Consider the following 72,089-nt stretch of genomic DNA (forward strand, 5'->3'; position numbering starts at 1 on the left):
GTGTAAACTGGATTCTTAGTGCTCACAAAACCTCAGAATTCTTTGTGAGCCTGGAGTTGCCATAACTGTCCTGCCTTCCCTTCCCTTAGCCCAGGTGGTCTGGCAGAGCTGGGAAGGTCTTTGCAGAGTATAAGGTGTGCCTCTTGCCCCGCAGGGCAAGAGGCCTCTGCACCCACCTGGGGCTTCACTGTGGCTGGCCTTGGGTTTGAGCCCTGCCTTTGAACACAGCAGGGGGACACAGTCCCTGCCCTGGGCTGGGAGTAGTTCATTCAGGCTGCTGTAACAAAATACCATAAACTGGGCAGCTTATAAACAACAGAAATGTATTTCTCATAGTTGTAAAGGCTGGGAAATCCCAAGATGAAGATTCTGGCAGATTCAGTGCCTGTTGAAGGTCTACTTCCTGGTTCATAGATGGCGCCGTCTTGCTGTGTCCTCACTTGGTAGAAGGAGTGTTGATAAAAAGAGTCCAACTCTGTAAAATACTTGAAGAGATTTATTCCGAGCTAAATATAAGTGACCCATGGCCCATGACACAGCCCTCAGGAGGTCCTGAGAACTTGCGCCCAAGGTAGTCAGGGCACAGCTTGGTTTTATACATTTTAGAAAAACATTAGTGTATTAGTCCTTTTTCATACTGCTATGAAGAACCGCTTGAGACCAGGTAATTTATAAAGGAAAGAGGTTTAATTGACTCACAGTTCAGCATGGCTGGGGAGGCCTCAGGAAACTTACAATCATGGCAGAAGGTGAAGCAAGGCACCTTCTTCACAAGGCGGCAGGAAGAAGTGTTGAGTGAAGGGGGAAGAGCCCCTTATAAAACCATCAGATCTCATGAGAACTCACTCACTATCACAAGAACAGCATGGGGGGAACTATTCCCATGAGTCAATTACCTCCACCTGGTTTCTCCCTTGACATGTGGGGATTATGGGGAATACAATTCAAGATGAAATTTAGGTGGGGACACAGAGCCTAACCATTTCAATGAGACATCAATCAAATACATGTAAGATGTACATTGGTTTGGTCCAGAAAAGTAGAACAACAGGAAGGGCTGGGGGGCTTCCAGGTCATAGGTAGATTCAAAAATTTTTCTGATTGGCTGTTGGTTGAAAGAGTTAAGTTATTGTCTAAAGACTTAGGAATGCCTGGCATAAGATAAGGGGTTGTAGAGACCAAGGTTTTATCATGCAGGTAAAGCCTCCAGGTAGCGGGCTTTAGAGAGAATAGATTGTAAATGTTTCTTATCAGGCTTAAAGAGTCTGTTCTATCAGTAATTCCAAAAGGGAGGAGGGCATAGGGAGGCAGTCTGACCCCTCCTTCCGATGATGGCCTGAACTAGTTCTTCAGGTTAGTTTTGGAATGCCTTTGCCAAGAGGAGGGGTCTTTGCAGATGGTGCGGGGCTTAGAATTTTATTTTTGGTTTGCAGGAGCAAGGCAACTCCCTGGGCCTCTTCTACAATGGCCCTAATCCCACTCATGAGGGCACAGCTCTCACAACCGAATCACCCCCCAAAAGCCCCCCTGACCCACCTCCGAACACCATTTCCTTGGGGGTTAGGATTTTAACACAGGAATTTTGGGGGAACACAAACATTCAGACCTTGGCACTCAGGAAGCTGGGAAATGACACCAGGTATTGGAGAGGGAAAAATGGCTTTCCTCTACACTTCTAGTTCATTGGCTAGGCTACTAATTACACTGACATTAGACAGATTAACGGGGAAAAACATGTTTAATTACATGCATACACATGGGAGACTCACAAAAATAGGAGAGCCACAGAAGGGCCAAAATAGTGGAGCTTATATAGCATCCTGAGCTATAGAAAGGAACAGGGGCTTGGGGCTACTGGGGGGTTACCTTACACAGATAAAAAGCCTCTCAGGTAATAAAGCTTGTCTAAGCAGCCTTCTTCCTAACACAAATACTTTTACTGAGGTAGACTTCCTTTATAGATGTAGTTTTTTTTTTTTTAAATACAAAGAAAGCTTTTCAGAGCTACCCCTCTGTGTGCAGTTTCTCAGAATAACCAGCTCAACATATACCAATGAAGTATATTTTGGGGCGGCATATTTGGTTCTCCTACAGTAATATTTTGGGGTGGTGTGTCCTGAGCGCCAACACAGAAAGACAAATCATGGTGTCTGAGGACAGGTGAGCCAGCCTGAGGATGAGTGGCTTTCGGTGGGGGCCAGGGGAAGGTCAACTGAATGAGCTGAGGATAGGGATGGGGTATCACATATCCAGGAAATGCTGAGCACCCTGGGGGAAGGAAAGAAAACCTGGGGATTAGAAAGCATGTCTACCAGGTGGAGCGTGGTGGCTCAAGCCTATAATCCCAGCACTTTGGGAGGCCGAGGCGAGTGGATCACCTGAGGCCAGGAGTTCGAGACCAGCCTTGCCAACACGGTGAAACCCCATCTCTACTAAAAATACAAAGAAAAATTAGCTGGGGGTGTTGGCGCACCTGTAATCCCAGCTACTTGGGAGGCTGAGGCAGAATACTTCTTGAACTCGAGAGGCAGAAGTTGTAGTGAGCTAAGATCATGCCACTGCACTCCAGTCTGGGCGACAGAGCAAGACTCTGGTGAAGAAGAACTTTTTCAGATGGGCTGCCAGGCTCTGCAAGCCGGTGAAGTGACCCCTCAGCTTAGAGAAAAGCTCATCAGGGCCGAGAAAGAACTCTTTCTATATCCCCAGGATCCAGCCCTAGGTACCCAGGATAGCATTTTCTTCCCACCCAGAGAAGCCAGGGTTCCACAGGACTGAGCCTCCCTCCGGCACTAGAGGCTGGTGGGAGTTGATGTTTACCCGTATTTCATTCAACTGGAGACACCATCCACTGTAAGCTGCACTGTCATTTTATGTACTATTATGCAAGGAAAAAAAATGCCAAATATGGAGACACCACTTAAAAGCTGGGATGCTATAAGAAAATAAGTCTTCCCACGGGAGTGGCAGGCTGGAAATGCGCACGTCTCAGTCTTGACACTGTGGAGGGAGGAACAACAATTGTCTCCTGAGAATTTGAACCACGAGCCTGTGCTCATGCAGATTTGAGGTCTGAATTCATACTGTCAGTGTGGTCTGAAAAAGTGAAGCTGATAATTAATTTAAGGTGGTCTCAGGTTGGTGGCGAGCTGGAAGTGACTGGCAGCTGTGCATCATTTCAGGGAGAACTCAGCTTTGCATTGCAGGACACCACCGATTTTAAAACACTTCCTGGTTTCAGTGAAGTTAAATATGAAGAAATGTGTTGCTTAAAATTAATGATGAAGGGGGACGAGCATGGTCTCTCACGCCTGTAATCGCAGCCCTTTAGGAGGCTGAGGTGGGTGGATCATGAGGTCAAGAGATTGAGGCTATCCTGGCCAACACGGTGAAACCCCATCTCTACTAAAAATACAAAAATTAGCCGGGTGTGGTGGCACGTGCCTGTAGTCCCAGCTACTGGGGAGGCTGAGGCAGGAGAATTGCTTGAATCCAGGAGACAGAGGCTGCAGTGGGCAGAGATTGTGCCACTGCACTCCAGTCTGGCAACAGAGCAAGACTCCATCTCAAAAAAATTAATGATGTATGGGCATGAAACAGATGTGACGTTGGCTGAACTGATTACTAACTTTTCCAGGTTTGTCTGGAACTTTCCTGGTTTTAGCTCTAAAAGCCATGCTTCCTATAAAATCCCTCAGTCCCAGACAAGCCACAAAGGTTGATCACTCCACCCATCTGGTTGTCTTTTGGAGTTATCTCCTCTGGCCTAGGGGGCCTTGTTTTATACAGGGGTGGGATGATTGTACCCCGAGCAGGGACACCTGACCTGAGGGAAGATAGGGGAATATGGAAATTTAAACTCGGGATTTTGAAGAAATGAGAACATTTTCTGAGAACACTAGGCCTGGCCTAGTTATTCGGTTTCTCTTGGGTTCCTGTGCTTTGAAATAATTTCAATAAATTCTCCCTTTTATTTATGTGCTCTTTGAGGGGTGGGGAAGTTAATTTCAGTATATCTTTGGCCTTTATAGCTAATGGGGCCCTGACTGAGGGAGGGAGGCAGCCCTGAAAGGCTTTTTAGAGGCTCCAAGACTGTCCTAGGCACGAGGCTTGCCACTTGGAAAGCTTCCAAGAGAAACCAGCGATGCTTGTCAGCGGGTCTGTGTGTGCAGGGGATGGACTCTCCTTAGACAGATTTGTCTAAATGAAGCAGAAATACCATGAGCTCCATCCAACACTGTTGTTATTCTCACAACTCTGTAATTAGCAGAATGATGTGAATTATTCCCTAAACAAAGGCCAAGAGAATAGTTTAACCGTCTCTGTTTTATTTGTGTACTAAATAACTGTACTTGAAGTTGTGTTTGTTTCCAAGCTCCTTATCACGTGTTTTCCTTTTTCTCTTCCCTGCCTCCTATACCAGTAAACTTCTTGAGGGAAGAGTAAGGTCCTCCTGCTCATACCTGCCCCTCCCAGGGCCCAGCATAGCTGCTTGTTTTCCTTTAAGCTCCTCGAGGACAGGGAGTGGGTGGGTCTCTGTGTGTTCCTAACACCGAGCACCATGGTGACACCTAATAAGTTCTCAGTGAGTGAGTGCTGAACTGAGCTGCCGCTTGCAGACTCACCAGTAAATACCTGAGCCAAGGACAACGGATTTCCTCATCCATTCATTCACTGAGTAGTTAATGAATTTGTATTATATGTCTCCATGCAGCTTACATTCTAGTGAAAGGCAGACCAAAACCTAGTAAACAGACAAATGAAGTCAGAATAAGGTATGATAAATGCTGTGGGAAACAAAAAGGAGAAAGAGGCCCAGTTGAGATAGAATAGCCAGGGAAAAACCCCTCTGAGGAGGTGACAGCTGTGAGAAAGGAAACACTTTCTCCCCACTGTCTTAGGTTCAGTGTTGGAGGCCTGTGAATTAAACTGACGAAAGACAGATGGGCCAAACAAAAACAGAAGTTTTATTCACATATATACATGGTAATTCACAGAAACATGTGGCTGAAAGTGGTGAATAGAATTGGGGGCTTATATATCTTTTTCACAGGCTCTCAGATGAAAGACCTTTGTCTTTTGGTGGTAGCTCTGACATTTTATGACACAATATACACTCTTAATAGGAGGAGGGGATGGAGAGAAAGGGGACTGGAAAACCAATGACTTTTAGAAAAGATAAATGGGCCCTTAGGTGAATAGATATGAGGGAGATATGATAGTTTTGTGATCACGTATATTTAGGAGAGTTTTTGTTTTGTTTTGTTTTTTTTGATATGGAGTTTCACTCTTGTTGCCCAGGCTGGAAAACAATGGCGCGATCTTGGCTCACCGCAACCTCCACCTCCCAGGTTCAAGCGATTCTCCTGCCTCAGCCTCCCTAGTAGCTGGGATTACAGGCATGTGCCACCATGGCCGGCTAATTTTGTATTTTTAGTAGAGACGGGGTTTCTCCATGTTGGTCAGGCTGGTCTCGAACTCCCGACCTCAGGTGATCCACCCACCTCGGCCTCCCAAAGTGCTGGGATTACAGGCATGAGCCAAAGTGCCTGGCCTAGGAGAGTTTTTATAGCCTTGTGGCTTCTCCTCTCTCGTGAAGGCAGTCAGTCACTCTTCCCAGGTTGGGGAAACCTCTGGGAAGGGCATCTATGATGGTTGCATTCTTTTGGGAGGCTCTGCTTTTAGGCAGATAAGAGGAGTTTAGAAAAAAAACTCTCTTCACCATTGTATGTTCTGGATCTTTTTGCTAGAAAGTTGGTTTCTTTTTGAAACGGAGTCTTGCTCTGTCACCCAGGTTGGAGTGCAATGGCTTGTGAATCTCCTTTTGCAGCTTTCTCTGTATTCATTGTTATGGACTGAATTGTGTCCCTCCAGATTCATTCGGCAAAGCCCTAACCCCCAGTGTAACTGTATTTGGAGGCAGGGCTAATTAAGATTAAGTGAGGTCACAAGGGTGCAGCCTAAAGCCAAAAAGGACCGATGTCCTTATAAGAAGAGAAAGAGATACTAGAGAGCCCCCACTTCTCTCCTAAGCAAGCACAAAGAAGGGGCCATATGAGGACATAGGAGAAGGTAGCTGTCTACAGGACAGGAAGAAAGGCCTCAGCAGAAAGCAGCCCTGACATTTTGATCTTGGACTTCTGGCCTCCAGAACTGAGAAAATAAATCTCTGTTGTTGAAGCCACCCAGTCTGTGGTATTCTGTGATGGCAGCCCTAGCCAACTAATAGACTCTTATTAGTATACACAAAGATCCGTGCACAGGGAGAGTGTGTTTTATTTGATGTTTATTTGAGCAAAAATGGGATTGGGCTATACTCTCTTTCCTCTGAAACTAGCTTTAGTCATTAACACTATTAAATGGCCATCTGGCTTCTTGCTGACGCCCCACATCCAGTTCCATTAGGACATCCTGCAGGCTCCACCTTCAAAATCCATCCGGAATCAGACGACATCTCCCCACCTCGTGACTTCCACTTGGTGCAAGCCCGATCCTCTGTCTCTCTCACTTAGATTACTACGGCAGCCTCTACACCCCTCTCTGCTCCAATCTTGTCCCTTCAGTCCGTTCCCCTCACAGCAGCCAGAGGGACCCTTTGAAATCTGTCAGATCACGTTGCTCCTCAGCTTAAAAATCTTAACTGGCTTTCCATTCTACTCAGAGTAAATACCAGTCTTAGCCAGGTGGGGGGAGTATACACATTGTCTCAGTTACTCAGGAGGCTGAGGCAGGAGGATTGCTTGAATCCAGGAGTTCAAATCCAGCCTGAGCAATATAGTGAGACCCCATCAATAAAAAACCAAAAAAACCAGGCTGGGCGCGGTGGCTCAAGCCTGTAATCCCAGCACTTTGGGAGGCCGAGACGGGCGGATCACGAGGTCAGGAGATCAAGACCATCCTGGCTAACATGGTGAAACCCCGTCTCTACTAAAAAAAAATACAAAAAACTAGCCGGGCGAGGTGGCGGGCGCCTGTAGTCCCAGCTACTCGGGAGGCTGAGGCAGGAGAATGGCGTGAACCCGGGAGGTGGAGCTTGCAGTGAGCCGAGATCCGGCCACTGCACTCCAGCCTTGGCGACAGAGCGAGACTCCATCTCAAAAAATAAATAAATAAATAAAAAACCAAAAAAACCAAAACCAAAGTCTTCACCAGGAGCTGCCGGGCCCTACATGGTCTGCACCATGTGTATACATCCCCCGCCCCCACACACCCCTGCTCTCCTCTCTGACCTTCCCTCCCATCCCCGTCTCCTGCTACCCTGGCCTCCTTGATGCTACTAGATCACACTAAGCACATTCCCAAATCAGGGCCTTGACACTCAGGATGGAATGCCCATCCTCCTGATTGAGGGCCACAACGTTCCTTCCCTCATTTCTTTCCAGGCTCCATCCCCCAACTCACCGCCATTATTCTTCATAGCATTTCTCACCAACTGATACTATATACTTATTTATTTGTTTATGGCCCGTCTTCCTCCACTAACATGTGAAATGCATGAGCAGAAAACCTTGTCTTGTTCCCTGCTGTATCCCTAGCACTTAGAATAGTACTAGGTTCATAGATGATGCTCAGGAAATGTTCAATAAAGAAATCTCTCCAAGTCACTAAACATAAATATAATAACCTTTTCAATGGTTGTATAACATGTGCTAATACGAATAGATCACAATTCACGAAACCATCCCCTGTTAATGATGTATATGTTGTTTTTCACTTTTTTCCTATATTAAACGATGTTTGTGACAAACATTTTTGCATAGCTACCCTTCTCTATTAGTTCTTTTGTTTCTATAGGATATTTTCTCTAAAGCTGGATTGATGTATCAAGAGATAGGCATCGGCTGGGCGTAGTGTCTCACGCCTGTAATCCCAGCACTTTGGGAGGCCTAGGTGAGCAGATCATGAAGTCAGGAGTTCGAGACCAGCCTGACTAACATGGCAAAACCCCATCTCTACTAAAAATACAAAAATTAGCCGGGCGTGGTGGCGTGCACCTGTAATCCCAGCTACTTGGGAGGGTGAGGCAGGAGAATCTCTTGAACCCAGGAGGCGGAGGTTGTGGTGAGCCAAGATCACGCTGCTGGACTCCAGCTTGGTGACAGAGTAAGACTCCATCTCAAAAAAAAAAAAAAAAGAGAGAGAGAGAGATAAACGTCAAGTTTCAATAGCCATCAGTGCTTTTCCTCAGTCACTATTCATAGACAAATCCCCGTGCAAGGCCTCAATCATTTCCGCGAACCTGGGGCCAGTGCAATATTGTCCTTAGACCAGGCAAGAGGACCTCTACTCTTTGGAGGGCCTTGCATATCACAAACACAAAAATTAAATTTACTGAAGACCACATGGGAGCTTTTGTCACCTGGAATCCTGGACATATCACTGGCACAGTGTGACCTGTGATTGTGAGCACCGATGCGTGAGATGAACACCCTCACTCTCCACATTTCCCTCCTGTGTTCTCAAAACAAGCCTGCTGAGCCCAAACACTGTGAAGGTCTACAGGTCGTGCCCCTGCTGACACTGAAGACAGACACTGCTTTGGACGGAGAAGGAATGAAATTGGCTCATATGTGTGTCCCTTCTCTCAGCATGAATTCAAGAGGTCCTGGCATAACCAAATATTATTTCTCAATAGTGCCAAGGGCCTATTTTCTTCTTAATTTGTCCTAATTCATGATTCTGGAGGCATTCAAGAATTAGCTTAGTGTTCACAGGAGTCGTACGTGGTGGCTGTGTCAGTTATCTATTCCTGCATAACAAACCACACCAAAACTGGGTGGCTTAAAACGACAACAATTTATTTGCTCGTAATTCTGGGTTGGGCTCAGCTGGGCAATTTTTCTGCTGATCTCCTTTGGGGTCACTTATACAGCTGCAGTCAGCCAGCGGCTCAGCTGCCACTGGATGTTCCCCGATGGCTTTGTTTATGTGCTTGATATTTCTGCTGGCTGTTGGCTGGGGCGCCCTAGTTCTCCTTCAAATGGTCTTTCCTCCTTTAGGAAAGGACGGGGCATTTTCACATAATGGCAGAAATGTGGAATGTAATTAAGGCCTAGCTGTGGGAGTTGCACCATGTTACTTCTGTCTCAGTCTATGGTGCAAATGAAGCCTTAAGGGATGCCCAGATCCAGGGGTTGGAAGGATATAGACTCTATGTCTCCATGAGAGACGTGGCAAAAATTATATTGCAAAGGGGCTGGATGCAGGGAGGTAAGACGTGTTGGGGACCATTATGTAACAATATACCACAATGCCTGAGGAACATTTTGCCAGGCCGAACAATTGATATTTTTCAGCCAGGCACAGTGGCTCACACCTGTAATTCTAGCACTTTGGGAAGCCAAGGCAGGTGAATCGCTTGAGCTCAGGAGTTCAAGACCAGCCTGGGCAACAGGGTGAAACCCTGTCTCTACCAAAAATACAAAAACTTAGCCGGGTGTGATGGTGCGCACCTGTGGTCCCAGTTACTTGGGAACCTGAGGTGGGAGAATCACTGGAGCCTGGGAAGTGGAAAGCCATGATCACACCACTAAAGTCCAACCTGAGTGACATAATGAGACTTTGTCTTAAAAAAAAAGAATTCGTATTTGTCTTACATTTATATACATGTAGTAGGATATTTGAAACATGATACAGATTATTTGCTTTGCTTATTAACCAGACATTAAAACCCAGAATTGTGAAGTTTTATTTGTTTATTTATTTTGAGATGAAGTCTCTCTCTGTCGCCAGGCTGGAGTGCAGTGGCGCGATCTTGGCTCACTGCAACCTCCACCTCCCTGGTTCAGGTGATTCTCCTGCCTCAGCCCCCTGAGAAGCTGGAACTACAGGTACACACCACCATGCCCAGATAATTTTTGTATTTTTAGTAGAGATGGGTTTTCACCATGTTGGCCAGGATGGTCTCAATCTCTTGACCTCGTGATCCACCCATCTTGGCCTCCCAAAGTGCTGGCATTACAGGTGTGAGCCACTGCACCCGGCTGAAGTTTTATTTTTATAATAATATTGAATAAGATTTAATTATCAAGTATACAAAAATTAGCCTTATTTAAATAACTTTATTTTTAAAATTTACTATTTAAATTTTTGTATTTTGCTTTGTAATATTAATAATTTGGTCAGGCATGATGGCTCATGCCTATAATCCCAGTACTTTGGAAGGCTGAGGTGAGAGGATCACTTAAGCCCAGGAGTTTGAGACCAGCCTGGGCAACATAGTGAGACCCCTGTTGGAGCTGGGGAAAGAGCGACAGAGAGAGCTAAAAAAATTAGCTGGGCATGGTAGTGAGCACCTGTAGTCCCAGCTGCTTGGAAGACTTAGGTGGGAGGATTGCTTAAGTTTGGGAGGTCGAGGCTACTGTTGCCCAGGATGGAGTGCAGTGAACTGTGATCATACCACTGCACTCAAGCCTGGGCAACAGAGCAAGACACTGTCTCAAAAAAAAAAAAGAAAAAAAGTTGAATGTTTTAGAAGAAAAACAACTTTATTTTGTAAACTCTTAGATCACTAGGAATGCATACAAGTTGAGTTGGGATCAATTTAGAAAATATGACAGTGGAGCTCAAAAAAAAAAAAAAGCCAAAAAAGGAAAAGTATTAAGAAGGGCATCGGGCTTCAATTTTTAAAAACTGGCAACACTGAAAATGAACAGTTTTCTACTGAGGTCTCTCATAAAATTTGTAAGAAACAGAACTTAACAAATTCTTTTTCTTTTCCCTTTCCCTTCCCTCCTTCCCTCCCCCTTCCCCTTCCCTTCCCTTCCCTTTCCCCTTCCCTTTCCTTCCCTTCCCTTCCTTCCTTTCTTTTTTGAGACAGGGTCTTGCTCTGTTGCCCAGGCTAGAGTACAGTGGCATTATCATAGCTCACTGCAGCCTGGAACTCCTGGGCTCAAGCAAATCTCCTGCCTCAGCCTCCCAAGCTAAGACTATAAGTGCATACACCTCACACGACTAATTTTTTATGTTTTGTAGAGATGAGGTCTAGCTATGTTGCCCAGTCTGGTCTTCAGCTCCTGGCCTCAAGTGATTCTGCTGCTGCCCAGGCTGGAGTGCAGTGAGCTGTCATCACAGCCTCCTAAAGTGTTGGGTTTACAGGTGTGAGCCACAATGCCCAGCCACAGATTCTTTTTCAATGAGGTTTTAATGCTGATGAAGCTGTAAAAATAAGCAAGAAAATTATTCTCATTAAATTCATAACTTGAAGAGTTGAATGCAATTCCTGCAACTTCATATTTTTTACCAAATGAGGATCTAATCATAGATCCAAAGAATAAGAATGTACGTGGCCTCTGTTTGCACTTGCAAGTGTTGGGGGCGATGAAATTGTGTCAATCAGCCTCCTTCTCCCCAGAGTCTGTTTTCAGGTGAGGCAGGAGAACAGGGCAGAGTCATTCTGGGAAGCCTGGGCCTTGTCAGATTCTTCAGAAGGGACGGCCTCCTGGGACACTCTGGGTCCCTGGCAGAGAGCTCAACCCTGACAGCCTCCCTGAGTCATACCAGAGCAGTCACTGGGTCCTGATGTCCCTGTTTCAGATGCTCTGCTGCCTCCCCCTGCACCCCTGGAGTCATCGGGTGGCTGCATGCCCATCAGCCTGAGTATTTGCAGGCTATTGGTGTCATTTCTGGAAAAGAAGGCAGCTGCTTCTCTGTTTTTCTCTCCCAGCACAGTGCCCTATTTACCTATAGAACCACCACAAAGTGACAGCCCCGGCAGATCTGCTACCATTCAGCAGCTGCCTCAAATCACCCAACATAATGTTTGAGTCTCCAGCGAGAGGGAGGGAGACAAAGGCTGCATTCCACAGACCAGGTGATGGAGGCCCAGAGAAGAGAAGTGATTTCCTCAAGGTCACACTACTTCTCGGTAGCAGAACCAGGATTCTCAGTTTTCAGTTCAGATCTTTTCCATTGTGTGAATTAGGAATACTGAACTGTCTTCACTTTTCTTTTGTTTGTTTGTTTTTGAGACAGGGTCTCATTCCCCTTGCCCAGGCTGGATTGCAGTGGTGCAATCACATCTCACCGCAGCCTCAACTTTCTGGGCTTAGGTGATTTTCCCATCTCAGCCTCCTGGGTAGCTGGGACTACAAGTGCATGCCACCACGCCTGGCTCATGTTTTCTATTTTAGTAGAGATGAGGTTTCACCGTGTTGCTCAGGCTGGTCTTGAACTCCCGGGCTCAAGCGATCCACCCGCCTTGGTCTCCCAAAGTGCTGGGATTACAGGTGTGAGCCACATCATGGTTAGAAGTTTGTTTTGTTTTTTTGCCCTCCTTTGTAAGTCAGCCCTATCCTGATAAATTATCAGGATACAGACTTAGGGATTGGGTGAGTTTACCAATGAGATTGCAGGAATGCTAATTAAATTATCCCTTTCCCAGAAGCCTCTGCTTCCTGAGGCTGCCCCACTGCCAGCCACCAAATGCAAATGGACTTAACTGCAGTAAAGTTTTGTTTACTTGGGGATGTTGGTTACATTTTTCAACTGCAAAGATTTATAACCAAAGTTAAGGGGTTATAAAAAGACCTCAGCATCTTATTTATTATGACGTGAAAAGTAATATCCAGACTACCTTATTTGCAATAGCAAAAGTTTGGAAATAACTAACTTGCTCATTAAAAGAGGATAGATGAAATGACTTCTAGGACATCCACAGGACAGCATACTCTGGAGATATAAAAAAGGAATGATGCAGAAGTTTTCCTTTTTATTTTTTGCATGATAATCTACAAACAGAATACTGTATAATGAAAAACCTTCCTTCTATTCTCTCTCCCAGTCACCAAGTTCACCTTCCTACAGGCAACCAGCATGGCATATTTCCTCTCTAACGTTTTAAAGACATTTCATGCACATAGAAGCATTTATAAGGATAGTCAGCCCAGGAACTTGAGGCTGGGCTCAAACGCCTCTGGCTTTTTTCATTTACTGTTTTCACTTCTTCAGGAAACACTTACCGAGCACCTACTATGTGTCAAGCACTCTTTTAGGCATTTGGAATTTGGTAGTGAACACAACAAATACATTTCTTGCCCTCCTGGAGCTTACTTTTTTTTTTTTTTTTAAATTTTTATTTATATATTTTTTTCCAAGACAAGGTCTTACTCTGTCACCCAGGCGGGAGTGCCGTGATGTGAACACTGCTTGCTTCAGCCTCGACCTCCTGGGCTCAAGTGATCCTTCTGCTTCAGCCTTCCAAATAGGTGGGACTACAGGTACCCACCACTACCCCCAGCCAATTTTTAGATTTTCTGTAGAGATGGAGTCTCACCATGTTGCCCAGGCTGGTCTCAAACTCCTGTGCTCAAGCAATCCTCCCTCCTTGCCCTCCCAAAGTGCTAGCATTACAAGTGTGAGCCACTGTGCTGACCAAGCTTACATTTTTGTGGAATATAAATAAACAAATGATATATGGTGATAAGTGGTAAGTGCTATGGAGCAAAACAGGGTAAGGGGATAGATGTGTGTGCATGCATGCATGTGTGTGTGGTGAGGGTGGTGGTGAGTGAGTTGTGGTTATTTTATGATAGGGTGGTGTGGGAGACCAGAATATGCCACCCAAAAATATGAAGGATTTTTGAGCTAAAGACAAGAAACAGATGAAGGAAAGCTCTCTGCCCTCCTTCTATTTGCCTAAAAGCAGGACATAGATTTACAAAGGCAAAAGGTATCCTGCCCTGCTACCCTTCTTCCAGGAAAAACAAAGATTAGCACTGAAGGTCTAACTTTGGACCCTTATCAGCCTGGAGATGGCACCAGAGGAAGCTGCATGAATAGGCCTTACTAGCCAGCCTATATCTGCCATTTATTTGCTTTCTTACAAGTTGCTGCCCCTAGAGACTCAAAATCCTTTTCCTTTGCCTTGTCACTTCTCTAAATATTCATTGTTCTTTGTTGACAATGCTACATAAGCTAGAATTCAAAGCCACCTCTTTGAGGACTACTCATTCTCTGGGTATGTTCCATGTATACATGAAATATACATGTTAAACTTCAGTTTGTTTTTCTCCCATCTTTTGCTACAGGGGTCTTTTCCAATCAAAAACCTATGAGGGTTGAAGAAAATTTTATTTTTATTCTCCTATAGTGGTCAGTGAAAGATTTGCCAAAGCCTGAAGAAAGTGAGAGAGTGAGCCAGGTTTCCTCTGCTTTCAATCCAGATATCTGCATTTGAACCTTCAAAGCCTTTAAACCCTCCACATGGAGTGGAAGGAACTTGCTATGAGGAACAAAGCAGTTGTGGTTGAAACTGAGTGAATATATCTTGGAGATCTTCTGTATCATGAGAACTTGCTCATTCTTTTTACACCTGCATCTTATTCCATTGTATGTGTGCACCACGGTTGAATTAAGCAGGCTCTTCCTAATGGAGATTTCTGAGACATCTGTTCTTTTGTGATTGCAAACAATATTGCAGTGAGTAACCTTATCAGGTGGTTCTGTGCAATGTGCAAGTTTCTGTAGAATTAATTCCCAGAAGTGGAATTGCTAGGTCAAAGGTATGTGTGCCTGTATCTTCTTACAGATTTTGCCAAACTGTAACTAACAAAGAACGTGAACCATTTTTGGTCTGCTGCCAACTATATATTGATATATATATATATATTTTGAGACAGAGTTTCACTCTTGTTGCCCAGGCTGGAGTGAGTGCAATGGTACAACCTTAGCTCACTGCAACCTCCACCTTCTGGGTTCAAGCGATTCTCCTACCTCAGCCTCTCGAGTAGGTGGGATTACAGGCCCCCGCTAAGGGAGGAGACCACCCCTCATATTGTCTTATGCCCAATTTCTGCCTCCAAAGGAAGAAGAAGTAAAAACTAAAAGGCAGAAATGAAATCCACAAGCAGACAGCCTGGTGCCACACCCTGGGCCTGGTAGTTAAAGATCGACCTCTGACCTAATCGGTTATGTTATGTATAGATTACAGATATTGTATAGAAAAGTACTGTGAAAATCCCTGTCCTGTTCTGTTCCGTTCTAATAACCAGTGCGTGCAGCCCCCAGTCACATACTCCCTGCTTGCTCAATCAATCACGACCCTCTCACGTGGACCCCCTTAGAGTTGTGACCCCTTAAAAGGGACAGGAATTGCTCACTCGGGGAGCTCGGTTGTTGAAGACATGAGTCTTGCCGAAGCTCCTGGCCGAATAAAACCCTTCCTTCTTTAACTTGGTGTCTGAGGGGTTTTGTCTGTGGCTTGCCCTGCTACACCACCACCATGCCCAGCTAATATTTTGTATTTTTAGTAGAGATAGGGTTTCACCATGTTGGCCAGGCTGGTCTCGAACTCCCGGCCTCAAGAGATCTGCCTGTCTCAGCCTCCCAAAGTGCTGGGATTACAGGCATGAGCCACCGCACCCAGCCGATTTATTATTCTTTAAGTAAACATGTATTGAGCACCTACCATGAACCAGGTACTAGTCTAAATGCTGACAATTGAGAATTGGAGCGGAAGCCACAACTTGCCAAGCATATCCTGACTCAAAGAACAGATTGACTTTGCCAGACCAGTCATGTCAGAAGCTATGATGTGCTTCATACACTATCAAAACTCAATACTCAACACCAATTTGTTCAGACCCGTGATCCCAAGGTAAGACCACTGACAATTCCATTAATTATCTAGTTTTCAAAATCTAACCAATCCTTGCAAAGAGCACCCTCTAAATAACCTCTGGGACGAAATATACCCATTAGTGAAGACCATTTGACTTTGGGTAGTGCAATAGGAAGAACATTCATTAATGAGAAAGGTCTCAAAAAAGAGGAAGCAAACTTGTGTGGTTTTTTTTGTTGTTGTTTTTTTGTTTTTTTTTTTTAAGATGGAATCTCGCTCTTTCACCCAGGCTGGAGTGCAGTGGTGCCATCTTGGCTCACTACAACCTCTGCCTCCTGGGTTCAAGTGATTCTCTTGCCTCAGCCTCCCAAGTAGCTGGGACTACAGGTGCCCACCACCACACCCAGGTAATTTTTGTATTTTTAGTAGGGACGGGGTTTCACCATGTTGGCCAGACTGGTCTCAAACTCCTGACCTGAGGTGATCCACCCACCCGGACCTCCCAAAATGCTGGGATTACAGGCATGAGCCACTGTGCCTAGCCCAAACTTGGATTTTGATAAAACAAGGAGTCGTTGAGAAAGAGTGGAGGCAAGTCTCATTTTGGACATGTCAGGGCAAGGTGGTCCTTTGTAGTTAGACTTTTCTGTGAACATAAGGGTGGTGGGATTTCCTAACCATTAAAAAGGTGCTATTTCGGCCAGGCATGGTGGCTCACACTTGTAATCCCAGCACTTTGGGAGGCCGAGGAGGGTGGATCACGAGGTCTGGGGTTTGAGACCAGCCTGGCCAACATGGTGAAACCTTGTCTCTACTAAAAATACAAAAAAAAGTAGCTGGGCATGGTGGTGCGCTCCTGTAGTCTCAGCTACTCTGGCGGCTGAAGCAGGAGAATCACTTGAACCTGGGAGGCAGAGCTGGCAGTGAGCCAAGATCGCGCCACTGCACTGCAGCCTGGCAACAGAACGAGACTCCATCTAAAAAAAAAAAAAAAAAAAAAAGGTGGTATCTCAGCACAGCTTAAAATGACAGCTTGACATATGATTCACATATTATACAATTAACTCATTTAGAATGCACAATTCAATGGTTTTTGGTATATTCTTGGTAAATTTATGCGACCATCACTAGGATTAATTGTAGAACTTTTTCTTTTTCTTTTTTTTTTCTTTTTCTTTTTTTTTTTGAGGCAGAGTCTCACTGTCACCCAGGCTGAAGTGTAATGGTGTGGTCTTGGTTCACTTGCAACCTCCACCTCCTGGGTTCATGCCACTCTTCTGCCTCAGCCTCCAGAGTAGCTGGGATTACAGGTACCCACTGCCACACCTGGCTGATTTTTGTATTTTTAGTAGAGACAGCATTTCACTATGTTGGCCAGGCTGGTCTCGAACTGCTGACCTCATGATCCTCCTGCCTCAGCCTCCCAAAGTGCTGGGATTACAGACATGAGCCACCGTGCCTGGCCAATTGTAGAACATTTTCATTACCCCCCAAAGAAACCTCATACCCATTAACAGTCATTTTCCATTTTCCCATTGCCTTTTCATAGGCAATTGCTAATCTGTTCTTGCCTCTATAGATTTGCCTATTCTGGACGTTTCATATAAATTAAATTATTCATTATGTGATCATCTTTTGTGACTGACTTCTTTCACTTTGCATAACGTTTTCAAGGTCTATCCATTCTAGCATGCATCAATACTTCCTTTCTTTTTATTGCTGAATTATACTCCATTGTATACCATATTTTGTTTATCCATTCATCAGCTGGTGGACATTTGGGTTGTTTCTCCTTTTTTGTTATAATGAATGGTATTGCTAATAAACATTCAGGTACAAATTTTTGTGTGAACATATGTTTTCAGTTCTTTTGGCCATGGACCTAGGAGTGGAATTGATGGATCCAATAGTAACTCTATGTTTAATCTTTTGAGGAACTGCCAAACTGTTTTCCAAAGCAGCTGTACCATTTTACATTTCCACCAGCAATATGAGGGTTCCAATTTCTCCATATTTTTGCCAACACTTGGGTTTTTAAACATTTTTATTATAGTGTAGGGGCAGAAAAGTGTGATACCTTTCCTCACCCATCATAAGGCACATGGCCAACACTGATAACAAAAGAAAGGTTAACAAGAGAAAAGCATAACAAATTTATTTAATCAAAGTTTTATGTGACACAGGAGTCTTCAGAAATGAAGGCCCAACAACTTAGGGAAAACCATTTATTTTTTGCTTAGGTTTGATTAAGAAGGAACAGCCTTATAGAAATGTGATTGGACAAAGAGGTACAAGCAAATGGGAATAGACTGAGGGGGAAAACCCAGCAAGGCTTGTCCAGATTCGTCTTGGCCTTTCTGTGGAGCCTCACTCTACCCTTCCCAGGTGTGGGGCAAGACTCCCCTGGAATAAGGGCCTTCAAGGGAGAAAGGAGAGAGTGACATTTCTAGGTTTTATGGCTTGCTTTTGGAGAGAGGGTCTCTGGTTTCTATGACTCACCTTAGAAGAAGAATTCTCCTTTCTATGACTCCCTTTAGGAGGAGAAAGAAGGGCAGGAGACAGGAGGATGGGAGAAGGTCAGAGAGATCTTTCTTCTGAGATCCTTCCAAGCTCTTTAAGTTCCAAGTACTTGGCATGCTGTTGAGACTCAGAAAACAATACCCCAAGAAGAAGACCTCAGCACCAAAGGGACATTGTTGTCTGGGGTAAATACCTGGGGTCCGTCATCTGGCGTCAAGAAGATAAAGGACACAGACACATGTGAAGAGTGAGTTTAGGAGCAGAGGTTTAACAGGCAAAAGAAAGAGAAAGAAGAGCAGCTCTTTCTCTTGTGAGGAAGAGGGGGCATCTGAAAGGGAAGTCGGCCCATGGGGGACTGTGCCAGATTTTATAGACAGGCTTGAGGAGGGGGTGTCTGATTTACATAGGGCCCACAGATTGGTTGGACCAGGTGTGACATTTGCATAGCTCGCAGGGAAGGCTGGTCACCCCACCCTAATTTTATTATGCAAATTGAGTCTTTCCCTGGCTGGCACCATATTATCTTTTCCTTACTGTACACATGGTTTGGCAAAGATAAGCCGCCATTTTGAACATGGCTAGTCCCAGGTAGCCTTTGCCTATTAGCACAACTGCTGGCACTCACCTGTACAAGCTTCCATCTTGTCTATGTCTGCAGCTCAATTTTACAGGCTGCTCTTTGTTAGAAGAGAATGATTTGGGGGCTGCTTTCCATTAAAAGGAAATCCTTACTGAGGTTTCCTGTACCCTCACTATCTGCCTAAGTAATTTCTTCTTAACTTCTATATCAGCAGCAACCTCAGAAGCAAAAAGTTTCTTCTGACCTTCTCATGCTCTCCTGTCTCTCAGTCCCATTCTCCCCAGAGGCCAGCCATAGAAACTAGAATCCCTCTTCCCCAAGGCGGGTCATCAAAATCAGAACCCTTTTCCCCCAGAGCTAGTCATAAAATCTAAAAATATTACTCTAATTTACTCGTTATCACCAAAATAATTAGATAATATGTAAATTATCAAATATTACTCTAATTTCCTCCCCTTTCCATGTAAAAACTGGTCATAAAGAAATCATCTGGGCCAGGCATGGTGGTGGCTCACTCCTATAATCCAAGCAGTTTGGGAGGCTGAGGTGAGACTGTCTCAAAAAAAAAAAAAAAAAAAAAAAAAAGTTATTTTTAACATAGTTTTCTCCTCTACGAACTGTTTTAGCTATAGTCTATGGGTTCTGATACATATAGCTTTCATTAACATTATTGTCTACTTAGGGGAGAAAAAAGCTTTTCCTCTACCCTCTCAGTTTTAGTACCTGGCAACCTGTCAAGAGTCGCATTCACAGGAGAAAAGGCATACAACCTTTATTTTTTTTTTTTTTGAGACAGAGTCTCATTCAGTTGCCCAGGCTGAAGTCTGAAGTGCAGTGGTGTGATATCGGCTCACTGCAAGCTCCACCTCCTGGGTTCACACCATTCTCCTGTCTCAGCCTCCAGAGTAGCTGGGACTACAGGCGCCCGCCACTACACCTGGCTAATTTTTTTGTATTTTTAATAGAGACGGGGTTTCACCATGTTAGCCAGGATGGTCTCGATCTCATGACCTCATGATCTGCCCGTTTCAGCCTCCCAAAGTGCTGGGATTACAGGCGTGAGCCACTGCACCCAGCCAAGGCATACAACTTTATTATGTTAATATTTGTACCTGCACCCGGCTTCACAGAAAACAAGTGAAAAATCCAAAGAGATGATTGGATTTGAAGGCATATATACCATTTTAACACAAAGTGATAAACTGGAGAAATGACTAGAAAAGAAAAAGAAGACTTGGACTTCTAAGGGGTTAAATTGTAGGAAGGTGATGAGAAAAAGTCTGGGGGAAGCTAATGGCAGATAAGGGTTGTTTATGCAGACTCATTTAGTGCTATCTCTAGAGATAACATTAATTTTCCATTCTCCTCTTCCTGGTATGGGTGGGGGGACCTTTACAAATGGGAGTTTTCTTTGCAGAAAGGAAATCTATGACCTGCTTGTAGTCAGATAGGAGGAGGGCAGAGAGCTTCTGTGTCTGCTGCTTCTGCTCAAAAATAATCCTTATACTAAAGTTACACATTTTGAGGTGCCTTTTCTGATCCCCTTCATTGAGATATTTTATACTTTCCTCTTTTTCTCTTCCTTCTTCTTCTTCCTTTTTGGACCTAGTGTTAAGTCAGGGAGAGTTATAAAAGTCCAAGCGGTAGGCCGGGCACTGTGGCTCACTCACGCCTATAATCCCAGCACTTTGGGAGGCTGAGGCAGGCAGATCACGAGGACAGGAAATAGAGACCATCCTGGCTAACATGGTGAAACCCCGTCTCTACTGAAAATACAAAAAATTAGCCAGGTGTGGTGGCAGGCTTCTGTAATCCCAGCTACTCAGGAGGCTGAGACAGCAGAATCACTTGAACCCGGGAGGTGGAGGTTGCAGTGAGCCAAGGTTGCGCCATTGTACTCCAGCCTGGGTGACAGAGCGAGACTCTGTCTCAAAAAGGAAAAAAAAAAAAAAGTCCAAGTGGTGAAGTTTGTTTGTTTTCTGGTTCTATAATTAATTTTTAGTTTTATTACATCATGATTAGAGAATGGTGTCTCAGGCCAGGCATCATGGCTAGTGCCTGTAATCCCAGTACTTTGGGAGGCCAAGCCAGGGGGATTGCTTGAGCTCAGGAGTTTGAGACCAGCCTAGGCAACACAGTTAGACCTCGCCTTTACTAAAAATAAAAAAAATTATCGAGATGTGTATGCTGGCACACACCTGTAGTCTCAGCTACTCAAGAGGCTGAGGTGGGAGGATCACTTCAGCCTGGGACTTTGAGGTTGTAGTGAGCTATCATCACCAATGCACTCCAGCCTGGGTGAAGGAGTAAGACCCTAGAGAGAAAGAGAGAGACAAGAGAGTGGGGAGAGGGAGAAAGAGAGAGGTGTCTTTATTCCTTTTGCAATGTAATTACTTTTGGGATTTATTGAAGTTGTCATGACATAATTACTGGGCAGTCAATTAATTTTGAAAATGTTCCATAGATACCTAACAATAAAATAAGTTTTTAGTCTTTCGATTATAAATTTGATATACAAAAAAGGCTCTATTGAAAAAAATATGTTATTTGGGTGTACCTTATGACCATGGCCTAGAAGACAGGTAAATTAAATTCCCTAACTAGTGTGTTTCTATAAAGAGCAAGTACAAAATTGCTTTTTATAGTCTTAATATTAATTAGATAATTATTAATTAGTGGTACTGTAACCACCCAACAGGTTCACCTTGCCTGCTGACAAGTATTGTTACTTAGATATTAATAAGAATTAATAAAAATATAAATCGTGTGAATCTCCCAACTTTATTATTAAAGAACTGTTGTCTCATTTAATGATTTTTCTTTTTAACAGAATTCACCCAAGTCTAGTATTAAGATCATAATCTCTGCTAAACGTTTTTTTGGGATGGAGTCTCACTCTGTCGCCCAGGCTGAAGTGCAGTGGCATAATCTTGGTTCACTGCAACTTTTGCCTTCTAGGTTCAAGCAATTCTCCTTCCTCAGCCTCCTGAGTAGCTGGGAATACAGGTATGTGCCACCGTGCCAGGCTAATTTTTTTTTTTGTATTTTTAGTAGAGATGGGGTTTCACTGGGTTAGCCAGAGTAGTCTCGATCTCCTGACCTTGTGATCGGCCTGCCTCAGCCTCCCTGAGTGCTGGGATTACAGGCATGAGCCACTGTACTCGGCCTAATCTCTGCTAAACTTTTACACTTGCTTGGTTAAAACCACATTTTCTCAGCCTTTTGTATTCAACCTTTCTTTCTTTCTTTTTCTTTTTGAGACAGGGTCTCACTCTGTCTCCCCGGCTGGAGTACAGTGGCACCAGCTGGGCTCACTACAACCTCCACCTCCCAGGTTCAAGTTATTCTCCTACCTCAGCCTCCTGAGTAGCTGGAATTACAAGCATGTGCCACTACACCTGGCTAATTTTTGTATTTTTAATAGAGATGGGGTTTTGCTTTGTTTGGCCAGGCTGGTCTTGAACTCCTGGCCTCAGGTGATCTGCCTGCCTCGGCCTCCCAAAGTGCTGGGATTGCAGGTGTGAGCCACTGCACCTGGCCACAGCCTTTCTTAATCATTTTGTTTTACTTTGTGATTTAATATGAGAATGTCTTTTAGCAGATGATGTGTTGGTCTATTATCTTTGCTTTATTATTGTTTGTGTTTTTAGTAATAATTTGAAAGGTGTGTGTTTTTTTTCTATTAGCTACCTTTATCACTTTTTTAAGAAATGATTTTTAGAAAATGATGAAGACATAACTCTCATGTAGATGCAAGAATGAACATGTGTTGAAGATTTTCTTTTTCTCCTTAATTAGCAAGGGAACCAGGCAGGTATTATAACTGTTTCAAAGGAAAAAAAGGAACATAAATTTAAATGGACAAAGAGATTGAATTACAAATGGAGGCAAACTGGTTTTTCCACAAGGGAAAGAAATCAAAGGAAACTCTTCTAGATAATATAGTTGTGTGTATCTGTCAGTCACCTACAATTTACAGAGATGCAAAATAGCTCAAAGACAATGAACAGGACCAGAAAATGCAGTTTTTCAATGAAGTACAAAATTGCTTTTTATAGTCTTAATATTAATTAGATAATTATTAATTAGTGGTAATGTAACCGCCCAACAGGTTCACCTTGCCCGCTGCCTAGACGGAGCTGATTTATCAAGACAGGGGCACTGCAAAAGAGAAAGGGTTTAATTTATGCAGAGCCAGCTGTATGGGAGACTGGAATTTTATTATTACTCAAATCAGTCTCCCTGAAATTCGAGGATGGCAGTTTTTAGAATAATTTGATAGGCAGGGGCCAGTGAATCAGGAGTACTGATTGCTTGGGTCAGAGATGAAATCCTAAGGAGTCAAAGATGCCCTCTTGTGCTCAGACAGTTCCTGGGTGGGGGCCACGAGACCAGATGAGCCAGTTTATTGATCTGGGTGATGCCAGCTGATCCATCAAGTGCAGGGTCTGTAAAATATCTGAAGCACTGAGCTTAGGTTTTACAATAGTAATATCATCCCCAGGAGGGCCAGAATCTTGTAGCCTCCATCTGCGTGACTCCTAAACCATAATTTCTGATCTTGTGGTTAGTTTGTTAGTCCTACAAAGGCAGTCTAGTCCCCAGGTCAGAAGGGGAAGGGCATTGTCCTTGTTTGGGAAGGGACATCGTCGTCCTTGTTTCAAAGTTAAACTATAAACTAAGTTACTCCCAAAGTTAGTTTGGCTTATGCCAAGGAATGAACAAGGACAGTTTGGAGGTTAGAACCAAGAGGGAGTTGGTTAAGTCAGATCTCTTTCACTGTAATCATTTTCTCAGTTATAATTTTGTAACTACAGTTTCGGTAATACTCTTAATCTTCTGTTTCTTTAGACATATCTGTCAATTTTCTTTATAGGATGAGCAGCTAATTCCAGTTTCCCTGGGAATTTCCTGGCTTCTACACTGAAAGTGCCTCATTGTGGGAAACCCTCAATCCATGGAAAATCAGGACCATTGGTCACTGAAATTTTCTACTATAAGAAATGATACAGGCCGGGCGCGGTGGCTCACGCTTGTAATCCCAGCACTTTGGGAGGCCGAGGCGGGCGGATCACAAGGTCAGGAGATCGAGACCACGGTGAAACCTCGTCTCTACTAAAAATACAAAAAATTAGCCGGGCGCGGTTGTGGGCGCCTGTAGTCCCAGCTACTCGGGAGGCTGAGGCAGGAGAATGGCGGGAACCCGGGAGGCGGAGCTTGCAGTGAGCTGAGATCCGGCCACTGCACTCCAGCCTGGGCGACAGAGCGAGACTCCATCTCAAAAAAAAAAAAAAAAAAAAAAAGAAATGATACAATTATTGTAGTTCCTTTTTGTTCCCTTTTTTTTTTTTTTTTTTTTTTTCTTTTTTTTTTGAGACAGTCTTGCTCCGTTGCCCAGGCTGGAGTATAACGGTGTGATCTTGGCTTACTGCAACCTCCTCCTCCCAGTTTCAAGCAATTCTCCTGCCTCAGCCTCCTGAGTAGCTCGGATTACAGGTGCCCACCACCATGCCCAGCTAATTTTTGTATTTTTAGTAGAGACAGGGTTTCACCATATTGGTCAGGCTGGTCTTGAACTCTTGACCTCAAGTGGTCCACCCACCTTGGCCTCCCAAAGTGCTGGGATTACAGGCGTGAGCCACCACGGCTGGCTCCACTTTTTTCCTGAGGAAGTTTTTATTATTTATCTATTTTAGAGATAGGGTGTTGCTCTGTCACCCAGGCTGGAGTGGAGTGGTGCAATCATAGCTCACTGTGGTGTTGACCTCCTGGGGCTCAAGTGATCCTCCTGCCTCGGCCTCCCAAGTAGCTGGGACTACAGGTGCATACCACCGTGCTCAGATAAATTTTTTATTTTTTGTGGAGATGAGATCTCCCTATGTTACCCGGGCTGGTCTCGAACTCCAGGGCTCAAGTGGTCCTCCCACCTCAGCCTCCCAATGTGCTGGGAGTCACTGTGTCTGGCCATGCCTAGCTAATTAAAAAATTTTTTTTTTTACAGAAGGTGTCTCACTGTGTTGCCTAGGCTGATCCAGAACTCCTGGCCTCAAGTGATCCTCTCTCAGCATCGGAAGCTTTTTTTTTAGATAATAGTGGTACAAAACCTTGACTATACCTGAATAAGTTTTTTAAAATTCAGATGCTTGGGGCCCAACCCCAGAAATTCTAATTTATTTGGTCTAGGATATGGCTTGGCCATCTAGGATTTTAATAGTCTACCCAGGTAATTCTAATGTTCAGCCAAGGTTTTGAATTGCCATATGTAAAGATACGGAGCCATCTCCAAGATGTATTGAATGCAGAGTAGTGTATACAGATGGCCTCTGACTTATGGTGGCTTGACTTATTACGATTTTTGACTTTATAATGGTATCCATACAACCATTCTGTTTTTCACTTTCAGTACGGTATTCAATAAATTACATGAGATATTCAACACTTTTTTATAAAATAGGCATTGTGTTAGATGATTTTACCCAACTGTGCACTAAGTGTTTTGAGCACATTTAAGGTAGGCTGGGCTAAGCTATATTTGGTAGGTTCAGTGTATTAAATGATTTTTTGATTTAGGACACTTAAAACTTACAATGAGTTTATCAGGACATAGCTCAATTGTAAGTCGAGAAGTATCTGTATAGCATGTCACCACTATGTAGAAAATGGAAAAGAAAAAGAAAATATTTATATATGTACATAAACTATCTCTGCAAGGATGCAGAGGGAACTGTTAACATTGGTTGTTGCCAGGTATGTCAACTTAGGGAGTGGGAGGAAGATTTTTCACTGTGTACTTTTTGGACCTTGTGAATCTATTATTAATGTTTTAAAATTATTTTAGGCTGGGTGTGGTGGCTCACACCTGTAATCCCAGCACTTTGGGAGGCCAAGGCAGGTGGATCACTTGAGGTCAGGAGTTCGAGACCAGCCTGGGCAACATGGTGAAACCCCGTCTCTACTAAAAATATAAAAATTAGCTGGGTGCGATGGCGAGCACCTGTAATCCCAGCTACTAGGGAGACTGCGGCAGGAGAATCACTTGAACCTGGGAGGCTGAGGCTGCAGTGAGCTGAGATCACACTATTGCACTCCAGCCTGGGCTATACAGAGTGAGACCCTGTCTCAAAAAAAAAAAAAAAGTTATTTTAAAATTCTACCTCTTTAAAAAAAAAGTTAGTTTTCTGAAAAAGTAGGTACATAACTAGACAATATGATCTCTTCTTTTTCTTATTTTTAAAATTTTTTTATTTACTTTTTTTTTTCTTTTTTTTGAGACAGTTTCTCTCTGTCACCCAGGCTGGAGTGCAGTGCAGTGGCATGATCTCTGCTCACTGCAAACTCTGCCTCCTGGGCTCAAGAGATTCTCCTGCCTCAACCTGTGTAGCTGGGATTACAGGTGCGCGCCACCACGCCCAGCTAATTTTTGCATTTTTAGTAGAGACGGGGTTTTGCTATGTTGGCCAGGTTAGTCTCGAACTCCTGACCTCAGGTGATCTGCCTGCCTTAGTCTCCCAAAGTACTGGGATTACAGGCATAAGCCACTACACCTGGCAATCTCTTCTATTTTTTTAAACCCCCCAAACCACAGAAATTTTAAAAAGAAAAATGAGCTTTGCATAGAAAACATTTTTTAGGTAAGGAAATTAAAACATACAACATGCACACACACGCACAACAAAGGGACTTTAGATGGTAAAACTATCTCTCTTTTATTTCTTATTTTCTTTTGAAAAATATAACCATATTCATTATTTTTATAACTGTTAAATATTTTATAATTTAATATTTTTATAATAAAATAAAACATAGAAAGAAACCTAACAATCCTGTTTTTATCTAGAGACAAACTTTCCTTCTACTGGAGGGAGTCGGCTTTGTCCTGCTGGTGTGGTGGTGTTTGTGCCTCTCCCTTCCTTGGCCACTTGGTATCCTCTCTTCTGGCTCAGGAGGAAGCCCAACCACTAAGCCTTCAATATCAGCCCCGCTGCCTCATGGGAGAGGCTTTGGGGGCTGCTACCACTGGAGCTGGGCAGCTGCCAGTGGATGCCCAGGCAAACTCTACTGATTGTCTCTCATATGAGGACACTGTAGGGGAGAAGAAAACTTTTCCTCTATCCCCTGAATGTTTCATAATTGAGGCTATGAAATAAACTGACAGTGGACAGATTAACAGAAAAAAAGATATACAAATTTATTATGTGGACAGGGTATCACATGAAAGAAAAGTGAATACCTCCCACACCCAGTGAGATCTAGAAGCTTATTTACTTGCTCTCTCTCTCTCTCTCTCTCTTTTTTTTTTAAGCAGGGACTTAATCTCTTATTTATTTATTTATTTATTTATTTTATTATTTTTTGAGACAGGGTCCCACTCTGTAGCCCTGGCTGGAGTGCAGTGGTGCAATCACGGCTCACTGAAGCCTTGATATCCCAGGCTCAAGCAATCCTCCCTCCTCAGCCTCCTGTGTAGCTGGGACCACAGGCAAACACCACCATGCTTGGATAATTTTTTAAATTTTTTGTAATGATGGAGGTCTCACTGTGTTGCCTAGGCTGGTCTTGAACTCCTGGGCTGAAGTGATCCTCCCGCCTTAGCCTCCTGAGTAGCTGGGACCACCGGCACACACCACCACACTTGGATAATTTTTAAAATTTTTTGTAGTCATGGGGGTCTCATTATGTTGCCTAGTCTGGTCGTGAACTCCTGGGCTCAAGTGATCCTCCTGCCTCACCCTCCCAAAATGCTGGGATTACAGGCAGGAACCATCGCACCTGGGTTGGAAGCTTATATACTGTCTTCATATGGGAGAATGAGGGGTAATGTGGGCAACTTGGAGAGTAAATGATTTTGATTTGGGGGAAAGAAGAATAGGTGATAGCCTGTGACAAAGTCCATCTGGGCATGGTGTCAATCTCGTCTCTTCTGTGATGTTGTTAATCTTCCCTGGTTGATGAGATCCCCAGGAGGTGACTAATGACAATTGAATTTCTTTTTGGAGGATGCATCTTTAGACAGATGAGGGAACTTCAGAGAAAGTCCCTCTCTGTACTTCGGGGAAGAAAGAGGGGTGAGAGGCAGGAGAGCAGAAGAAGGTCAGAGAGACCTTGCTTCCTCTTTAGTTCAAAGCACTCAGCATGCCCAAGCACCATACTTCGGGGTATGATTTTCTGATTTTCTGTTTGTTTTGTTTGTTTGTTTGTTTTTTCAGACAGAGTTTCATTCTTGTTGCCCAGGCCGTAGCGCAGTGGCACAATCATGGCTCACTGCAACCTCCGTCTCCTGGGTTCAAGCGATTCTCCTGCCTCAGCCCCCCAAGTAGGTGGGATGACAGGTGCATGCCACCAAACCCAGGTAATTTTGTATTTCTAGCAGAGATGGGGTTTCAACACATTGGCCAGGCTGGTCTCGAACTCCTGATGTCAGGTGATCTGCCCGCCTCAGACTCCCAGAGTGCTGGGATTACAGGCATGAGCCACTGCTCCTGGCTGGGTTATGATTTTTTTTATTTTAAGACATGGAGTCTCACTCTGTTGCCCAGGCTGGAGTGCAGTGGCGTCATCTCGACTCACTGAAAGCTCTGCCTCCCAGGTTCACGCCATTCTCCTGCCTCAGCCTCCCGAGTAGCTGGGACTACAGGCACTTGCCACCACGCCTGGCTAATTTTTGTACTTTTAGTAGAGACGGGGTTTCACCATGTTAGCCAGGATTGTCTTGATCTCCTGACCTCGTGATCTGCCCGCCTCGGCTTCCCAAAGTGCTGGGATTACAGGCGTGAGCCACCGCACCCAGCTGTGGTATGATTTTCTGAGCCCCAGTAACACTGTGCTAGGCTTTGGGTTGTTGGCAAAAAGTCAGCAGATAGGACTCTGCCCACAGGTCTTCCCTGTCTGAGGTGGTGGCCAAGACATGTACACAGAAGCAGGCCTGTCCTTAACATTTATGGAGCCAGCATGAAAGTATCAGTGTAAGCTCACTATTACATATTTAAATATTTATTTTATTTTTAATTAAAAAATTTTTTTAACCTTCCCTGTTTTTCTGCCTCATTTAAATTTCTTTTGAGACAAGGTCTCACTCTGTCACCCAGGCTGGAGTGCAGTGGCACAATCTTGGCTTACAGCAGCCTCAGCTTCCCTGGGCTCAAGCAATCCTCCCAATTTAGTCTCTCAAGTAGCTGGGACCACAGGCATGTGCCACCATGCCTTGCTATTTTGGTTTTTTTTTTTTTTGTAGAGATGGGGTTTCATCATGTTACTCAGGCAGGTCTCAAACTCCTGGGCTCAAGCAATCCAAAAATACAAATTTACCTGGGTGTGGTGGCATGCACCTGTAATCCCAGCTACTTGGGAGGCTGAGGCAGGAGAATCGCTTGAACTCAGGAGACGGAGGTTGCAGGGAGCCAAGATTGTGCTACTACACTACAGCCTGGGCAACGAGAGTAAAACTCTGAAAAAAAACCCAAAAAACAAAATCAGAAAATCATACCCCGAAGTATGGTGCTTGGGCATGCTGAGTGCTTTGAACTAAAGAGGAAGCAAGGTCTCTCTGACCTTCTTCTGCTCTCCTGCCTCTCACCCCTCTTTCTTCCCCGAAGTACAGAGAGGGACTTTCTCTGAAGTTCCCTCATCTGTCTAAAGATACATCCTCCAAAAAGAAATTCAATTGTCATTAGTCACCTCCTGGGGATCTCATCAACCAGGGAAGATTAACAACATCACAGAAGAGACGGGATTGACACCATGCCCAGATGGACTTTGTCACAGGCTATCACCTATTCTTCTTTCCCCCAAATCAAAATCATTTACTCTCCTGCCTCTGCCTCCCAAAGTGCTGGGATTACGGGTGTGAGCCACCACACCTGGCCTTAATATTTTTAAATATTTAAATGTACACACTTATAAATATTTAAAAGTTGTAACTCAAGATAAGAAACTGTTGACTAAAATATTATCTATTCTCTCCCCTTTATATATATAACTTCATAATGAATTAAGAAAGCCAGGTTTGAATGTAGAACTCTTTCTGATTCCTTGGAGTTCTGTGCTTGGATATGGCTGTGGCAGGCAACTTATAAGATGACACTCAGTGATCCCCACCTTTGACATTTACATCCTTATGTAATCCCCTCCTCTTGAGTATGGGCAAGACCCATGAGCTGCTTCTAACCTACAGAATATGGCAAAGGTAATGACATGTTCCATCCATGATTAGGTTATATAAGACAGTGGCTTCTCTCTTGCTAGCAGACACCCACCCTTCCTGGCTTTGATGAAGCAAGTTGCCTTGTTCCAGGGATCCATATTACTAGTGAATGAGGGCAGCCTCCAGCCAATAGCCAGTGGGGAACTGAGGCCCTCAGTCCAGCAACCCTCAAGGAACTGAAATACTGCTAACAGCCACATGGATGTGGACGCAGATCCTTCCCCAGTTGAGCCTTGAGATGAGACTGCAGCCCCAGACAACACCTCCTGAGAGACTCTAAAACAGAGAGCCTGGCTAAGCCCTGCTGAGATTCCTAACTCACAGAAACTGTGAGATAATACATATGTACCATTTTAAGCTGTAAATTGGTGGTCATTTGTTACGCCATAATAGGTAACTAATATAATGGCACTGCTGGAAAAGTGGCCACCAGTTAGTGGTCCAGCCATCTTCTCTTCCTACCTGCTCTTCATCCTGAACCTGGAAGGGCCTCATGTTCATCTCTGTGGACACGCCAGCTCTCATGTCAGTTCTGCCCACCCCACACTCCACTCCACACTCCTGGACACAGGTCTAAAGGGTGTGCACATTTGGTGAGTGCTACCCATGAACCCAGTGTTGCTCTTGGGAAGGTGGGCAGGGGACAAACCCCAGCAAGCCCTGGAAATAGCTCAGGGACATTTGTGCAGGGAATTCTAGGGTTCCAGGTACCCAGAGCATTCTAGAGGAGGGGCTTCAGGTCCTTGGCCCTCCACAGACTCTCCACCCCACTGGAAAGGGTGGAGCAAAGCCCTCTAGAGCACAGAGTTGAGGCCAGGAGCCCCTCACCCATGGAGGCCAGCACTCCACTCAAGGAGCACTGGCTGAGGGCCAGGTGATGGGAACCGACCCAGAGGGCTGCCTGAGGAGGGCCAGAGGGCAGTGCTGCAGCACACCTGATAGGAATCTTCTCTGGGAGCTGTGGGTGGAGCTGGGCCAGGAATGTGGGAGGGCTAAAGCACCAGCAATGGGAGGGCCTCCAGCAAGACAGCCCTAGTCACTGGCTTCCAACAACATAGTTTCTTTAGGGTGGAGAGGAGCTGGGGCTATTGAGTCATAGTGCATCTGTTCAGACCCCGCCTCTGCACACTGGTACATGACTCTAGTCAAATTACCTAAACTCTGAGTCTCAGTTTCCTTCTCTGTAAAATGAGGATAATAATAGAACCTGTCCCATAGGCTTGTGGAGAGGATTAGCGCATGTGAAATGCCTGATAAGTGTTAATGAATATTGGCTCTTATTAAGGAAAATGAGACTCAAAGCAGATGAAGGGTGATCTTTCTGTTCCCCAGTGCTGCTTGTCTTACCTAATATATCAGAGGGAGATGTGAGGAGGGGAGCATTCAGTTCTAGGCTACACATTGTCTCTAAAAGCATTTATGGAAACTTTCAGACCATGATCCTAACTCATGCCATGCTTCCTCAGACTCCCTGAGAGCTGGGATGACACAGTGGGAGGTGCTGCCTTAGTGTGCAGAGTGGGCCTCCATGGTGCCTATCCAGGAGTACTGAGATCACTGGGTGGGCACCTCAATCCCTGGTCCCTGTTGCCTCATCTGTGAAACAACGGGGATACCAGTGTGACTCTAAGCGTAGACCACAGACCATAGCCTCATTTTTTGGTGCACCTGAAGGAAGTTAGAAATGCAAATCTCAGCCATCCCCCTCCAACTCCCCTCACACAGACTTACTAAGTCAGAATCTCTGGAACAGGGATCTGAGAGCTTGTATTTCTCTTTTCTTTCTTTCTTTCTTTCCTTTTTTTTTTTCTTCTGTGTGTGTGTCTGCGTCTGTGTGTGTGTGTGTGTGTGTGATGGAGTCTTGCTCTGTCGCCCAGGCTGGAGTACAGTGGCGCAATCTTGGCTCACTGCAACCTCTGCCTTGCAGGTTCAAGCGATTCTTCTGCCTCAGTCTCCTGAGTAGCTGGGACTACAGGCATGCAGCACCATGCCTAGCTAATTTTTGTATTATTAGTAGACACAGGGTTTCACCATATTGACCAAGCTGGTCTTTTTGTTTGTTTGTTTATTTGAGACAGAGTCTGTTGTCCAGGCTGGAGTGTAGTGGTGTGATTCCAGCTTACTACACTCTCCACCTCCCAGGTTCAAATGATTCTCCTGCCTCAGCCTCCTGAGTGGTTGGGACTACAGGCACCAGCCATCACGCCTGGTTAATTTTTTAATTTTTATTTTTTTTAGATGGAGTTTCGCTCTGTTGCCCAGGCTGGAGTGCAGTGGTACGATCTTGGCTCACTGCAAGCTCTGCCTCCTGGGTTCATGCCATTTTCCTGCCTCAGCCTCCTGAGTAGCTGGGACTACAGGTGCCCACCACCACGCCCGGCTAATTTTTTTATTTTTAGTACAGACAGGGTTTCACCGTGTTAGCCAGGATGGTCTCGATCTCCTGACCTTGTGATCCACCCACCTCGACCTCCCAAAGTACTGGGATTACAGGTGTGAGCCACTGTGTCTGGCCAATTTTTGTATTCTTAATAGAGACAGGGTTTCACCATGTTGGCCAGGCTGGTCTTGAACTCTTGACCTTAAGTGATTCACCCACCTCAGGCTCCCAAAGTGCTGGGATTACAGGCATGAGCCACCGCGTCCAGCAGAGTTTGCATTTCTAACATGCTCTCCGGGTACTTTTTTTGCCTGCTGAAGTGGAGAACCTCTGGGTTCTGACGGTGGATTGTCAGAGGTCTTCACAGACTCGAGTCCACAGAGGCCTTCAGGTGCCAACGCAGGGGCCTCATGGCTGGGCTTCCTGGGTCCCCACCCTGGGTCAGTGCAGGCCTTAACCAGAGCAACTCCCCTGGGGTTTTAAGAAAACGAATGTTCCCCTTCTCACTCATTAGACATTAGAAACTTCTGGGCTGGGGTCAAGGCCACTTTTGTAATTTGCGGGGTCCAGTGCAAAATGAAAATGCAGGGCCCTTATTCAAAACACGGGAGGAAAGCTTTTTTCCTTTCTTCTGTGGCCTCCCATGTCACAGTGGGACATGGGATTTATTTTGTGATTTAATATCATGCACCCTTCAGGCATGGGGATACAGACAAGATGAGTACAGACCCTCACCAGCTTCCGGACCTTCCTGAGGAAGCTGCAGTTTACAGAGAAACCTCTGAGTTCTTTTTGGAGCAAAACTGACTGCAGTAGGGAGAAAGCCGCGCAGCTGGCAACAAGCAGGTACTTAGGGTGATTAACGAATGCATTTGAAAATTCCCTCCTGCTTCAGCCTCAGCCTGCACCTGAGCTCTGGTCTGCAGCAGTACATTTCCGGATAATCTCTTTTGACAACTGAGAGGGCAGCCAACCCACAAGACTAACCCAATTACAGCGAAAGAGAGATCTGGCTGCTCCCTGTTGACAAGGTGAACACAAGGGCATCCCCTTTCGGGGACTGTGGTGCTTCCGGACCGGTGGGCTGCCGGCACGGGAAGTACTTTCCTGCTCCAGCATCTTGAGATACTTTTGCTTTGTGACAAACGGTGGCTGTCACTCCTGGGCTGTGTCAATTCGGCACAATCTGCTTGCACCCCCATAGCTGGGCCTGATACTTCAGCCCAGGAAGAGATACGCAATGGTAAGAGCCCTTATCCGGGATCAGAAAAGTTGAGGTCTCTGGTCCCCTATCTTGCTGTGTGGCTTTGGGTAGAGCATTCAGTCTCCTTGGGCCTCAGCATTCTCTTTTGTAATATAATAAGGTGTTAAAGTAGATTACCCCCAACTCTTCTCTCTTATTAACATTCCATGTGGGTAAGGATGTAAGAGAGAGTTTTCAGTCTATACTGTTAGTTTTACAGGTAGAGCTGTAAGAATGTAGGGTGGAGGGGTTATACACCAAAACAAGGGTTGGGGTTTCATCACTGAAGGCCAAAGTGTCCAGTTAAAGAGTTTGGCACTTCTTCATAGGCAATAGGGAGTCATTGAAGGCATCTAAAGAAGGAAAGGGATACGTTCAGAGCTGAGCATTAGGAAGAGGAAGGGGAAGCGATGTTTCAGAAGAATTGAGGATGGAAAAGAAGCCAGCTAAGTAGTGACCACATGTGCACACACCTTTTGCACTTCCTGGACAGCACCAGGCTGCCTCCCTAATTCACAGTCCCACCAGCAAGCTAAGGGAGTCCTTATTTCCTCATAATCTATCACTTGGCATTGTCAGACCTCTACATTTTTGCCAATGAGATGGTTAGGAATTGGCATGTCATTGTACTAATTTGAATTTGCATTTCCTTGGTTAGTAGTGCAGTTGATTTCATTATATTGCCCAGGCTGGTCTCGAACTCCTGACCTCAGGTGATCCTCCTGCCTTGGCCTCCCAAAGTGGCGGGATTACAAGAGTGAGCCCCTGCACCCAGCCCATTTTTCTTTTTGTATTTTTTTTTTTTTTTTTTGAGATGGAGTTTCACTCTTGTTGCCCAGGCTGGAGTGCAATGGTGTGATCTCGGCTCACCGCAATCTCCGCCTCCCGGGTTCAAGTGATTCTCCTGCATCAGCCTCCCAAGTAGCTGGGATTATAGGCATGCACCACCACACCTGGCTAATTTTGTATTTTTAGTAGAGATGGGGTTTCTCCATGTTGGCCAGGCTGGTCTCGAACTGCCAACCTCAGGTGATCTGCCCCCCTCAGCCTCCCAAAGTGCTGTGATACAGGTGTGAGTCACTGCGCCCGGCCTTCTTTATGTATTTTAAAATCTGTTTTATTCCCCTACAAATTCTGATACTCACCTTTTGTCAGTTATTTGCGATGCAAATGTACTTTTCTAGTTTGTCTTTGCACTTGGGTTATTATGGTGGCTTTAAAAAACTAGTCATAGATAACTGTAACCTAGTTTAATTTTTATTAATTTAATTTATGTTTTTGAGATGGGGTCTCTCTCTGTCACACAGGCTGGAGTGCAATGGCATGATCATGGTTCACTGTAGACTCTACCTCCCAGGCTCAAGCAATCCTCCCACCTCAGCCTCCAGAGTAGTTGGGCCCTCACGTATATGCCACTATGCCTAGCTAATTTATTATTATTATTATTTGTAAAGACTAGGTCTTGCTATGTTGTCCAGGCTGGTCTCGAACTCCTGGGCTCAAGCAATCCTCCTGCCTCAGCCTCTCAAAGTGCTGGGATTACAGGTGTGAGCTGCCATTCCCGGCCATCAACATTTTTACTTATGGTTTGTTCTTTGGTGTCTTTTTAGGACTTCTCTACACTTAAATCATAAACCTATATTTTCTAAAAGTTTTAATAATTTCCTTTTACCTTTAAGTCTTTGACCCATATTGAATTTATTTTTGTGTATGGCATAGGTAAGGATGTAATTTTATCTTTTTCCATGTGGATACCCAGTTGTCCTGGCACCATGTATTGAATGGTTCATAGGTCAACTCCACTGCCCAGGGTGAGGCAACAACAAAGCACTGGTTCTCAGGGTTGTGCAAGTTCATGGCCAGCAGCAGAGAGTGAACACCTGCTTAAGTTTTGCGCCCTGGGCACCTCGCTTGCCTCTCCCTGCATGCCTGGCCCGGCTGCTGCTTTCCGCACCTGGGAATCCAGCCCAAGGTGAGGGGGCTTCTCTTGTCACTGACAGTCCCTGACACACACAAGACTTTGTGTCTCCTGCTTAGGAATGTTGGTTCCTGATACAGAAGAGGCTTTGTGAAGGAGGAAAAGGAACTCTGGAATTTCCTATCAGCTCTGGAGGTGTTAGGAGGAGTGCCTGGGAATAGGGCAGTTATGGTGAGACCTTTCGGGGTGAGAGTCAGGAACCTTGTGCCCCAGAGGTGCTGTTTGAGGCTTCACAGTTTTCTGAGGCTTCTGGGGGCAGGACGCTGGTACTTACATGGCCTCTCCCCTCTGCGCTGTCAGGAACGAACCCTGGAGTGCCTGGTACTTGTGGTTCTGCCCCCTGCCTTCTCCATAGAATATGGAAGGCACTTACAGAGCACCCTAGAAAGTTTAACCTACTGCACGGACGTGGACTCAGCAGTAGAAGTAGAGAAAATTTTTCCTCTTCTCATTCTCTTTTTTTTTTTTTTTTTTTTTTTTTTTGAGACAGAGTCTCGCAGTGTCGCCTGGGCTGATATGCAGTGGCACGATCTCGGCTGACTGCAACCTCCACCTCCTGGGTTCAAGCGATTCTCCTGCCTCAGCCTCCCCAGTAGCTGGGACTACAGGTGCGTGACACCACGTCTGGCTAATTTTTGTATTTTTAGTAGAGACGGAGTTTCACTATGTTGGCCAGGCTGGTCAACAAACTCCTGACCTCGTGATCCACCCATCTCGGCCTCCCAAAGTGCTGGGACTACAGGTGTGAGCCACTGCGCCCGGCCATCTCATTCTCTTCTAATTGCACCTGGGAGAAAAGCTAACCTATAAAGCCCCTCCCTGACAACACTTGCTCATCTGCCTCTGTTATCCGCTAGAGACTGGGCCTCAGGCTTGGGAGCCTTGGTGAGTTATGGTATCTGACCAGATATTTAGTCAATTGTTTTGTTTTTTGAGATGGAATCTCACTGAGTTGCCCAGGCTGGAGTGCAGGGGCACAATCTTGGCTCACTGCAACCTCCGCTTGCCGGGTTCAAGCAATTCTCCTGCCTCAGCCTTCCGAGTAGCTGGGATTACAGGTGCCTGGCACCATGCCCGGCTTATTTTTGTATTTTTTAGTAGAGATGGGGTTTTGCCATGTTGGCCAGACTGGTCTTGAACTCCTGACCTCAGGTGGTCTGCCCGCCTCGGCCTCCCAAAGTACTGGGACTGCAGGCGTGAGCGCCCGGCCACATTGTTTTGTTTTTGTTGTATTTATTTGGGAGGAGTTACTTTCTATTCTTGCAAGTCATGGCAGTTTGCTATTAATGATGCCAGTAGAGCATTTCCTTTTGAATACATTTATTTAAGCAAAAAAGTATGCCTTATGTCTGTAAAATCACATTTGTGTGTATATTTGGAGAAAGACATGTAGGAAAGGAGGAATCGAAATGTTGATGGTGGTTTTCCCTGGGTGATGAGATTTCAGGTGGTTTTTGGCTTCCTTATGCTTTTTTGTGTTGTTTGCATTTGTTATAATGAGCATACATTGAGTTACATAATCAGAAAATAACTATATTTATTTATTATTATTATTTTTATTATTATTTTTTGAGACAGTCTCACTCTTTCGCTCAGGCTGGAGTGCAGTGGCGTGATCTCGGCTCACTGCAACCTCCGCCTCCTGAGTTCAAGCAATTCTTGTGCCTTAGCCTCCTGAGTAGCTGGGATTACAGGTATAAATCACCACACCTGGCTAATCTTTGTGTTTTTAGTAGAGATGGGGTTTTGCCTTGTTGGTCAGGCTGGTCTCGAATTCCTGACCTCAAGTAATATGCCTGCCTCAGCCTTCAAAAGTGCTGGGATTACAGGTGTGAGCCACCATGCCTGACAGAAAAAAAGTATTTTTATTATGGAAAGAGGTATATGCACTTAAAAGAACATATTAAGTGAATAATAATACAAGGAATATATTTGTCAACATGTTGACTAAAGTTGGGAAACCCAACTCACAAAATAGCAACTGAGGGAGAATGTGGGGCTTGCTTTGGGAGGCTGTGTGGGAGAAGAGGGGACAACTGAATGCAAGCACAGAAGGATCCAAGATGGGCTTCCTGTCCTGGGACCTTGTAGCTGCCGCCAACCAGCGGCTGAGCTCTGTCCTTTCAGTGTTGTTCACAGGATTCCATTTCAGAGTCTCGGTTACAACTTTTTAATCAGGGACATATCGATCATTTGCTGAGGTCAAGGTTGAGTTTCGGTGATGTGTTATTTACCTTGCCAGGATCGGGTAGACAAGAGGAAACTTCGTCAGGGGTCTTGCTATGTTGCCATTTTAGTCCATCCTCATACTGCTATAAAGAAATAGCAATATGAGACTGGGTAATTTATAAAGAAAAAGAGGTTTAGGCCGGATGCGGTGGCTCACACCTGTAATCCCATGACTTTAGTAGGCCAAGGCTGGTGGATCACCTGAGGTTAGGAGTTTGAGACCAGCCTGGCCAACATGGTGAAACCCCATCTCTACTAAAAATAAAAACTTAGCCAGGCATGGTGTTGCGCACCTGTAATCCCAGCTACTTGGGAAGCTGAGGCAGGAGAATTTCTTGAACCCAGGAGGCGGAGGTTGCAGTGAGCTGAGATCGTGCCACTGCACTCCAGCCTGGGAGGTTGCAGTGAGCTGAGATTGTGCCCCTGCACTCCAGCCTGGGCGACAAAGTGAGACTCCATCTCAAAAAAAAAAACAAAGCAAAAAAACAAAAAAACAGAAAAGAGATTTAATTGGCTCACAGTTCTTCAGGCTGACAGGAAGCATGGCTGAAGAGGCCTCAGGAAACTTTCAATCATGGCGGAAGGTGAAGGGGAAGCAGGCATGTCTTACATGGCTGGAGCAGAAGGAAGAGAGAGAGGGGGACATGCTACACCCTTTTAAACAACTGGGTCTCATAAGGACTCACAGACTCTAAAGGCAACAGCAAGGGGGTAATCCACCCCCATGATCCAACCACCTCCCACCAGGCCCCTCCTAGAGACTGGGAAGGATTGGGAATTATAACTTGACATGAGATTTGGGCAGGGACACAAATCCAAACCATAGGAGTTACCCAGCCTGGTCTTGAACTCCTGGCCTCAAGCAATGTCTCTTGGTTGAGAGCACTGGCTTCTCCTCATTGGGCTGTCCTTGTCTGCAGGGTGACCACTGTGTGGCTCCTATCCCAGACACTTGGCAGCTGGTGCCAGGCCCATGGTACTGGCCTCTCCTAGGGAGGGCATAATTTAACAGGAGCCCTCGGCCAAAGGATTCCTGATGTGTAGCCTTGGGAACCCTAGGCTCACTGCCCTTAGGAAGAGCCTTTTTTCAGATCACAGCCTAAGTTACTGTTTAATCTTTAATAGGGCCAGCACCATAGTCCAGACGCAATAAGAAGCAGACAAGTAATCTCAGCCCTTCTTCCTTGGGAACTTACTTAGCTTCACATCTAATTCTGGTTCCGGGCATCTAATGTGGGACAGATGTGGGGTAGGAGACAGTATCTGCCAATCATATTGTCCTTATTATGATTGGCATCAATATAAGGACAATATAAGGATAAGGACCAAGTAGCTGATACTAGCACTGTGGGAGGACCAGATAGTCACTGTCCCTGTTCTCTTGGAGGTGGCAGGAAGCAGCATGTGGCAGAGAAGTGGGGTTGCCACAGGACACAGTGTAGGGCTCTGGAGGCGGGGTGGGGCAGGGGGCCTGAGCAGGAAACCTTTATGCTGAGACACAAGGAGTTTGCCAGGTGAAAACAGGTAGGGAGGTGCGGCCCAGGAAGAGATCCTGTGCAGAAATCCTGAGGCAGGAGGGATGTGGTATCCAGTTGAGAGTTGCCCTTTAGGCGGCTAAAGAAGAAAGCACAGGCTGGCGACCCCTGGGGAGCAGATGAGCCCGGGGGGATGGACAGGGCCAGATCCTGTGGGACTGCCTAGGGCAATGGTTCCCAGTGGAGGGCAATTTTGTCCTCCAGGGACATCTGGCAAGGTTGTCACAAGTGTGTTGGGGGATGCTCCAGGGATGCTGCTAAACATCCTGCAATGCAGAGGATAGCCCCTGACAATAAAGAATTTTCCACTCCCAAATGTCAGTAGTGCTGAGGTTGAGAAACCCTCTTCTAGGACCACTTGAAGGACTTTGTTCCTTATTCTAAAGCCAAGGGGAAGCCATAACGGGGTTTTACGTAGGAGACGATCAGATTTCTGTTGTAGAGTATTCTGTGTGGCTGCTCTGAGGAATTTTGAGACCTAACTGTTCTAATTCAGAACCACTCTTGGTAGTTGTGGATCCATTCTCCAGCTTGGGAATTTCCAGCCTCTCTGATTTTCTCTCCCCGATCCCCACACCCACACCTCCAGGGCTAAGCTTTTGGCTGCTTTGTGACCATCTGGGTTTCTACCAGGGCAAGGAAACCAAAACAGATATTTACTAAGAGCTAAGCAGGGCAGGGGTTTTTCCACTCCACACAATAGGCATAGCACTAGGGCCTACAAAAGTGTTTAAGGCCTATGTGGCAGGCAGAAAACTGCCCCTGCAAAGATGTGCACGTCCTAATCCCCCAAACCTGTGAATATGTTACCTTACATGGCAAAGGGATTTGGTAGAAGTGATTAAGTTAAGGATCTTGAAAAGTGGGAAGATTATCCTGGATTATCTGGGTAAGCCCAATGTAATCAAAAGGGGCCTTCTAAGCGGAAGACAGGAGGGTCAGATTCAGAGGCAGTGTGATGACAGAAGTAGAGGACAGAGAGATTTCCAGATGCTGCTGCTGGTTCTAAAGATAGATTAAGGGACCAGAATTCCAAGATAAATTTGTGTGCCACCAAATTTTTGGTAATTTGTTACACAACAACAGGAAACTAATACAGCCTAGAAAAAGTTTTTATTAACTCTGAAATAAAAGAGGAAAACTGCAAACTAGATATTAATAAATGCCATTTATTTTAAAATTTGTTTTTTAATATTTAATAAATACAAAAAAGTATAAAGATTAATACAACAAGCCGGGCACAGTGGCTCACATCTGTAAGCCCAGAATTTTGAGAGGCTGAGACAGACGGATTGCTTGAGGCCAGAAGTTCAAGACCAGCCTAGGCAACATAGGGAGACCTTGTCTCTACAAAAAAAAATTTAAAAATTAGCCAGGTGTGGTAGTACGTGCCTCTAGTCCCAGCTACCTGGGAGACTGAAGCAAAAGGATTACTTGAGCCCAGGAGTTCAAGCCTGCAGTGAGCTATGATCAGGCTACTGCACTCCATTCTGGGTGATGGAGTGAGACTCTGCCTAAAAAGAAAAAAAAAAAAAAAAAGACTAATATAACACACAAGTAGGTAGTATTACCCACCCAACCTAAGAAATAAAGCATCTCTTTTTTATTTTATCTATTTTTTTTTTAAGAATAGAGATGGGTCTTGCTATGTTGCCCAGGCTGGTCTCAAACTCCTGGGCTCAAGCAGTCCTCCCACCTCGGCCTCCCAAACTGCTAGGATTCCAGGTGTGAGCCACCATGCCTGGCAGAAATAAAGCATTTCTAATACAGCCAAAGAATCTTGCAGACCCATATTGATTTCATTCCCTTTTGTTCCTTACAGAGGTAATCAATATCCTAAAGTTGGCATTTATTTTTCTCATATTTTTAATAAATGTATCCCCAAACAATATGTAGTATTGCTTTGCATGCAACTTTATATACATGGCATCATAGTGTATTTTCTTATGCTGCTTGATTTTTGTGTCAAACGTGTTTTGAGAATCATTCTTGATGTGTATGGCAACTATATTTATATTACCCTATTGTATGAATATATCCTACTTTATTCTGCTGACAAACATTTAGGTTGTTACCAGTTGGGGCTATTACAAACCAAATGGCCATGAACACATTTGTACCTGTCTCATTGTGAATTTCTGCAAGGGTTTCTCTAGAGTTAATTCCCAAGAGTGAAACTTCTGGTACCTTGGATAAATAGCTTCTCCAGAGAGTTCAAACCATTCTTCAGAGAGACTGGGCCAATCAAAATTCAACTGGTGATGCATAGAATTCTTGGTGATGGTGGTATTGTTATATTTTTGCCAATATAGTGAATGTAAAATAACATTTTATTGTGATAAAAACTTTTATTTTCTGGATCACTATGGAGTTGAGCATCTTTTCCTATGTTTACAGAGCATTCCTATTTCTTCTGTGAATTGCCTGTTCATCTCTTTGCCCGCTTTTCTGTTGGATTGATGGTCTTTTTCTTATCATTTTGTAGAAATTCTTTGTATTGTTTTGAGTACTACTCCTTTGTAGCTATATGTGTTGCAAATATCTTCTCCCATTTTGTGGTTTGTCTTTTCATGAACATATGTTGTCTTTTGATGAAGAGTCTGTTGAGGCAGGAATATCGTCTTATCCCAAGGCAGGATTTGGGCAGAAATTCAGTTCCATGATCCACCTAGGATTATGTTTCAAGGCTCGACTGGTGAGGATAGTTAAGGTGTGTAACTGGCACTGGACCTCAGTGTTGGGAAGTAATGGGGCATGGTGTGGACTGTAGCAAGCTGGAGAGTGTTGAGAACAGGTACTTGGTGTCACAAAACTCAACACTGAGAAAAAGGATCTCTCAGCAAGGCTAGTTTACTTTCTGCAGAAAGGGTACCGCTCACTAGCAGTCTTGCCATGAGAGCACACCCAAACAAAGGAGACAGGGTCATTTATAACCTGAAGCGGCCACCCTGCTGCTGTGTCTGGTGTCCATTGGATGGAATGGGACCTCACATTCTGTACTTGTCCTGATTGGCTAGTAACTTAGAACTTTCCAAAAGAGGCAAAGGCAGAGGACAAAGGAAGGTGGAAGCGACTTGTGGAATGCTGAGAAAGGTAAAAACACCTCCAAATAAGGAAGAGGACCAGGCTGTGACCTAATGCTTGCTTGGACCAGTATAAGCATGCCAGGGCAAATATCTAGGCTAAAATATGGGAGCTAAGAACACAAAGTACATTGATTTTTTTATTACAGCTAGCAGATATCTAAGAATGTTAGCCCAGGTCTTTGAATACATTTTGCTTCTAAGAGATTTTACTATTTATTCCTAATTAGACAGGGAGGAAAGTCCCTTTGAAGAGGAACCTCTACTTCACTTTCTACAATTGAAAATGCCTATTATGGGATATAGTGATTACTCGATTTCAGCTGCCTTATGTCAGCAGGAAATATAGACTTAATATTGTCAGATCTTCTGATTTTTTTCAAGAGAAACCAGAAATCCAGATTTTTATGGGGATGGCAACTGATTTTTAAGTACTGGCTCAAATTCAATAATTTTACAAAGTTGTTCAGACCAAATGGGTTCAGGCCACCCATTTTTCTGGGGTGCCACTTTGTGACTTTTGATTTAGCCCAGAATAAATTGTTTGTTTGCAGCCTGAACTACCTTTGGGATAACCAATTCCTAAGAGCCATATGGAATATTTCCTTTTACTTGTACTGAAATAAACTCTGTTGAATAACAAGAATCTTTCCTTACTTGAATGCTTAGGAATTTGTAGTCCCCAGTACAATCTCACAGATTTCAGTTATATCTCATATTAATTGTCTCCTCAGAAGTTGAATGAAATAGTCACAAAGCTTGAGACAAGTGTTCTGGTATTGACTTGCTTCCCACAGTACTTAATTAAAATAATTGTTTTTTTTTCTCTTAGGTCTTAGTAAGTGTCTTAATGGCTGCAATTTACTTGTGTGAACCCAGAAAATCTGAGACAGGTCTCAGTTTATTTAGAAAGTTTATTTTGCCAAGGTTGTGGACAGCCTGTGACATAGCCTCAGGAAGTCCTGACGACATGTGCCCAAGGTGATTGGCGGACAGCTTGGTTTTATACATTTTAGGGAGACATGAGGCATCAATCAATATATGTAAGAAGTACATTGGTTCCGTCTGGAAAGGCAGGACAACTTGAAGCAAAGGCAGGAAATGGGGAAGGAGCTTCTAGGTCACAGATAGGTGAGACACAAAGGATAGCCTTTCCAAAGGAGGCAATCAGATATGCATCTATCTCAGTGAGCAGAGGAATAACTTTGAATAGAATGGGAGGCAATTTTGCCTTAAGCAGTTTCCAGCTTGAGTTTTCCTTAGTGATTTTGGGGGCCCAAGATATTTTCATTTCACACTTGTAAATACTGCAGCATTGACAACGGAATGCTGTGTACCTGCTGGTTAAATTAAGCTTCAATTCCAAGGGCAAGCTACACCCCAGGGGTGTCAGCTAGTGTTATATCTGAAAGGCTATTCAATGTGCCCCTTAAAAGTTGCTTGGGTAATCTGTATTTTGATTCATAGCAGATACTTTGCTAATCAGCACGTAAATATCAGAAATTGGTTTTATTTTGTGGTGAAATCAGTGGCTTAGTAATTAGCATGAAAAAATCATAGAAAAGGGCTCACTGATGAAATGGAAGAGAATCAAGATACGTGAATATGCTAACATATTTGAGAGGCTCTGCTCATTTGCCTGAACAGGGTGTAAGAGTCTATTGAGGCCTTTAGCAAGCCCCTGTAAAGATGGTGCAAGACCCTGGACCCTGAGCCACTCCTGTATCCAGATGTTGCTTTAGAAGAGTTTCTGGTTGCCTGATGCTGACCACAAAGATAATTAAATCCTGTCTCTAAAATGTTGGTTCTTTTCCTGCAGATCATTCATGTCATGTAGTCATTAAATCATTTAAAAGGACATAAGCTGGACCTACCGAGTGGGTTGTATAAAATGTTCTGTGCCTAATGGTCCATGAATATTGGTTTAATAAATGTCTTTGCATGGGGCAGAATTTGGCCTGGGGCTTGCTTTTATTACAAGTTGGTAGCAAGGTAGGAAATGAGCAGCTGAATCTTACCCACTACAAAACATCTTGAGCTACTGCCGTAAACTGAAAGTAACAGGCTAGTTCCCAACAATGAAAAAATGGAGGAGCCAGAACAAAGCTGGAGGCATCACATTACCTGACTTTATACTGCAAAGTTGTAGTAACCAAAACAATGTGGGACTGGGATAAAATCAGACCTACAGGCCAATGGAAACAGAATAGAGAACCCAGAAATAAATGCACACATTTATAGTCAAGTCATTTTGTTGTTGTTGTTTTGTTTTTGTTTTCCAGACGGAGTCTCACTCTGATGCCAGGCTTGAGTGCAGTGGTGCAATCTCGGCTCACTGCAACCTCCGCCTCCCAGGTTCAAGCGATTCTCCTGCCTCTGCCTCCTGAGTAGCTGGGACTACAGGCGTGTGCCACCACACCCAGCTAATTTTTGTATTCTTAGTAGAGATGGGGTTTCACCATGTTGGTCAGGATGGTCTGGATCTCTTGACCTTGTGAGCCACTGCTCCTGGCCCAGTCAACTCATTCTTGACAAAGGCACCAAGAACATACATTAGGGAAAGGATCCCCTTTTAATAAATGATGTTAGGAAAATGATAGTCATATGCAGAGGAATGAAACTAGACCCCTATTTCTTACCATATACAAGAATCAAATACAAATGGATCAGGCCGGGCATGGTGGCTCACGCTTGTAATCCCAGTACTTTGGGAGGCCAAGCTGGGTGGATCACCTGAGGTCAGGAATTCGAGACCAGCCTGGCCAAAATGGCAAAACTCTGTCTCTACTAAAAATACAAAAATGAGCTGGGCATGGAGGCACACGCCTGTAATCCCAGCTACTCAGGAGGCTGAGGCAGGAGAACCACTTGAACCCAGGAGGTGGAGGTTGCGGTGAGCCAAAATCATGCCACTGCACTCCAGCCTGGGTGACAGAGCAAGACTCTGTCTCAAAAAATAAAATAAAATAAAATAAAATAAAATAAAATAAAATAGGATCAAAGACCTAAATGTAAAACATGAAACTACTAGAAGAAAACATTGGAGAAATGCTTCAGGGACAATAGGCTGGGCTAAGATTTCTTGAGCAAGACCTCAACAGCACAGGTAACCAAAGCAAAAGTTGACAAATGTCATTAGATCAAGCTAAAAAGCTTCTGCACAGCAGATAAAAGAATCAACAAAGTGAAGAGACGACTTACAGGATGGGAGAAAATACTTGAAAACAAGTCATGTGGCGAAGAATTAATAACCAAAATATAGAAAGAACTCAACTCAATAACAAAAGAACAAATAACCTGACTTAAAAATATGTAAAAGATCTGAATAGATATTTCTCAAAAGAAGACATAAAAATGGCTAACAGGTATATGAAAAAATGCTCAACATCACTAATCATTAGGGAAATGCAAATCAAAACCACAATGAGATATCCCAGTTAAAATGATTATTGTTAAAAAAACAGAAAATAGCAAAAGTTGTCAAGGGTGCAGAAAAAGGGGAATGCTCATACACTGTTGGTGGGAGTATAAATTAGTATATCCACTATGGAAAACAGTATGGAGAGTTGTCAAAAAACTAACAATAGAACTACCATATGATCCAGCAATCATCCTTCTGGGTATATATTCAAAAGAAAGGGCTGGGCATGTTGGCTCATGTCTGTAATCCCAGCACTTTGGGAGGCCAAGTCAGAAGAATCACTTGAGTCCAAGAATTCAAGACCAGCCTGGGCAATATGGCAAGACCCTGTCTCTACAAAATTTTTTAAAGAAATTAGCCTGATGTGGTGGCATGTACCTGTAGTCTCAGCTACTTGGGAAACTGAAGTGGGAAGATCATTTGATCCTGGGATCTTAAGGCTGTAGTGAGCCATGATTGTGCCACTGCACTCCTGCCTGGGTGGCGAAGCAAGACCCTATCTCAAAAAAGAGAAATAAAGAAACGAAATCAGTATATCAAAGAGATATCTCCACCCCCACATTTATTGCAGCACTATTTACAATAGCCAAGATATGGAATCAACGTAAGTGTCTGTCAACAGATGAATGAATAAAGAAAAGGTGTTATGTACACACAATGGAATATTATTCTACCGTAAAACAGAATGAAATCCTGTTATTTGCAACAACATGGATGGAACTGGAAGACATTATGTTAAATGAAACAGGCCAGGCATGGAAAGACAAATGTCTTATGTTCTAACTCGTATGTGGGAGCTAAAATAATTGACCTCAAGGAGGTAGAGAGTAGAATGGCGGTTACCAGAGACTAGAGGGGCAATGGAGAGGGCAAGATAAAAAGGGAATGGTTAATGGGCACAAAAATACAGTTAGATAGGCTGGGCGTGGTGGTTCACGCCTATAATCCCAGCACTTGGGGAGGCCGAGGAGGGTGGACCACTTGAGATCAGGAGTTCAACACCAGCCTGCCCAGCGTGGTGAAACCGTCTCTACTAAAAATACAAAAAATTAGCTGGGCATGGTGATGTACACCTGTAATCTCAGCTACTCAGGAGGCTGAGGCAGGAAAATTACTTGAACCCAGGAGGCAGAGGTTGCAGTGAGCCAACATTGCACCATTGCACTCCAGACTGGACAACAGAGCAAGACTCCATCTTAAAAAAAATACAGTTAGATAGAAGAAATAAGATCTGGTGTTTGGTAGCACAATAGGGCAGCTGTAGCTATCAATAATCTATTGTATATTTCAAAATAGCTAGAAGAGTAGATTTAGAATATTCCCAACACAAATGATAAATGTTTGTGGAGGTGGATATCCCAGTTATCCAGGTTTGATCATTACACATTGCATGCTTCTGTCAAAACATCACATGTACCCCTGATATGGTTTGGCTCTGTGTCCCCATCCAAATCTCACATTGAATTGTAATCCCCATGTGATTACATGGGGAGGGTGGTGATTGGATCATGGGGGCAGTTTTCCCCATGCTATTCTCATGATAGTAAGTTTGTTCTCATGAGATCTGATAGTTTTATAAGGGGCTCTTCCCCACTTTGCTTACTTCTCTCTATCCTGCTACCTTGTGAAGAAGGTGCCTGCTTCTCCTTCCGCCGTGATTGTAAGTTTCCTGAGGCTTCCCCATTATGCAGAACTGTGAGTCAATTAAGCCTCTTTCCTTTATAAATTGCCCAGTCTCTGGTATTTCCTTGTAACAGTATGAGAATAAATTAATACAACACCATAATATGTACAACTACTTTTTTTGAGACAGGGTCTCACTGTGTCACCCAGGCTTGAGTGCAGTGGCATGATCACAGCTCACTGCAGCCCTGACCCCCTAACCCATGTCAGCCTCCCATGTCAAGTGATCTTCCCATGTCAGCCTCCCAAGTAGCTGGGACCCCAGGTGTGTGCCAGAACGCCTGGTTAAAGTTTTATATATTTTTTGTAGAGATGGGGTTTCACTATGCTGTACAAGCTGATCTCAAACTTCTGGCTTCAAGTAATTCTCCTGCCTTGGCTTACCAAAGTGCTGGGATTACAGGTGTGAGCCACCATGCCTAACCTGTACAACTATTATGTGTCCATAAAAATTAAAAATAAAAAGTTTTTTGAAAGAGAGAAAATAGAACGTGGAGGAGCCAGCCTCAGAGATGAGAACTGATTCCTGAAGGCCCCAGGAATACATCACTAACTCTGCTTCTGTAGGGGAGTAGAAAATGACTTTCTTATAGCCTTCTAGGTTCCTTGGCTGGGCTATGAATTAAATTAATGTAAGACTAATGAACAGGAGAAAAGCCATATTTAATTACCTATGCATGCACAGGAGTCTTACAAAATACCAGACTTGAAGAAGGGGCAGATGCCTGAAGCTAATAGAGCATCCTGAGATACAGAAAGGAATGGGGGCGCTTAGGGCTTCTGGGAAGTGGTGGCCACACAAGTTATGGGTGAGGGGAGGAAACGTATGGTGAATAAATGTCTTCTTGTTATGCAGATAAAAATCTCCCAGGTAACAAAGGTTGTTGGGAGTCGCCCTTAGGAGAATAGGTGGTTTCTGTCTAGGCATAGTTTCCACCTCCTGGCTCTCTCCTGTGATCCATCCCAGTTAATGTTCCCTGGTGGATGGGATTCCTGCAAAGGGGATTCAGGACAATTGAGTTCCATTTGGAGGAAGGTCTTTAGGCAGCTAAAGGGAGCTCAGAAAAAGCCTCTGTCTGCATCCACTGTTCCCCACATGCCCTCGGTTCAATGCAATCAGCACACCAAAGCGTGATATTTTGGGGTGGCATTTCTTGGACTCCTTCAACTTCATCCTCCAAGCCAGACTTTTCAACAGGAAAGTCATCTGGGTGTCTACATACTGGTTGTCATTGTATTCATATTTTATTGTCCTCTTCTATCTAGTTGTCCCCAGTGGTTGGCAGGAAATTTATTTTTTATTACTTCTCTTCCTGTATTTTAACAGGAAACCGTGGTGTTTTCCGACAACATAGCACACAGGCAGCTGGGTTTTGTGGCATCGAGCACATAACAGAAGGGTCATGGGCTTTTGGCTTTACTTCCTGAAAGTTGGTGCTAGTGCCTGCATTTGATGTTTCTAGCCTGTGAAACACATCAGGTGTCCCAGGAGGAGATGCCAGCTCAGCTGCCATAGGTACAGAGACAAGTATGGGGCAGTGGCAGGAAAGTCTGGAGCAAGAACAGGATTGTGGCCTGGGCAAGCCCTTCCTTTGGGGTTTGAATCCTAGGGGAGTTATCTAAGCCTAAATGCAGGCCTGCAGGAGTGTAGCCTGTAGGACCTGCACACAGGGCTCTGCCAATTGAATTGGGATCAAGGTCGCCAGTGTCTCCAAGGCACAGACCCACTAAACAGGTTGTCATCATAACATAGTAGTAGAGGCAGGTGGTGGGCCTTCAGTGAAGCCACAGGGAAACACAGCAGGAGCCGATCAGCGCAGCCTGTGCCAGCAGCCTGGGGGACCTTCTTGGAAAATGTTTATTTATTTATTTACCAGAAAGATTAATATGAAACACAAAGAGAATTATTCATGAAAATATACAGGAACTCAATTATTTCAAAGAAAATGCTACTACAAGCCATAGGTTCTGCATGTTTGGAATCTAAGTCCTGGAATTGTCTGTTGCTGTTCACCTGTCTCATTTTTGCTCTCCAGTTACACTTAAGATTGGTGCTGATTTAAATATTCAGGGAGGATGGGTGTCTAAGAGGTTCTGTCCATTTGGAAAAGACAGCAGAGACTATCCTCTCACCCACTGCCCTAACCTGTGGATTATGTTGTGAAGGTAGGACCTCATGCCTACCCTCATAACACTTTCAGTTCTTTGATTTGCGATCTGCTTCTTGTGTTTCACCGTGCCTGGCAAGGCCATTTCTTCCCTGCTAGTTCTAATTTGGGCAGATGGCTATTGCTTTTCTTTTATATGCCAACTTTTCCACACCAAAGTTTATATCTCTAGGGAGCTACTTCTGTTTATTAACAATGGGGTTTTATTCCTTCAGTGAACGTAGACTATGAACAAATAGCAAAATGAATATGTATTTCACCAATCTCTTCCAGCTGCCTCTTATCTCACCAGAGGGACTGAGAGGAGCCTCTGCCTTATTCAGTCTTGAATCTTGGGTGACTGTGTGTGGCCATTTTTATGTGAGCCATTTCTGCTGACTCTCTCCTCAGCCTGTCCCAATCAAGCTTCTGCCCCTTCTGCTGTACTGATATGCTCCTTCCACAACTACCTGTGAAGCCGGGTCACGCTAAAAAGAATTGACATGGTCCACCTGTCATTTACCTAATGCCTCTGCTTAAACTTGCATGTGAAATTAACATTCCCTTTTTGTTTATATTTATATTTGTAAAAATACAAATAATTATATTTAAAAAAATTAATCCTGGCTAGGCACGGTGGCTCATGCCTGTAATCCCAGCACTTTGGGAGGCCGAGGCAGATGGATCATCTGAGGTCAGGAGTTTAAGACTAGCCTGGCCAACATGGTAAAACCCTGTCTCTACTAAAAATACAAAAATTAGCTGGGTGTGGTGCCTTACGCCTATAATCCCAGCTACTCAGGAGGCTGAGGCAGGAGAATCGCTTGAACCCAAGAGGTGGAGTTTGCAGTGAACTGTGATCATGCCATTGCACTCCAGCCTGAGCAATAAGAGGAAACTCCATCTCAAAAAAAAAAAAAAAAAAAAAAAAAAAAAAAAAAATCCCTTGTCTGTGGATTTCTCTCACATCTTTCCCAGCTCATCTCACAACCTCTCCTATCATTTTCCTTCACTCCTTAAGGGACTTCTCTTCCTTCCCTATTTATAAGTTTGCAAAGGTCCATCCTCAGTGAGCTCATGTTTTCACTCCCAAAATATCTCTGAATGCAGACCTCTTCCTGAGTTCATGTACCATATACCTAACCCCTAGGGGATGTCTTAAAAATTCTCCAAACTAAATTTTCTTAAAAGTTCTCCAAACTGAATTTCTCCCAAATTGAATATACCATTATGCCCCCAAGTTCTGCTTCTCTTCCTAGGTTATATTTCCTGACACGTCTTCTGCAGCCCAGGGAACAGTGCTCAGGAACACAGATCCATTCTGGGGTTCCCAAAGGGGAAGCTGACTCTGAGAATTGCAATTATACTTTCCTTGGTTGGATCAGAAAATATGGCCTTGAGGATTTAGCAGATACTAACTTCAAACGCAAGTTTGATGGCTCTCTCTCCTATGTCTGTGTCCGCTTAGAGGTCTTTATCTCCGCTGGTAGAAAATGGAGAGGAATCACTGTGCTTCTCCTTTGCACATAATGTCAGCCTGGAGATGCGTATGTGTAAAAACAAAGTTGGAGGTGACTCAAGTGGATGAAGAATGAACTCACTAGGATTCTCCCAAATGCCCTACTGTGTCTGGAGAATACAAATGAAGCCAACACATTTAGCTCTAAACCTTGGAGCGTTAATCTTTCAAGAACACATTTCCTTCCTGTATTTCTAGTAACTACTGTTTCTGACTTTTCTGGAAATCCCACCAATTTCCTTGATTCCCTTTTCCATAAGAATTCAGTCATAAAAATAGAACCATGAGAAAAGTTAGTTTGACCCCTTTGCCCTCTGAAATGTGCTGGTGGAAACAGCCTGGGGGAATTGGGGGTGGGGGAAATGCCTCTTTAATCAAACTGGTTCTTCCATCTCAAGGAAAAACAAACTGAAGCAAAGAATAAAAATTGCTTTACATTAGTCTTCCACAGGAAAGGGATTTTTTTTAAGGAAAGAATTTACATGTGGACTCTTCTAGTGTTTGGAGAAGGAATTTTTAACCTGAGATCTGTGAATGGGCTTTACTGGAATATAAGATTCTCCAGAAACCGTGAGCTACATGATTTTGTTTCTGGCATTTTTCTTTTTTCTTTTCTTTTTTTTTTTTTTTTTGAGATGGAGTCTCGCTGTGTCGCCCAGGCTGGAGTACAGTGGCCGGATCTCAGCTCACTGCAAGCTCCGCCTCCTGAGTTCATGCCATTCTCCCGCCTCAGCCTCCCGAGCAGCTGGGACTACAGACGCCCACCACACGCCCGGCTAATTTTTTGTATTTTTAGTAGAGACGGGGTTTTACTGTGTTAGCCAGGATGGTCTTGTTATGCCCAGACTGTTTGTTCCCCAAAGAAGACCACCAGAGTCCAGAGTCAAAGCCAAGCGGCAAGGATCTTTACTACAAGTTCGAACTCGGTCCCTCCTTTACACAATATACAAGAGGGCCCCGAACAATGCGAGCGTTTGCTTTTTATAGCCCGAAAGTTGCAGGGGAACAAAGAAATTCTTTTGGCTCCCGCGCTTTCAGTAACCTTGAACGGCTGTCTCCTTATCGGAGACTTTCCAGGTGGTGTTTGTACTGGGCTCAGGGAGTTTGAGAGATATATGGTGGTATGTGGTGGGATGGGAGGATGGGATGTGTTTGTACTAGGCTCAGGGAGTTTTGAGCCCGGGGCTGAGGAATGTGCCCAGCTCCTTTCAGTCTCGATCTTCTGACCTCGTGATCCGCCCGACTCGGCCTCCCAAAGTGCTGGGATTACAGGCGTGAGCCACTGCGCCCGGCCTATTTCTGGCATTTTTCTTAAGTGAGGGTCTATAATTTTTATCGGATTCTCAAAGAAGTCCCTGTCCCCCCAAAATGTAAGAACTACTCATTTAGACGATAACCTGTTGAATTATTTATTGCTGTGTAAACAATTACCTCAAAATTTAGCAATGTAACACAACTATTTGTTATCTCACAGTTTGTACGGGTCAGGTATTCAAGAGTGGTTTAGTTGGATGACTGCTCAGTGTGTCTTATGATGTTGCAGTAAAAACTCAGTTAGGGTTGTGGTCATCTGAAGAATGGGGCTAAATTATCTGTTTTCAAGATGGTTCACTCACATGGCTGTTGACGTAAGGTGCCGGTTTCCTGTTGACCATTGGCAGGTGGTTTCAGTTCCTTGCCACATGGACCTTGCCATTGAGCTGCTTGAGTATTCTCACAACATGGCACCTAGCTTCCCCCAGAGTGAGTGACTAAGAGAGAGCAAGAAGAAAATCACAATGCCTTTTGTAACTTAGTCTCAAAAGTCATACATTGTCAGTTCTGTCACATGCTATTCTATAAACAAGACAATCCACTTTATTTTTAAATTAAGAGACAAGGTCTTACTCTGTCACCTAGGCTAGAGTACAGTGGCACAATCACGGCTCACTGCAGGCTCAACCTCCTGGGCTCAAGTGATCCTCCCACCTCAGCCTTCTGAGTAGCTGAGACCACAGGCACATGCCACCACGCCTGGCTAATTTTTATATTTTTGTTTTTTAAATTTTATTTCCCACACTACATGGAAGTATACTTTTTGTATTTTTTGTAGAGACAGGGTTTCACTATGTTGCTCAGGCTGGTCTTGAACTCCTGGGCCCAGGTGATCCACCTGCCTCAGCCTTCCAAAGTGCCGGGATTACAAGTGTGAGTCACTGCACCCAGCCTACAGCCGACTCTTTTTTTTTTTCATTTTTTTGAGACAGAGTCTCATTCTGTTGCCCAGGCTGGAGTACAATGGTGCGGTCTTGTCTCACTGCAAACTCTGTCTATGGGTTCAAGTGATTCTCCTGCCTCTGCCTCCTGAGTAGCTGGGATTACAGGCGTGAGCCACCACGCCTGACTGCCCACTCTTTTTTTTAGAGACAGTCTCACTTTTGTAGCCCAGGCTGGAGTGCAATGGTGGGATCTCAGCTGACTGCAACCTCTGCCTCCCGGGTTCCAGCAATTCTGCCTCTGCCTCCCAAGTAGCTGGGACAACAGGCGCACACCACCACATCCGGCTAATCTTTTTGTATTTTAGTAGAGATGGGGTTTCTCCATGTTGGTCAGGCTGATCTCGAACTCCTGACCTCAGGTGATCCGCCCACCTCAGCCTCCTAAAGTGCTGGGATTACAGGCGTGAGCCACTGTGCGTGGCCGGCCCAGTGGGTTCTTCCCGCCTGCTGCACGAACAAAATCAACTCACCAAGACCATAGCATTGTAGTAACAAGTGTTTAACTGATACGAGGCCAGTCACTCCCCATGGGAAATGGGGTTATTATTCAAATCAGTCTCCCCAAAGGCATGAGGTTAGGGGTTTTTCAAAGATAGTTTGGTGGGCAGGGAGCATACTGATCGGTTGAGTCAGAGATGAAATCATAGGGAATCAAAGCCGTCCTCTTGTGCTGAGTCAGTTCCTGGGTTGGGGCAGCAGGACTGGTTGGTGGGTCCAGATGGGGTCATGTGGTTGTCAGAAAGGCAAAATCCTGAAAAGACATTTCAAAAGGCCAATCTTAGGTTATACAATAGTGATAGTATCTGCAAGAGTAACTAGGGAAGTTGCAAATCTTATGATTTCTGGAATAATGGCTGGTAATTATTTAGAATTCAAGACCCTCTCATCCTCCTAACTTGGTGGCCGTTTATTAGTTTTACAGGAACAATTTCATTTTGGGGAAGTACTATTATTATTTATTTATTTATTTATTTGAGACGGAGTCTCGCACTGTGTCACCCAGGCTGGAGTGCAGTGGCGCGATCTCGGCTCACTGCAAGCTCCGCCTCCCAGGTTCATGCCATTCTCCTGCCTCAGCCTCCGAGTAGCTGGGACTACAGGCGCCCGCCACCACGCCCGGCTAGTTTTTTGTATTTTTAGTAGAGACGGGGTTTCACCACGTTAGCCAGGATGGTCTCGATCTCCTGACCTCGTGATCCGCCCGCCTCGGCCTCCCAAAGTGCTGGGATTACAGGCTTGAGCCACCGCGCCCGGCAGTACTATTATCATTTAAACTATAAACTAAATTTCTCTCACACCAAGGCATAATAAGCAAAGAGAGTCAACTTGAGAGGCTAGAAGCAAGATGGAGTCAGCCATGTAGATTTCTCTTACTGTCATAATTTCCCAAAGGTGGTTTCAGTATGAGGATTACATGAAATGCTGGATTAATAACTGCTAAAATAGGTTAGCAGTAACAATGGTGACCCCACCCCCAATCTAAGGATTTCCGTTTCCATTCAATGGAATTATACATTTATGAATTATAAATCTCTACATGTGGTCAGAAGTGATTACTTATTGAGAATTACTTTGTAGAGCAGGTGCTGTAAGGCAGGGAGATAAAAAGGAAATTAAAAACAGACCCTGTTCCCAATCATTCTACATTTTAGTTGGGGAAAAAAGATACGTATGTGTAGAACAGAGGGATGCTTTGGAAATCCATTGATACCCATCTCTTTGTTGAAAACAGGGGAAGTCCTTGCCTTGAGTGTAATTTTGAAGGTTAATGTGGGAACGTGAATGAAAATTTAATTGGAAAGGGAAGCTGAACTTTGAAGGAAGACCACAGAAGGCATTTCAGGACCATACCAGAAAAAATAAAAGGGAAAAGAAGAGGATTTATAAAATCAAGAGTTCACAAAGGAATAGACTTAAAGAAAAAGCAAAAGCCACTGGGCATGATGGCTCATGCCTGTAATCCCAACCCTTTGGGAGGCCAAGGCAGGTGGATCATGAGGTCAGGAGTTTGAGACCAGCCTAGCCAACGTGGTGAAACCCTGTCTCTCTAAAAAAATGCAAAAATTAGTCGGGTGTGGTGGTGGACGCCTGTAATCCCAGCTACTTGGGAGGCTGAGGCAGGAGAATTGCTTGAACCAGGGAGGCAGAGGTTGCAGTGAGCTGAGATTGCACCATTGCACTCCAGCCTGGGCAACAGAGTAAGACTCAGTCAAAAAACAAACAAACAAACAAAAAAAGCCAGGCGCTTCTCTGAGGGAAGAAATGATCTGTGCCATGGTAATTCCTGAAGGAGCACTTTATCATATTTATCCAACTATTTATTGGAAGAGAAAGATATTCTATTAACCCTTCAATAACAAGAAAAGTATCCATTAGGCTTCTGTAATCCAGCATGGAGGATACTTTAAAAAAAAATACTGAAAAACCAATTCTCTGACCAATTATAATTTTAGATTAAAATGTTTGCTGACCAGCATCTCATGGAGCTGGTTCCCTACAGCCCAGCTTTTTGGCTCGTCCCTTGTTGTGGGAGAGGTCAAATTAGGGTTTCCAACAGCTCTCTCAGGCAATCTCGTAGGCTGGGGAAGAGACAGAGGAGAGGCCTCTCCAGGCTGGCCTCAAAGAGCATCTGCAGCATGGAGGGCGTGGAACGGAAGGAGTTCAGGAAAGTCCACTTCAACATATGACACTTTGGTGTGCTAATTACAGTGAACTAAGGGCACTTTGGGAAGAGCAGGTTCAGACAGAGGCTTTTTCTGAGCTCCCCTTAGCTGCCTAAAGACGATCCTCCAAATGGAACTCAACTGTCCTGAATCCACTTCGCGGGGATCTCATCCACCAGGGAAGATTCACTGGGATCATAGGAGAGAGCCTGGAGGTGGACACCATGTGATATGGTTTAGGTGTATCCCCCACCAGATCTCATCTTGAATTGTAGCTCCCATAATCCCCATGTGTCATGGGAGGGACCTGGTGGGAGGTAATTGAATCATGGGGGGTGGGACTTTCCTGTGCTGTTCTCATGATAGTGAATAAGTCTTATGAGATCTGATGGTTTTATTTATTATTATTATTATTATTATTATTTTGAGATGGAGTCTCACTCTGTCGCCAGGCTGGAGTTCAGATCTTGGCTCACTGCAACCTCTGCCTCTCAGGTTCAAGCGATTCTCAGCCTCCTGAGTAGCTGGGACTACAGGCACACACCACCACGCCCAGCTAATTTTTGTATTTTTAGTAGAGATGGGGTTTCATCACGTTGGCCAGGATTGTCTCAATCTCTTGACCTTGTGATCCACCCACCTTACCCTCCCAAAGTGCTGGGATTATAGATGTGAGCCACTGTGTACGGCCTGATCTGATGGTTTCATAAAGGGGAGTTTGCCTGCACAAGCTCTCTTGCCTGCTGCCATGTAAGATGTGCCTTTGCTCCTCATTTGCCTTCCGCCATGATTGTGAGGCTTCCGCAGCCATATGGAACTATGAGGCAGTTAAACCTCTTTCCTCTATAAATTGCTCAGTTTTGGGTATGTCTTTATTAGCAGTGTGAGAACAGACGAATACACCACACCCAGACAGATATTCTCCTGAGGGTTGCTCCAGACAACTTTTATTACCTGGGAGACTTTTATCTGCATAACAAGAAGAACTTTATTCACCATACATTTCCTCCCCTCACCCTCCCATAACTTGTGTGGCCACCACCTCCCAGAAGCCCCAAGTCCCCATTCCTTTCTGTAGCTAAAAATGCTACACAGGTTGCATATCCCTAATCCAAAAACTCAAAATACTCTAAAATACAACATTTTTTTGAGTATTGACGTGAGCCTTCATGTCGTGAGTGGAAAATTCCACACCTGAACTCATGTGATGTGTCACAGTCAAAACACATTAAAAACTTTGTTTCATGCTCAAAATCATTAAAAATATTATATAAAATTACCTTCAGGCTGTGTGTATAATGTATATATGTAACATAAATGAATTTTGTGTTTATACTTGAGTCCTAGCCCCAAGATCTCTCATTATATATATGCAAATATTTCAAAATTGGAAAAGATCCCCAATCTGAAACATTTCTGGTCCCAAGCATTTTGGATGAGAGATATTCAATCTGTATAAGCCTTTAATCATCTGGCCCTCCTTTGAGTCTTGTATTTTGAAGGACTCCTGTGCCTATGTATGTAACTAAAGATGGCTTTTCTCCTGTTAATCTGTCTTATGTCAGTTTAATTTGTAGCCCAGGCAAGAAGCCTAAAAGGGCAGAGGGAAGCCATTTTTCACTCACTTTCAATGTGGAAGACTTGGTCACACAGCTGAGCTCAGGACAGTCATATAAGGCAGCTCTCTTGACTGGGGATTGAGAAGAACACAGCCATAATCCTGGTTGGTTCCCAGGAACATTAGCTTCTTTGATGTCACAATAAAGCAAATGTTGGACTTTCTCAAAAGTTAGAAGGCAGGTGGCCAGGCACAGTGGCTCACGCCTGTTATCCCAGCACCTTGGGAGGCTGAGGTGGGTAGATGACCTGAGGTCAGGAGTTTGAGACCGGCCTGGCTGACTTGATGAAACCCCATCTCTACTAAAAATACAAAAAATTAGCTGGGCATGGTGGTGGGCGCCTGTAATCCCAGCTACTCAGGAGGCTGAGGCAGGAGAATCACTTGAACCGAGGAGGCAGAGGTTGCAGTGAGCCGAGATCGCACCACTGTACTCCAGCCTGGGGAATAAGAATAAAACTCTGTCTCAAAAAAAAAAAAAAAAAAAAAAAGAGGTGGAAGGCAGAGGCAAGTCTGATTCATTTTGCTGACCTTGGAGGCCATCTGATTTCTATGGGGTTTGGGTCTGACTGTGGAAAGTTCTTAATACTTGTGGTAGCATCTGCGATTGAGGGACTTTTTTGTCACAGCAGCTATGAAACAGCCCCCTCCCACCCCTGACCCCAGTTTGGGAAGGGCCTCTGTGTTGTGTTGGCCGTCACAGCACCCTCAGATCTTACCCTCTGCCTCTTGGACAGATCTCCTGCTAGCACCTAATGTTGAAGCAACCTCTTGGCTCCTAGCACTCTCTCATTTTTTTCCCTTGAGACAGGGTCTCTATCACCCAGGCTGGAGTGCAGTGGCGTGATCATGGCTCACTGCAACCTCCACCTCCAGGCTCAAGGAATCCTCCCACCTCAGCATCCTGAGTAGCTGGAACTATATCACGTCTTGCTAATTTCTGTATTTTTTGTAAAGATGGGGTCTCACCATGTTGCCCAGGCTGATCTCAGACTCCTGGGATCGAGTTATCTACCCCACTTGGCCTCCCAAAGTGCTGGGATTACAGGTGTGACCCACTGTGCCCAACAGGCTCCTAGCACTCTCAATGCCTACGGAGAAGTCTTTTAGGAAAAAACATAGAAAAGGAAACAATGATTTTATTGTTTTTGTTCAAAATAACACATATTCATCATAAAAATTTAAGTAATATAGGAAAGCATAACAAAGAAAGTTAAAAAAAAAAATACACACACACACTATAAATCCCACTGCTCTGAGATAACCATCCACCAACATTTGTAAAAAATATGATTCAGGAATCTATAGGTAGGTGAGTAGACAGAACAACAGAAATAATTTCATAAAAATAAAATCATTCTCTGCGTGCTATTTTAGATGTAAAAAGTTTAATATCATTTAACTTAAATTTAGCAGTACAAAAACTGAAGCAGAACTTACTTTTCTTTTTTCGAGATGAGAAAGCTCTGTTACCCAGGCTGGAGTACAGTGGTGTGATCATAGCTCACTGTAGCCTCCACCTCCCAACCTCTGGAGTACCTGGGACTCTAGGTGCTCACCACCATGCCTGGCTAATTTTGTTTTATTATTTGTAGAAATGAGCCCTGGCTATGTTGCCCAGACTGGTCTAGAACTCCAGGGCTCAAGCAATCCTCCTGCCTTGAATTACAGGCATGAGCCATGTGTCCAGCCAGCAAAACTTAAAAATTACTAAATTGGCCGGGTGCTGTGGCTCATGCTTGTAATCTCAGCACTTTGGGAGGCTGAGGTGGGCGGATCACCTGAGGTCAGGAGTTCAAGACCAGCCTGACCAACATGGTGAAACATCATCTCTACTAAAAATACAAAAATTAGCTGGGTGTAGTGGCAGGCGCCTGTAATCCTAGCTACTAGGGGTACTGAGGCAGAAGAATTGCTTGAACCTGGGAGCGGAGGTTGCAGTGAGCTGAGATCGCGCCATTGCACTCCAGCCTGGACAACAAGAGCAAAACTCTGTCTCAAAAAAAAAAAAAAATTTACTAAATTGACTGCTTATTTATCACAAGATATAATAACTCTTAAGAGATTGATCAAGAAAAAACACAATGCAAAACATTAGGAGATTAAATCTGCTTTTTTTTTTTTTAAAAAAAAGCCATGTTTCAATTTTAAGTGATATCTATTGACTTCCTGCTACAGAAGATGAGGAATAACCTGCAATTACATTTAGCCCAATGCCTGACTCTACCTCTTGATTTTTACTACAGTTGACCCTTGAACAACACAGGGGAACTTTATGAGTCCACTTATACATGGGTTTTCTTGCACCTCTGCCACCCTTGAAACAATAAGTATAATCCCTCCTCTTTCTTCTCCTCCTCAGACTGTCAAGGGGAAGATTATGAAGATGGAGACCATTATGATTTATTTCCACTTAATGAATAGTAAAAATATTTTCTCTTCCTGATGATTTTCTTTTTCTTTTTCTTTTTCTTTTCTTTTCTTTTTTTTTTTTTTTTTTTGAGACAGAGTCTCGCTCTGTCACCCAGGCTGGAGTGCAGTGGCATGATTTTGGCTCACTGCAACCTCTGCCTCCCGACTTCAAGTGATTCTCCTGCCTCAGCCTCCCAAGTAGTTGGGATTACAGTTGCGTGCCACCACACCCAGCTAATTTTTTATATTTTTGATAGAGATGAGGTTTCACCATGTTGGCCAGGCTGGTCTCAAACTCCTGACCTCAAGTCATCTGCCCACCTCGGTGTCCCAAAGTGTCGGGATTACAGGCGTGAGCCACCATGCCTGGCCAATGATTTTCTTTTCTTTTTTTTTTTTTTGAGACGCGGTCTTGCTCTCTCACCAGGCCGGAGTACAGTGGTGCGATCTTGGCTCACTGCAACCTCCGCTTCACAGGTTCAAGTGATTCCCCTGCCTTAGCCTCCCAAGTAGCTGGTATTACAGGCACGTGCCACCACACCTGGCTAATTTTTTGTATTTTAGTAGACACGGGGTTTCACCATGTTGGCCAAGATGGTCTCTATCTCCTGACCTCATGATCTGGCCACCTCGGCCTTCCAGAGTGCTGGGATTACAGGCATGAGCCACTGTGGATTTTCTTAATAACATTTTCTTTTTCTAGCTTACTTTATAGTAAGAACACAGAATATAATACATATAACCTACAAAATATGTGTTAACCAACTGTTTATGTTATCCGTAAGGCTTCGGTCAACAGTAGGCTATTAGTAGTTAAGTTTTGGGGGAATCAAAAGCTATATGTAGATTTTCGACTGTGCAGGGAGGTCAGCACCCCCATGTGCAAAGGTCAAGTGTATATTCCATTGTCAATGTTTCCCTCATTTCATTATTTTCTAATTTTTATTAAAAAATTTTTTACAATATGCTATTAGTTACTTTTTTTAATTTTAAAAATATTCTTATTTAAAAATTTTCTTGTAGGTACATAATAGTTGTATATATTTAGGGGGTATATGAAATGTTTTAATACAGGCAGGCAATGTGAAATAAGCACATCATGGATATTGGGGTATGTATTCCCTCAAGCATTTATCCTTTAAGTTACAAATAATCCAATTACATTCTTTAAATTATTTTCAAATATACAATTACATTATTATTATATAGTTCCCATATTGTGCTATCAAGTAATAGGTCTTATTCATTTTTTCTAATTTTTTTCTTTACCCATTAACCATCCCTACCTCCCCTTCAACCACTCACAGCCCTTCCCAGCCTCTGATAACCATCCTTCTACTCTCTATGTCCATGAGTTCAATTATTTTGATTTTTAGATCCCACAAATAAGTGAGAACATGTGATGTTTGTCTTTCTGTGCCTGGCTTATTTCACTTCATATAATGATCTCCATTTCCATCCATGTTGCAAATGACTGAACCTCATTCTTTTTATGGCTGAGTACTACTCCATTGTGTATATGTACCATATTTTCTTTATCCAGTCATCTGTTGATGGACACTTAGGTTGCTTCCAAATTTTAGCTGTTGTAAACAGTGCTGCAACAAACATAGGAGTGGAGATATCCTATGATTTCCTTTCTTTAAGGTGTATATCCAGCAGTGGGATTGCTGGATCATAGAGTAGCTCATTTTTTAGTTTTTTGAGGAACCTCCAAACTGTTCTCCATAGTGGTTGTACTGATTTACATTCCCACCAACAGTATACAAGGGTTCCCCTTTCTCCACATCCTGGCAAACATTTGTTATTGCCTTTTGCCTATAAGCCATTTTAACTGGGGTGAGATGATATCTCGTTGTAATTTTGATTTGCATTTCTCTGATGATCAGGGATGTTGAGCACCTTTTCCTATGCCTGTTTGCCATTTGTATGTCTTCCTTTGAGAAATGTCTGTTCAAATCTTTTGCCCATTTTGGATCAGATTGTTATATTTTTTTCTTATGGAGTTGTTTGAGCTCCTTATATATTCTGCTGATTAATCCCCTGTCTGATGGGTAGTTTGCAAATATTTTCTCCCATTCTGTGAGTTGTCTCTTCACTTTGTTGACTGTGTACCTTGCTGTTCAGAAGCTTTTTAACTTGATGTGATCCCATTTGTCCATTTTTGCTTAGGTTGCCTGTGCTTGTGGGGTATTACTTAAGAAATCGTTGCCTGGACCTATGTCCTGGAAATGTTCCCCAATGTTTTCTTGTAGTAGTTTTGTAGTTTAAGGTCTTAGGCTTACATCTTTAATCTATTTTGATTTGATTTTTGTATATGATGAGAGATATAAGTCTAGTTTCATTCTTCTGCATATGAATATCCAGTTTTCCCAGCACCATTTATTTAAGAGACTGTCTTTTCCCCAGTGTATGTTCTTGGCATCTTTGTCAAAAGTGAGTTTACTGTAGGTGTGTGGATTTGTTTCTGTCATCTCATTTTGTTCCTACCCACACTCCTCACTGTTGTTTAGTTTTGGATATATATATATGTATGGGTGTGTGTGTGTGTGTATATATATATATGTTTTGTTTTGTTTTTTGAGACAGGGTTTTTGCTCTGTCACCCAGGCTGGAGTGCAGCGGCATGATCTTGGCTCACTGCAACCTCCGCCTCCCAGGTTCAAGCAATTCTCCTGCCTCAGGATCCCGAGTAGCTGGGATTACAGGCACCCACCACCAGGCCTGGCTACTTTTTTGTATTTTTAGTAGAGACGGGGTTTCACCATGTTGGCCAGGCTGGTCTGGAACTCCTGACCTCAGGTGATCCACCCACCTTGGCCTCCCAAATGCTGGGATTAAGGCCACCATGCCTGGCTTGGCCCTATATTTAATGGGCTCAGTGCTCACCACCTCTATGTTACCCAGTGGTATGGATTAAATTGCGTGCTGTACCCCTGCAACCGAGAAAAAGGTATGTTGAAGTCCTTACCCTCAGTACCTCAGGATAGGACCTTATTTTGGAAACAGGATTTTTACAGAGGTGATCAGATTAAAATGAGGCTAGTAGGGTGGGCCCTAATCTAATATGACTGGAAATTTGAACACAGACATGCATGGAGGAAAGACTCTGAGAAGAGGCATAGGGAGGACACTGTGTGAAGACTGCAGTTATGCTGCTGCAAGCCGAGGCATGTCTGGGGCTGCAGAACCTGGAAGAGGCAAGAAAGGATCCTCCTTCATGATGCTCAGAGGGAGCATGTCCCTGCCAACACCTTGATTTCATACTTCTACCTCCCAGAACTGTGAGACAATGACTCTGTTGTTCTAAGTCATCCAGTTTGTGGTCCTTTGTTATGGCAGCCCCAGGAAACTAATACACCCAGGTCCTGTATTGTAGAATCCATTTTGACTCATCCCTGGGTTGGATAGATTTCATTTTTAAGTTGTTTTTCAAGAAAGATCCTGGGTCCTTTATTCCCTGAGGTTTAGCATGCCTAAGTGTCTGTTTATTGCCTTTATACTTGAAGAATAACTTGGTGTGTAGAAAATCCTTGTGTCAATCAGAAATGACAAAGGAGATGTTACCACTGACCCCAGAGAAATAAAAATAGCCATCAGAGACTACTACGAACACCTCTATGCACACAAACTAGAAAATCTGAAAGAGATGGATACATTCCTGAGCACATAAACCCTCCCAAGACTGAACCAGGAAGAAACGGATTCCCTAAACAGACGGATAATACGCTCCAAAACCGAATCAGTAATAAATAACCTACCAGCCAAAAAAGTCCAAGGACCAGACAGATTCACAGCCAAATTCTACCAGATGCACAAAGCTGGTATCATTTCTACTGAAACTATTCCAAAAAACTTCAGGCCAGTATCCTTGATGAATATTGATGCAAAGGTCCTCAATAAAACACTTGCAAACCAAATCCAAAAGCACATCAAAAAGCTAATCCGCAATGATCAAGCAGAAATAAAGCCTACTTGATCATGAATACCCCTACTTGTATACCCCCATGATACAAGGTTGGTTCAACATATGCAAATCAATAAATGTGACTCGTCACATAAACAGAACTAAAGACAAACATTACATGATAATCTCAATAGATGTAGAAAGTCTTTCAATAAAATTCAACATCCCTTCATGTTAAAAACTTCCAATAAACTAGGTACTGAAGAAACATACCTGAAAATAATAAAAGCCATCTATGACAAACTCACAGCCAACATCTTACTGAATGGGCAAAAGCTGAAAGCATTCCCCTTGAAAACCAGCACAAGACAAGGATGCCCTCTCTCCCCATTCCTACTCAACATAGTATTGGAAGTCCTGGTCAGGGCAATCAGGCAAGAGAAGGAAAGAAAGGGCATCTAAACAGGAAGAGAGGAAGTCAAACTATCCTGTTTGCAGATGACATGAATCTATATCTAGAAACCCCATAGTTTCAGCCCCAAAACTCTTTCAGCTGATAAATAACTTTAGCAAAGTTTTAAGATACAAGATTCGTGTACAAAAATTACTAGCATTGCTATACACTAACAACAGCCAAACCGAGAGCCAAATCAGGAATGCAATCCCATTCACAATTGCCACAAAAATAATAAAATACCTAGGAATACAGCTAACCAGGGAGTTGAAAGATCTCTATAACGAGAACTACAAAACACTGCTCAAAGAAGTCAGAGATGACACAAACAAATGGAAAAACATTCCAGTTCTCGTGGATAGGAAGAATCAATATCATTAAAATGGTCATACTGCCCCAAACAATTTATAGATTCAATGCTGTTCTTATCAAACTACCAATGACATTTTTCACAAAACTAGAAAAAAACTGTTTTAAAATTCATATGGGGCTGGGCGCGGTGGCTCATGCCTGTAATTCCAGCACTTTGGGAGGCTGAGGCGGGTGGATCACCTGAGGTCAGGAGTTCGAGACCAGCCTCAACATGGAGAAACCCTGTCTCTACTAAAAATACAAAGTTAGCCGGGTGTGGTGGCACATGCCTGTAATCCCAGCTACTCGGGAGGCTGAGGTAGGACAATTGCTTGAACCTGGGAGGCGGAGGTTGTGGTGAGCCGAGATTGCACTGTTGCACTCCGGACTGGGCAAGAAGAGTGAAACTCTGTCTCAAAAAATAAATAAATAAAAATAAAAAATAATACAATTCATATGGAACCAAAAAAGAGCCCAAATAGCCAAGGCGATCCTAAGCGAAAAGAACAAAGCTGGAGGTATCACATTGCCCAACTTCAAACTATACTACTGGTATAAACTATTTCTGGTTAATGGCTACATCAACCAGAAAAACATGGTACTGATACAAAAACAAACACATAGGCCAATGGAACAGAATAGAGAGCCCAGAAATAAGGCCACATATCTACAACCATCTGATCTTCAACAAAACTGACAAAAACAATGAGGAAAGGATTTCCTATTCAATAAATGGTGCTGGGATAACTGGCTAGCCATATGCAGAAGATTAAAACTGGACCTCTTCCTTACACCGTATACAAGAATCAACTAAAGATCGATTAAAGACTTAAATGTAAAACCCAAAACTATGAAAACCCTGGAAGGCAACCTAGGCAATGCCATTCTGGACACAGGAACAGGTAAAGATTTCTTTTTTTTTTTTTTTTGAGGCGGAGTCTTGCTCTGTCACCCAGGCTGGAGTGCAGTGGCCGGATCTCAGCTCACTGCAAGCTCCTCCTCTTGGGTTCACGCCATTCTCCTGCCTCAGCCTCCCGAGTAGCTGGGACTACAGGCACCCGCCACTTCGCCCGGCTAGTTTTTTGTATTTTTTAGTAGAGACAGGGTTTCACCGTGTTAGCCAGGATGGTCTCGATCTCCTGACCTCATGATCCGCCCGTCTCGGCCTCCCAAAGTGCTGGGATTACAGGCTTGAGCCACCGTGCCCGGCCACAGGTAAAGATTTCATACAAAGATGCCAACGGCAATCGCAACAAAAGCAAAAATTGACCAATCTAATTAAATTGATGATCTAATTAAATGTAAGAGCTTCTGCACAGCAAAAGAAACTGTCAACAGAGTAAACAGACAACCTAGAGAATAAGAGAACATTTTTGCCAACTATGCATTCCACAGAGGTCTAATATCCAGCATCTATAAGGAACTTAAACAAATTTACAAGAAAAAAACAACCTCATTAAAAAGTAGGCAAAGGACATTAACAGACACTTTTCAAAGGAAGACATACATGGGGCCAACAAGCATGTGAAAAAAAGTTCAGTATTACTGATCATTAGAGAAATGCAAATAAAAACCACAATGAGATACCATCTCACACCAGTCAGAATGACTATTATTAAAAAGTTAACGCCGGCCACGGTGGCTCACGCATGTAATCCCAGCATTTTGGGATTACATTTTGGGAGGCTGAGGTGGGTGGACCATCCTGGCTAACATGGTGAAACCCCATCTCTACTAAAAATACAAAAAATTAGCCGGGCGTGGTGGCAAGCGCCTGTAGTCCCAGCTACTTGGGAGGCTGAGGCAGGAGAATGGCTTGAACCTGGGAGGCAGAGGGTGCAGTGAGCTGAGATAGCACCACCGCACTCCAGCCTGGGCAACAGAGTGAGACTCCATCTCAAAAAAAAAAAAAAGTAAAAACAGATGCTGGTGAGGTTGTGGAGAAAAAGGAACAGTCATACACTGTTAATGGGAATGTAAAATTAGTTCAACCATTGTGGAAAGCAGTGTGGTGATTCCACAAAGAGCTAAAAACAGAACTGTCATTCAACCCAGCAATCCCATTACTGGGTATATACCCCAAGGAATATAAATGGCTTTACCATAAAGAGACATGCATGCATATATTCACTGCAGCACCACTCACAATAGCAAAGACATGGAATCAACCTAAATGCCCATTAATGGTAGACTCGATAAAGAAAATGTGGTACATATGCATCATGGAATACTACATAGCCATAAAAAAGAACAAGATCATGTTCTTTGCAGGAACAGGATGGAGCTGGAGGCCATCATCTTTAGCAAACTAATGCAGGAACAGAAAACCAAATACTGCATGTTCTCACTTATAAGTGGGAGCTAAATGATGAGAACACATGGACACATAGAGGGGAACAATAGACACTGGGGTCTACTTGAGGGTGAAGGGTGGAGGAGGGAGAGGATCAGAAAAAATAACTATTGGGTACTAGGCTTAGTACCTGGGTGACAAAATAATCTGTACAACAAAGCCCTACGATGTGAGTTTACCTATATGACAAACTTGCACATGTACCCCTGAACCTAAAAGAAAAAGTTTTTAAAAAAGAAAATTCTTGTGTCATGTTTTCTTTCCTTCAGAACTTTAAAAATGTTGGTCCTCTGTCTTTTGGCATTGTGAAAAAACCTGGTTTTTCCTTTTGTAAATGCTTTTTTGCATGGTTAACCACATGAGGTTTTCTTTGTCCTTGGTGTCTCATAACTTCAGTAGGATATCTCTTGATGTTGAACAGTCTACGTCAATTTTTCTTGGAACATCTATGCCCTTTTGATCAGCAGATTGAAATCATCCTTATTTCAAGAAAGTTCTATTATTTTTTGAAATAATTTATACTTAATTTCATTTATTCTCTTTTTTTTTTCCAGAAATGTTTATTCTCCTTCAGAAATGCTGGAGATCTCTCTTTTTTTTTTTTGTTTGAGATGGAGTCTCGCTCTGTCGCCCAGGCTGGAGTGCAGTGGCGCGACCTCAGCTCACTGCAAGCTGCTGGAGATCTCTTTTATTGGTCTCCCATAAGAATAATAATTTTCTTTTTTTTTTTTTTTTGAGACAGGGTCTTGCCCTGCTGCCCAGGCTGGGGTGCAGTCAGGTTGACTCCCAAGTAGCTGGAACCACAGGTGTGTGCCTCCATACCCAGCTATTCATTTCGTTTTGTGTGATTTCCTGGTTTTTGCCCACCAGATATTGAACTAGAGTCAGTTTTTTCTTTTTTTTTAGACAGTGTTTTGCTCTTGTTGCCCAGGCTGGTACAATAGTGCCATCTCGGCTCACTGCAACCTTCGCCTCCTAGGTTCAGGCAATTTTCCTCCCTCAGCCTCCCGAGTAGCTGGGATTACGACATGTACCACCACGCCTGGCTAATTTTGTATTTTTAGTAGAGACAGGGTTTCTCTATGTTGGTCAGGCTGGTCTCGAACTCCCGACCTCAAGTGATATGCCCACCTTGGCTTCTCAAAGTGCTGGAATTACAGGTGTAAGCCACTGTGCCTGCCATCAATTTTTCAACTGTTTTTTGTGGGGTTTTTTTTTTGTTTTTTGTTTTTTTGGCTTCTAATGTAGCTTCCATCTCTATCAGATTTTATTCTTCCATTTTTATCCTGAACTTATTAGCTTGCTTTTTATCTTCTCTCATTTTAGTATCTCTTTTTTGAATTCTTATGTCTTGTCTTTGCAGCCTTTTTCTAGAAATAGTGTTGTCTGAAATTTCTTTGAGAATATGGAGAATTTATCTGAACATATTTTCTGTTTCCTTGGGTAATTATTCTTGCGGTGTTTATTTTTTTCATCAGGCTTTTGTGTATATTTCCTTCCTCTGCAATTTCTATGTGTAAATCCAATATGGTTCCCTGGGTTATTGTTTATCTTTGAATGGGATCCACTACTGGCTGAATAGCAGTATAAGGAGTGGAGAAAGGGCTAGGGATGTTGGAGAGAATCTAGGAATCCTTCAGCTTCAATAGGTTTTGTTATCTCAAACACCCTTTCATTTACTTCCTTTTTCTTGGGGGTCATCTCCCCACAGCTTTTGGTGTTCAGGAAGTCCATGTGGCCCAGACTTACAGGTCCCTGGGTGCAACCCGGCGGTCCCACCTCTGCATCCTCCTTCCCCACTCATCCTTCTTGCATGACTGCCTTTCTGGAGGCTAGGTTAGCAAGGTAGTTCCTGCAGGCCCACCTCCCCTGCCATTCTGCAGTGCCTGTCAGCTCTCTACAGGACTTCCCCAGTCTCTGGGGACCAGCCTGTGCTAGGTATTGCTGAGATATTAATAGATTTCAAGCGTTATCAGCCAAGCTTCTATCACGGACTTTTGGAGTAATCTGTGTCCTACCCTTGGTCCAAGGAGGCACCTGGCATCTCTCTCCTGTTACAGTTCCCATGTTACAGTAACAGCAGGTTTGCTTTATGGGCTCTGGTTTGGTTCTGTAGTTATTTGTCTCATTGAAAACAGAGGCCTCAGCCGGGTGCAGTGGCTCACACCTGTAATCCCAGCACTTTGGGAGGCTGAGGTGGGCGGATCACGAGGTCAGGAGTTCAAGACCAGCCTGGCCAACATGGTGAAATCCTGTCTCTACTAAAAATACAAAAAATTAGCTGGGCATAGTGATGCGCGCCTGTAGTCCCAGCTACTCAGGAGGCTGAGGCAGGAGAATTGCTTGAACTCAGCAGGCGGAGGTTGCAGCGAGCCAAGGTCACATCACTGGACACCACACACTTCAGCCTGGGTGCCAGAGCGAGACTCCGTCTCAAAAAAAAAAAAAAAAAGAAAACGGAGGCCTCTTTCCCTATTTTTCATTTGTTTCGCTGTGATCAGTAGGCTTCATAATAGGAGAGTGGAGTAAATATTTTAACAGGAAGTCTTTTGTTTTGAAAGGCTAATTGATATTAATTGATCTATTTATAACCTGGGAATATTTACCTTTGTTATGTTTTATGTGAATATACTATAAATTATAAATAGGAACACTATTTTTGTGTTTGTTTATATTCTGTTTCTCCTACTTTCTTTTTTCTTTCTTTTTTTTTTTTTTTGAGATGGAGTTTTGCTCTTGTTGCCCAGGCTGGAGTGCAATGGCACAATCTTGGCTCACTGCAACCTCTGCCTCCTGAGTTCAAGCGATTCTCCTGCCTCAGCCTTCCAAGTAGCTGGGATTACAGGTGTGTCCCACCACATCTGGCTAATTTTTATACTTTTTGGTAGAGACAGGTTTCACCATGTTGGCCACACTGGTCTTGAACCCTTGACCTCAGGTAATCTGCCTGCCTCCCCTTCCTAGAATGTCTGGATTACAGGCGTGAGGCACCACCCCTGACCACAACTTTTTTTATTACAGAAATAACACATGCTCATTATAAAACAGTGAGCAACACTAAAAAAGAAAAATCACAGTGAAAGCCATTGAAATGCCACCATCTGTACATAATTGCTATTAAGTTTGTGTGATAATCTTTTGAGACATTTTCACATCAATGTGTCAATAATTTGAGAAAATGAAATCATATGCTTCTTTGTAAAGGTTTTGTTTCGTTACATAAGTACTACATGAACACATTAGCATGGAAAAAAATTCAAAGGAGGCAGACAAGCTCTCCCTTACTTTCCCTTCATCCTCTTTCCTTTCCTTGGGAAAATCACTTGTCTCAGCTTTCCAGGCTTTTTTTCTATTCATTTACATACATATTTGTAAACACATAGAAACATATACAATTAAAAACAATTTTTTTGACACACAGTCTTGCTTTGTCACTCAGGCTGGAGTGCAGTGGCACAATCATGGCTCACTGCTGCCTCGACCTCCCAGGCTTAAGTGATCCTCCCACTTCGATCTTCTAAGTAACTGAGATCACAGGCATAGCTACCATGCCCAGCTAATTTTTTAATTTTTTGTAGAAACAGGGGTGTCACTATGTTACCCAGGGTGGTCTTGAACTCCTGGGCTCAATGATCCTTCTGCCTAGGCCTCCGAAAGAGCTGGGATTACAGGCATGAGCTGATGTAACTAGCCACATATAGTTTTTTTTTTTTTTTTTTTTTTAAACCATATATTAGATCACTGAATATGATTAAATTTCTTATTCAGTTTATTTTTGGTCACTATTGAGAAGGGGATCTTATTTTATTTATTTATTTTGAAGATGGAGTCTCAGTCTGTCGCCCAGGCTAGAGTGGAATGGTGCGATATCTGCTCACTGCAACCTCCGCCTCTCGGGCTCAAGCGATTCTCCTGACTCAGCCTCCCGAGTGTCTGGGATTACAGGCATGCACCACCACACCCAGCTAAATTTTTTTTTTGTATTTTTAGTAGAGACGGGGTTTCACTGTGTTGGCCAGGCAGGTCTCAAATCTCCTGACCTCAGGTGATCCACCCGCCTCAGCCTCCCAAAGTGCTGGGATTACAGGCATGAGCTACCGGGCCTGGCAGGGATCTTATTTTTAATTAAAATTTCTAACCAGTTTAAAGGAATTGAATTGTGTTTTGAGTATACACTATCTTATATTCATCTACTTTGCTCAACTGTTTTATTAATTCATATGAATTACAACCCCTGCCTTGGATTTTTAAAGTTCCCAATTATGCTTGAATTACTGATATTTCTTGCATATTTTGTTCTAATATTTACTTTTCCAGCACCATATTTAAGTAACAGGTGTGAGGTAGAGACATGATTCTCAACTTTAAGACGTAAGTGCGTCAAACTCACCTGGAGGGCTGGTTTGGGATAAACTTGACCAAAGATGGACAAGACCTGTACGTTGAAAACTAGAAAACATTGCTGAGAGAAATTAAAGAACTAAGTACCTGAAAAGATACTATGAATTTGCGGATCAAAAGACAAAAGACTAGAATATTTGAAGAGCTAGAACATATGTATTTTGTTTGGCTCAGACAGTATTTAAAGATTATTTTGAAAAGATTATGAACTTTTTTAAGAATAAGAGCTTTAGTTTTTTATTTTTTATTTATTTTATTTATTTATTTTTAATTTTAAAATTTTTACGTATATATGTATTTATTTATTCTTGAGATGGGGTCTCCCCTTGTCACCCAGGCTAGCATGTTGGTTCACTGCAACATTTGCCCCCAGAGCTCAAGCAGTCCTCCCACCTCAGCCTCACAAGTAGCTGGGATTACAGGACATGCCACGATACCTGGCTAAGTTTTGTATTTTTTGTAGAGATGGAGTTTTGCCATGTTGCCCAGGCTGTCTCAAACTCCTGGACCTAAGCAACCCACCCTCCTCAGCCTCCCAAAGTGCTGGGATTGCAGGCGTGAGCCACCACACACAGTCTATTTATTTATTTTTTTGAGG

Source organism: Theropithecus gelada, chromosome 13 (genome assembly GCF_003255815.1).
Source record: "Theropithecus gelada isolate Dixy chromosome 13, Tgel_1.0, whole genome shotgun sequence".
Taxonomy (NCBI): domain Eukaryota; kingdom Metazoa; phylum Chordata; class Mammalia; order Primates; family Cercopithecidae; genus Theropithecus; species Theropithecus gelada.